The sequence below is a fragment of the Mesoplodon bidens genome (assembly GCF_964165515.1).
Source record: "Mesoplodon bidens genome assembly, contig: HAP1_SCAFFOLD_46, whole genome shotgun sequence".
NCBI lineage: Eukaryota > Metazoa > Chordata > Mammalia > Artiodactyla > Ziphiidae > Mesoplodon > Mesoplodon bidens.
The window spans coordinates 2,753,409-2,825,497 of record NW_027672173.1 but is presented as its reverse complement, the minus strand read 5'-3'; positions in this window follow the sequence as shown (position 1 = coordinate 2,825,497).

Genomic DNA, 72,089 nt, shown 5'->3' with positions numbered 1-72,089 from the left:
ACAGTGTTCCCTGACACCTTTCTTCACAATACTCCATGACCTTCTCATCACCATGCTCCGTGCCCTTGTCATCACAATGCACCATGCCCACTCTCATCACAATAATCTATTAAACTTGTCAGACCAATACTCCATGACCCTGTCATCACAATGCTCCATGCCCTTGTCATCACAACGCTCCATGAACCCTGTCATCACAAAGCTCCGTGACTCCAGTCATCACAATGCTTCATAACGTTTGTCATCACAATGGTCCATGCACGCGTCATCACAAGGCTCTGTGACCTTTGTAACCACAATGCTCCATGAACTTTTCATCACAATTCTCTGTGACCCTTGTCATCACAATGCACCATGTCTTTGGCAGAACAATGCTCCGTGACCATTGTCATCACAAAGTGCCACGCGCATTTCATCACAACGGTCCACAACCTTGTCATTGAAATGCTCCATAAACCTTGTAATCACAATGCTCCATGCACTTCTCATCAAAATGCTCTCTCACCAGAGATATCACAATGTTCCATCACTAGTCATCACAATACTCCCTCACCCCTGTAATCACAATGTTCCATGATCCTGTCATCACAATGCTACATCCCCTAATCATCACAATGTTCCATGACCCCTGACATCACAATGTTCCATAACACCTGTCATCAAAATGCTCCATGACCCTTTTTATCCCAAAGCTCCAAGAATGCTGACATCACAATGTTCTATAACCACTGCCATCAAAATGTTCCATTATACTTTTTATCAAATTGCTACATGACCCGGTCATCAAAAGTCTCCCTGCCCTTCTCATCACAATGCACCATGCCCTTGTCATCAAAATGCTCCATGACTTGTCATCACAAACATCCATGAACCTTGGTATCACAACGCTCCAAGTCATTGTCATCACAAAGCTCCATGAACCCTCTCATCACACTGCTCCATGCTCTTGTAATCACAAAGCTCCATGACACTTGTCATCACAATGCTCGATGCCCTTCTCATCACAATGCTCCATGCCCTTATCATGACAATCCTGCATGACCCATGTATCACAGTGTTCCCTGCCCTTGTCATCACAATGCTCCATGCCCACTCTCATCACAATAATACATGAAACATTTCAGACCAATGTTCCATGCCCTTCTCATCATAATGCTCCATTACGCTGTCATAACAATGCACCATGACCCCTGCCATCACAATGTTCCACGGCCTAGTCATCACAAGGTTCCATGTCACTTGTCATCAGAATGTTCCATGGTCTTCTCATCAAAATGCTCCATGCCCTTGTCATCACAATGCCCCAAGACCCTTGTAATCACAATGCCCCATGCCCCTTTTCATCTCAATGCTCCATGAACCCTGTCATCACAGTGCACCATGCCCATCATCATAATGCTTCAGGCTATTGTCATCACAATGAAATCAATATTCTCCATGACCTCTGTAATCATAATGCTCCAAAGCCTTGTTATCACAATATTCCATAACACTTATCATCACAACACCCCATGACGCTCATCATCACAATTATCCATGGTCTTCTCATCACAATGCTCCATGATCTTTGTCATCACAATGCTCAGTACACTTGTTATCACAATGCTCCCTGACACTTGTCATCAGTATGCTCCTGGAACCCTGTCATGACAAGGCTCCATGCCTTTTTCATCACAATGATCCATGCCCTTTTCATCACAATGCTCCAAGATCCCTGTAATCACAATGCTCCATGCCCTTGTCATCACAAAGCTCCATGACGCATGTCACCAGAATGCTCCATGGCCTTCTCATCAGAACACTCCATGAACATTTTCAGCCCAGTGCTCCAGGAAACTTGTTATCACAGTGATCCATGCCCTTGTCATCCCAATAATCCATGACCCCTGCATTCACAATGCTCCGTGACGCTTGTCAAAATAGTGCTCCATGACACATGTCATCACAATGCTCCATGCCTTTGTCAGCAAAATGCTACATGACCTTTTCATAACAATGCTCTATGTGCTTGTCATCACAATACTCCATTTCCATTGTCATCACAATCCTCCGTGAGCCTTGGGATCACATTGTTTCATGCCCTTGTCATCACAATGCTCCATGCTCCTTGAAATCAAAATGATCCATGACCTCTATCATCACAATGCTCCAAACCCTTGTAATCACAATGTTCCATAACACTTGTCATCACAACGCTCCATGACGCATGTCATCACAATACTCCATGCCCTTTTCATCACAATGCTCCATGACCTTTTAATCACAATGTTCCAAACCCCTGTAATCCCAATGGTCCATGCCCCTTTTCATCAGTATGCTCCATGAGATTTGTCATCACAAGGCTCCATGTTTTTCTCATCACAATGCTCCAGGACCTTGTCATCACAATGCTCAATACACTTGTCATCAAAATGCTCCCTGACACTAGTTGTCTGTATGCTCCTTGAACCCTGTCATGACAAGGCTCCATGCCTTTTTCATCAAGGTGATCCATGCCCTTTTCATCACAATGCTCCAAGACCACTGTAATCACAATGTTCCATGCCCTTGTCATCACAAAGCTCAATGACGCATGTCATTAGAATGCTGCTTGGCCTTCTCCTCACAGTGCTCCATGCCCTTGTCCTCACAATGTTCCACGACCCCTGAAATCACAATGATCCATGCCCCTTTTCATCAGTATGCTCCATGAGACTTGTCATCACAAGGCTCCATGGTTTTCTCATCACAATGCTCCAGGACATTGTCATCACAATGCTTTTTGACCTTGTCATGAAAATTCTCACTGGCCCTTGTTATCATAATGCTCCAAGCCCTAGTCATCACTATGCTCCATTATATTTGTCATCACAATCCTCCATTACATTTGGCATCACAATGCTCCATGCCATTGTCATCGCAATGGACCATGACATATGTCATCACAGTGTTCCCTGACACCTTTCTTCACAATACTCCATGACCTTCTCATCACCATGCTCCGTGCCCTTGTCATCACAATGCACCATGCCCACTCTCATCACAATAATCTATTAAACTTGTCAGAAAAATACTCCATGACCCTGTCATCACAATGCTCCATGCCCTTGTCATCACAACGCTCCATGAACCCTGTCATCACAAAGCTCCGTGACTCCAGTCATCACAATGCTTCATAACGTTTGTCATCACAATGGTCCATGCACGCGTCATCACAAGGCTCTGTGACCTTTGTAACCACAATGCTCCATGAACTTTTCTTCACAATTCTCTGTGACCCTTGTCATCACAATGCACCATGTCTTTGGCAGAACAATGCTCCGTGACCATTGTCATCACAAAGTGCCACGCGCATTTCATCACAACGGTCCACAACCTTGTCATTGAAATGCTCCATAAACCTTGTAATCACAATGCTCCATGCACTTCTCATCAAAATGCTCTCTCACCAGAGATATCACAATGTTCCATCACTAGTCATCACAATACTCCCTCACCCCTGTAATCACAATGTTCCATGATCCTGTCATCACAATGCTACATCCCCTAATCATCACAATGTTCCATGACCCCTGACATCACAATGTTCCATAACACCTGTCATCAAAATGCTCCATGACCCTTTTTATCCCAAAGCTCCAAGACTGCTGACATCACAATGTTCTATAACCACTGCCATCAAAATGTTCCATTATACTTTTTATCAAATTGCTACATGACCCGGTCATCAAAAGTCTCCCTGCCCTTCTCATCACAATGCACCATGCCCTTGTCATCAAAATGCTCCATGACTTGTCATCACAAAGCTCCATGACACTTGGCATCACAAGGCTCCGACTCATTGTCATCACAATGCTCCATGAACCCTCTCATCACATTGCTCCATTCTCTGGTAATCACAAAGCTCCACGACACTTGTCATCACAATGCTCGATGCCCTTCTCATCACAATGCCCCATGCCCTTGTCATTACGATCCTGCATGACCCAAGTATCACAGTGTTCCGTGCCCTTGTCATCACAATGCTCCATGCCCACTCTCATCACAATAATACATGAAACATTTCAGACCAATGTTCCATGCCCTTCTCATCATAATGCTCAATTATGCCTGTCATAACAATGCACCATGACCCCTGCCATCAAAATGTTCCACGGCCTAGTCATCACAAGGTTCCATGACACTTGTCATCAGAATGTTCCATGGCCTTCTCATCAAAATGCTCCATGCCCTTGCCATCACAATGCTCCAAGACCCTTGCAATCACAATGCCCCATGCCCCTTTTCATCTCAATGCTCCATGAACCCTGTCATCACAGTGCACCATGCCCATCATCATAATGCTTCAGGCTATTGTCATCACAATGAAATCAATATTCTCCATGACCTCTGTAATCATAATGCTCCAAACCCTTGTTATCACAATGTTCCATAACACTTATCATCACAACACCCCATGACGCTCATCATCACAATTATCCATGGTCTTCTCATCACAATGCTCCATGATCTTTGCCATCACAATGCTCAATAAACTTGTTATCACAATGCTCCCTGACACGTGTCATCAGTATGCTCCTTGAACCCTGTCACGACAAGGCTCCATGCCTTTGTCATCACAATGATCCATGCCCTTTTCATCACAATGCTCCAAGATCCCTGTAATCACAATGCTCCATGCCCTTGTCATCACAAAGCTCCATGACACATGTCATCAGAATGCTCCATGGCCTTCTCATCAAAATGCTCCATGTCCTCGTCATCACAATGCTCCAAGACCCCTGTAATCACAAAGCTCCATGCCCCTTTTCATCAGAATGCTCCATGAGACTTGTCATCACAAGTCTCCATGGTCTTCACATCACAATGCTCCAGGACCTTGTCATCACCATGCTCCATTCCCTTGTCATCCCAATGTTCCATGATCCCTGTCATCACAATAATCCATGAACATTTTCAGCCCATTGCTCCACGACCTACTCATCACAATGCTCCATGGCCAATATCATCACAAGGCTCCACGTCCCCTGTCATCACAACACTCCATGAACATTTTCAGCCCAGTGCTCCAGGAAACTTGTCATCACAATGATCCATATCCTTGTCATCCCAATGCTCCATAACCCCTGCATTCACAATGCTCCGTGACGCTTGTCATAATAGTGCTCCATGACACATGTCCTCACAATGCTCCATGCCTTTGTCAGCAAAATGCTACATGACCTTTTCATTACAATGCTCTATGCGCTTGTCATCACAATACGCCATTTCCATTGTCATCACAATCCTCCGTGAGCCTTGGGATCACATTGTTTCATGCCCTTGTCATCAAAATGCTCCATGCTCCTTGAAATCAAAATGATCCATGACCTCTATCATCACAATGCTCCAAACCCTTGTAATCACAATGTTCCATAACACTTGTCATCACAACGTTCCATGACGCATGTCATCACAATACTCCATGCCCTTTTCATCACAATGCTCCAAGATCCCTGTAATCACAATGCTCCATGCCCTTGTCATCAAAAACCTCCATGACGCATGCATCAGAATGCTCCATGGCCTTCTCATCACAATGCTCCATGCCCTCGTCATCACAATGCTCCAAGACCTCTGTAATCACAATGCTCCATGCCCTTGTCATCACAAAGCTCCATGACGCATGTCATCACAATGCTCCATTGTCTTCTTATCACAATGCTCCATGCCCTAGTCATCACAATGCTCCAAGACCCCTGTAATCACAATGCTCCATGCCCCTTTTCATCAGAATGCTCCATGAGACTTGTCATCACAAGTCTCCATGGTCTTCACATCACAATGCTCCAAGACCTTGTCATCACTATGCTCCATTCCCTTGTCATCCCACAGTTCCATGATCCCTGTCATCACAATAATCCATGAACATTTTCAGCCCATTGCTCCACGACCTACTCATCACAATGCTCCATGGCCAATATCATCACAAGGCTCCATGACCCCTGTCATCACAACACTCCATGAACATTTTCAGCCCAGTGCTCCAGGAAAATTGTCATTACAATGATCCATGCCCTTGTCATCCCAATGCTCCATGGCCAATGCATTCACAATGCTCCGTGACGCTTGTCATCACAGTGCTCCACGACACATGTCCTCACAATGCTCCATGCCTTTGTCAGCAAAATGCAACATGACCTTTTCATTACAATGCTCTATGCGCTTGTCATCACAATACGCCATTTCCATTGTCATCACAATCCTCCGTGAGCCTTGGGATCACATTGCTTCAAGCTCTTGTCATCACAATGCTCCATGCTCCTTGAAATCAAAATGATTCCTGACCTCTATCATCACAATGCTCCAAACCCTTCTAATCACAATGTTCCATAACACTTGTCATCACAACGCTCCATGACGCATGTCATCACAATACTCCATGACCTTTTCATCACAATGCTCCATGACCTTGTAATCACAATGTTCCAAACCCCTGTAATCCCAGTTTTCCATGCTCCTTTCATCACTATGCTCTATGAGATTTGTCATCATAAGGCTCCATGGTTTTCTCATCACAATGCTCCAGGACCTTGTCATCACAATGCTCAATACACTTGTCATCAAAATGCCTCCTGACACTTGTTGTTTGTATGCTCCTTGAACCCTGTCATGACAAGGCTCCATGCCTTTTTCATCAAGGTGATCCATGCCCTTTTCATCACAATGCTCTAAGACCACAGTAATCACAATGTTCCAAGCCCTTGTCATCACAATGCTCAATGACGCATGTCATTAGAATGCTCCTTGGCCTTCTCCTCACAGTGCTCCATGCCCTTGTCCTCACAAGGGTCCACGACCCGTGTAATCACAATGCTCCATGCCCCTTTTCATCAGTATGCTCCATGAGACTTGTCATCACAAGGCTCCATGGTTTTCTCATCACAGTGCTCCAGGACATTTTCATCACAATGCTTCATGACCTTGTCATGAAAATACTCAATGGCCCTTGTCATCATAATGCTCCAAGCCCTAGTCATCACAATGCTCCATTATATTTGTCATCACAATCCTCCATTACATTTGGCATCACAATGCTCCATGCCATTGTCATTGCAATGGACCATGACATATGTCATCACAGTGTTCCCTGACACCTGTCTTCACAATACTCCATGACCTTCTCATCACCATGCTCCGTGCCCTTGTCATCACAATGCACCATGCCCACACTCATCACAATAATTTATGAAACTTGTCAGACCAATGCTCCATGCCCCTGTCATCACAATGCTCCATGCCCTTGTCATCACAATGCTCCATGACCCCTGTCATCACAATGCTCCATGACTCCAGTCATCACAATGCTTCATAACGTTTGTTATCACAATGGTCCATGCCCGCGTCATCACAAGGCTCTGTGACCTTTGTAACCACAATGCTTCATGAACTTTTCATCACAATTCTCTGGGACCCTTGTCATCACAATGCACCATGTCATTGTCAGAACAATGCTCCTTGACCATTGTTATCACAAAGTGCCACACGCATTTCATCACAACGGTCCACAACCTTGTCATTGAAATGCTCCATAAACCGTGTAATCTCAATGCTCCATGCACTTCTCATCAAAATACTCTCTCACCAGCGATATCACAATGTTCCATCACTAGTCATCACAATACTCCCTCACCCCTGTAATCACAATGTTCCATGACCCTGTCATCACAATGCTACCTGACCTTTGTCATAACAATGGTCCATGCCCTCGACAGTCTCTGTGACCTTTTTAATCACAATGCTCCATGAACTTTTCATCACACTGCTCTTTGACACTTGTCATCACAATGCTCTATGCCATTCTCAGCAGAGTGTTCCATGCCCTTGTCATCACAATGCTCCATGACCCCTGTCATCACAATGCTCCGTGACTCCAGTCATCACAATGCTTCATAACATTTGTCATCACAATGGTCCATGCCCGCATCATCACAAGGCTCTGTTACCTTTGTTACCACAATGCTCCATGAACTTTTCATCACAATGCTCCGTGACCCTTGTCATCACAATGTGCCATGCGCTTCTCATCACAGTGTTCCACAATGTTGTCATCACAAGTCTCCATAAAGCTTGTCTTCACAATGCTCCATGCACTTCTCACCAAAATGCTCTCCCACCACTGATATCACAATGTTACATCACTATTCATCACAATACTCCCTCAACCCTGTCATCACAATGTTCCATGACTCCTGTCATCACAATGCTACATGCACTTATCATCACAATGTTCGATGACCCCTGACATCACAATGTTCCATAACACCTGTCATCAAAATGTTCCATGACCCTTTTCATCAAAATGCTCCATGACCACTGACATCACAGTGCTCCATGACCCCTGTCATCACAATGCTCCATGCTCCTTGAAATCAAAAAGATCCATGACCTCTGTCATCACAATGCTCCAAATCCTTGTGATCACAATTTTACATAACACTTGTCATCACAATGCTCCATGACGCCTGTCATCACAATACTGCATGCCCTTGTCGTCACAATGCTCCATCATCTTTTTCATCACAATTCTCAATACACTTGTCATCACAATGCTCCCTGACACTTGTCGTCAGAATGCTCCTTGAACCCTTTCATGAACAGGCTCCATGCCTATTTCATCACAATGCTCAATGCCCTTTTCATCACAATGTTCCTTGCCATTGTCATCACTATACTCCACACACTTGTCATAAGAATGCTCCATGACCCTTGTCATCACAATTCTCCATGACCCCTGTCATCACAGTGCTCCATACCACTTGTCATTACAGTGCTCCATGACGCTCCTCATCACAATTATCCATGGTCTTCTCATCACAATGCTCCACGGTCTTGCCATCACAATGCTCCATGCCCTGGTCATCACAATGCTCCATGTTCCCTGTCATCAAAATTCTCCACGTTCTTGGCATCACTGTGCTCCATGACACTTCTCATCACAGGGTTACATGCTTTGTCATCACAGTACTCCACAAGCTTGTCATCAGAATGCTCCATGACCTTTGTCATCCCAAATATCTATGACCACTGTCATCACAAAGTTCCATGACACCTGTCATCACAATGCTCCATGCCCTTTGTCATTACAGTGCTCCATGATTCTCGTCACCACCATTATCCATGGTCTTCTCATCTCAGTGCTCCACGGTCTTGGCATCACAATTCTCCATGCCCTGGTAATCACAATTTTCATGTCCCTTGTCATCACAATTCTCCACGTCCTTGTCATAACAATGCTCCATGACAGTTCTCATCACAATGTTACATGCTCTTGTCATCACAATTCTCCACATCCTTGTCATCACAATGCTCCATGACAGTTCTCATCAATATGTTACATGCTCTTGTCATCACAATTCTCCATGCAATTGTCATCGCAGTGCCCCATGACCCCTGTCATAGCAAGCTACATGCCTTTGTCATCACAATTCTTCACGACCTTTTCATCAAAATTCTCAATGGACATTGTCATCTCAATGATCCATGCCCTTGTCATCACAATGCTCCTTGACCCTTGTCATCACAGTGCTCCAATTCCTTGTCATCACAATGCTCCATTACCTTTGTCATCACAATCCTCCATAACATTTGTCATCTCAATGCTCCATGCCATTGTCTTCACAGTGGACCATGAAATATGTGATCATAATGCTCCATGACACATGTCTTCACAATAATCTATGACCTTGTCATCACAATGCTCCATGCCCTTGTCATCACCATGCTCCATTACCCCTGTCATAACAATGCTCCATGACCCCTGCCATCACGATGTGCCTTGGCCTTGTCATCACAAGTCTCCATGACCCTTCTCATCACAATTCTCCAAGACACCTGTAATCACAATGCTCCATGCCCTTGTCATCACAAAGCTCCATGAAATATGTCATCAAAATGCTCCTTGGCCTTCTCATTCACCATGCTCCATGCCCTTGTCATCACAAAGCTCCATGATGCATGTCATCCGAATGCCCATGCCCCTTTTCATCTCAATGCTCCATGAAACCTGTCATCACAATGCACCATGCCCATCATCATAATGCTTCATGCTATTTTCATCAGAGTGAAATCAAAATGCTCCATGACCTCTGTCATCACAATGCTCCAAATCCTTGTGATCAAAATGTTCCATAACACTTAGCATCACAACGCCCCATGAGGCTCATCATCACAATTATCCATGGTCTTCTCATCACAATGCTCCATGAACATTTTCATCATAATGCTCAATACCCTTGTCATCACAATGCTCCCTGACACTTGTCATCTGTATGCTCCTTGAACCCTGTCATGACAAGGCTCCATGCCTTTTTCATCACAATGTTCCATGCCATTTTCCTCACAGTGCTCCAAGGCCCCTGTAATCACAATGCTCCATGCCCTTTTCATCACAAAGCTCCATGATGCATGTCATCAGAACGCTCAATGGTCTTCTCATCCCAATGCTCCTTGCCCTTTTCATCACAATGCTCCAAGTCCCCTGTAATAACAAAGCTCCATGCCCCTTTTCATCAGAATGCTCCATGAGACTTATCATCACAAGGCTCCATGGTCTTCTTATCACAATGCTCCAGTAGCTTGTCATCACAGTGCTCCATGACCCCTGTCATCACAATAATCCATGAACATTTTCAGCCCAATGCTCCTTGACCTTCTCATCACAATGCTCCATGACCCCTGTCATCACAATGCTCCATGACCACTGTCATCACAACGCTCCATGAACTCTGACAACACAATGATCCGGGACCTTTGTCATCAAAATGCTCCATGCCCTTGTCATCCCAATTCTCCATGACCCCTGTAATCACAATGCTCCGTGACGCTTGTCATCACAGTGCTCCATGAAACTTGTCATCACAATGCTCCATGCCTTTGTCAGCAATATGCTACATAATCTTGTCATCACAATGCTCCATTCGCTTGTCCTCACAATCCTCCATGACCCTTGGGATTACATTTCTTCATGCCCTTCTCATCTCTCTCTTGCCTTTCTGGTATTTATAGATTATCGGATGTCCCTTTTGACCGGTGGGAAGTGACAATTCTTTGTAGTGTGGATTTGCACTGTGTGCTTGCTTGATTGGCCAAAAAGGTCGTATGCGTTTTCTCCTGAATACATTCAGGAGAAAAGGCATACGCCATTTTTGGCCAAGGGCATCATTGTCGAAGTTGTGATGCCTTTCCTGGCTTTAAAGGTGATTCCAATTTACCTCTTGAAATATGTTTTGTGCAATTCTACCTCATTTTCAAGTCCGCTTCGTTGCCTTCCCTCAACAGATTTTTGGAAGAGAGTAGTCCTTTAAAACTCTCAGGGTTGTGAATTGCTGTGCCCCTGAGCACCAATTTTCAAATCCCATTATTGGGAGCTGACCGCAAATACACAATTTTGCTTCAGGACCTCTACTGCTGCCAGGGGTGGCTATACTGTTCCCTACAAGTGGCTGAGGCTTTGGTAATTCTTCTTCCTGACGGGAATTTAGAGTGGCATGTGTCCGTCCAAATGCCTACATCTACTCTCTGATTGGTTCTCCCTCTTCCCTTTCATCCTCTGCACAATTAGCAAACTGTGCGAACCAGGAGGTTATAGGAGCTGACTCTCCTAAGTTGGGAGATTGATAGTAAGGCAGTTGGAATACCAAACTGGAGCACAAGGAGAGGAAAAATTAGGAGACTTTTAGAAACCTTTCGCCATCAAAGGGTGTCCATTCTCTAGGTTTCTCATACATGTTATAACTGTAGTGATATTCCCTCCTAGTTGGAGATTTGGGACCCATGGTATGGTGGCATGCATTAGTACTGTAAAGCGTCTGCATTTTCTCTCCCAATCTCACCAGTCCTCTCAGTCCCAAGTGTCCAGCCTTATGTCTCATCCAGCTGTCTTTGCAGATAGGGTCATTCCAGGTTTCATCAGAACCCCTGAAGGAATTGTGTAAGAATTTCGCTGTTTATTTGTTTTGTTTTTGAAATTCATTTTTATAATGGGTTTGAGCTGATTTTCACTGACATGTTTATGACGGTCTAGACACACTTGATTCCCATACGGAGACATATCAATACATAGGTTTTTAAGATTCTTACTAGTCAGATATATTCCTCTGCGAGGAATAGGCGTTTTGAGTCCCGTTCACTGAGGTAGGTGTAGATCTTGTCTCTTCTGTATTTGGTTTATGGAATGGTACCTGTTCTAATATCAAACTCTCGTTTTATGCATCACCCCACCTCTGCTTTCCCCTTAAGGAGGCATAAGAGTGTTTTCTAAATGTGAGTCTCTGTTCTCTTTCTTAATTCATTTCATGTGCTGTGATGTTGACATTCCCTTTGTAAGTGATATCTTATGATAAGATTCTTTTATCTGTGTGACTAATTTCACTTAGAATCATCATACCTAAATCCACTCATTATGCTGCTACTGGCCTTATATACATTGATTTCAAGTCTGAGTGATATTCTGTTGTACAAAATTACCACAAGTTCTTTAGGCATTTCTCTTTTTCCTGGGATATTTTAGGTGTACCGAAGTTGAGGTTCTTGTATGCAGAGCAGCCTTAAACTATGGGGTGCCTGTGTCTTGTTGATATTTAGTCTTCCCAAGTTATATGCCCATGAGTTGAAAACCCCTTTGCTCGGGGGCCTTGTATTTTTGATGTTTTAGGAAACAGCATACACTTCTTCAGAGTGGCTCTTGGATATTTATACCCCACCCATCAGCGTGACTAGGCTCCCTGTTCTCCATGGCCTCTCCTGCATTTCTGGTTTGTACACATTTTTTGGATGGCCTTTGTGAGCAGTGGAAATTGAGACTTCTTTGTTGTGCACATTTGCATTTCCCGCTTGCTTGGTTGGCCAAAAACTCTGTATGTGTTTTATTTTCCTGAAGATATTCACGAAAAAACACATACACCCTTTTGCCCAACTGCATCATTTTAGAAATTCTGCTGCTTTTCATATGCTTTAAATGTGAGTACAATCTACCTTTTGAAATCTGTTTCCTGCAATTCTGCCTCTCATTCAGATCCTCTTCGTTGCCTTACCTGAATATATTTTTGGACGTTGGTTATCATTTATATCTTTGCAGGTCTTTGAATTGTCTGCTCCTGAGCTCCATTTTGCAACTCGCTTTTTGTGAGCTGGCCGCCAAACCATTGGATTGCTTCCGGTCCTATTCTGGTTCTGAGGAGGCAGGCTGAGCCTTTGTTTAATTCTTCTTCCTAATGGGAAATTCGAGTGACATGTGCCTGTCAAAACCCCTACAGCTAATCTCTCATTGGTTCCCCATCTTCCCATTTATCCTCTGCACAAATTGCAAACTGTGTGACACAGGAGGTTAAAGGTGCTGATTCTCCATGTGGGGAGATTGTTAGTAATGTGGCTGGAATGGCGAACCCCAGGAACAGGAGATCAAAAATGAGGTGCATTTTAGACACCTTTCCTGAGCACACGGTGTACATTCATCTCGGTTTCCCAGGCATATTTTCGCTGTCAGAATATTCCCTTGAACCTGCAGATTTGGGACCCATGGAATGGGTACCAGGCAGTATTTAAAAGGTCTGCATTTCCTCACCCAGCCTCTCTAACATCTCTTAGTGTGCATAGCTTCCAGCCTTATATATCATCCTGCTGTGGGTCTACATGTGTTCAATCTATGTTACATCATAGCCCTTCAACAAAAGTTGTAAGAATTTTTGTCTGTCTCACTGTTTTTATAAATATTTTTTAAATTTATTTTTATATTGGTTACAGCTGATTTTCAAAGCTCTGTTTTTTGCTGCTGTACATCCACTTGATTCATGTACTGTGAGACAACAATAATTTTTTTTTCAGATGCTTACCAGTCATATGTATTATTTTCCAGTTACTTGAGTGAGCTGAGTTCAGTTCTTTGAGGTACTGTGTAGGCCTTTTCAGTTATTCAATTTGATACTTGGAATGGTAACTTTGCTAATTTCAACCTCCTGGATAATACCTCACCATTCCCCACCTTTCCCATTTAGCAGCCTTATGTCTATTTTCTACATATTTGACTATGTTTCTGTGTTGTAGTTTATTTCATGTGTAGCCATTTTTGATTCCACCTTTAAGTGACATCTTATGATATGTGTCTTTTTCTTTCTGACATATGTCACTTAGAATGATTGTATGTAACTCCTCCAGAGTTGTTCCAACTGGCCTTATTTCATTGATTTCTGGATGAGTAATATTCCACTCTACATAAATACCCCATCTCTTTTATCCATTTTATCCTTCCAGGGACATTTAGGTTATATCCAAGTGGAGGCCCTTTTTAACAGAGAGGTGGTAAACGTTGGGGTGCCTGTTTTCTGTTGATTTTTGTTTTTCCCAAGGTATACGCCCATGAGTGCAAGAACCCTATGCTCTGTAGCTCATTTTTTAGATGTTTTAGCAAACACAATACACTTCTCCAGAGTGGCCGTTGGCAAATTACATTTCCACTATCAGCCTCACAGGGTTCCCTTTTCTCCTCGCCCTGTCCTGCATTTCTGGTGTTTATACTTTATGTGGATGGCCCTTCTGACTGATGTGAAGTGATACATTTTGTAGTATTGATTTCCAGTGCCCACCTGTTTGGTTGGATCAAAAGTGTGTATGGCCTTTACTTGAATATATTCAGAAAAAATGCATACGCCCTTTTGGGCCAACTGCATCATTGGCGATGTTCAGCCCCTTTTCTTGTGCTTTAATGTGGAGTCCTTTCTACCTCTTCAAATATGTTTCCTGCCACTCTCCCTTGCTTACAAGTCTTTTTCTGTGGCTTACCTCAAGACATTTTTCGACGATAGATAATTTCAACTCTGAAGTTTTATGAATTTTAGTGACCCTGAGTTCCATTTTTCAACTTGTGTTTTTGGAAACTGGACACAAAACAGCGGGATTTCCTCTAGCCCTATTCTGTTTCCGTGGGCAATTCTAGCCTTTGATGAATTTGTCTTCTGGATTGGAAATTAGAGTGGCATGTGCCTGTCTGATCACCTAAGACTTGTCTCTAAATTTTTCTCATCCTTCCGCTTCATCCTCTAGACAAATTCCAAACAGTGTGCAATAGGATGTTGACGGTGCTGATATCCCCAAGTGAGGAGATTGTTAGGAATGATGCTGGAGGGGTGAACCTGAGCACCAGGCAATGAGGAGATGAGGTGCCTTTTCCAAACTCTTTCCGATCAAACGGTGTACCATCCTCTAGGTGTGGCAGGCATGTTTTAGCTGTAGGAAGGGTCCCGTGCATGTAAGGAGAACACCAGGGATTTTTCCAAATCAGTGCCTCCCCGAACCCAAAACTGGGGAATTTTTAAGCTACGGCTACACGTATGTCCATTAGGAGCCTTGGGAAATAGGCAGAGACCAAACTTTAGATGATTGAAATCTTCAGGGTCAGAAGCGCTCACCATCGGCCTTGCTTAGGTTACATTTTGTCTGTCATTGATAGATGATGTCAATAAATATATATATTCTTTTTCAGATTATTTCCCCTTATAGGTTATTGCAAAATATTGAGTGTAGTTCCCTGTGCTATACAGTAGTTCCTTGTTGATGATCTATTTTATACATAGCAGTGTGTATGTGTTAATCCCAAACTGTTAATTTATCCCTTCTCCTACCTTTCCCCTTTGGTAATAAAAAATTATAAGATTTTATACTTCTCAGAAATGGGGGAACTGAAAGAGAGGTATCATTTTCAATGGAAAAGCATTCAAAACACAATTGAAGCTTCAGCCAAGAGTATTCGATGTACATCCATGGAAATAAATCACTTCATTTCTCTAATGTTGACCTGACAAATAAGACAGACGTGTTCACTGAACTTGCTTATAGGAAAGTGATGGAAATATCAAATGTAAGTCTTAAAAACATATTATTTTACCCGAGCATTATACACTGCTCTATGTTAACTATAGTTTGGCTCTCACACCTGTTCATTGAAGTTACAATGTTCTCAATTTCTGTTACTGATCCTCCAGTGTGGACCCCAACAGGAGTCCCCGTGCCCAGTGTCATTGGAGCCAAAAGATCAAGACTGAGTTTGGTTCAGAAGCAAAGGAAACATTATTTTGAAAACAGAATGGAGAGTTGAGAGCATGCACTCCCCCACGGGCTGTGGGCTGGGCTGCTATGTAGGGATCAAGGCAGCGTCAGTGGGAGGGAGGGCATGGAGCTCTCAAAGGCTGGGTTGGCTGCAGCTCAGGCTCTATGTCACGGAGTCTGCATGGGACCCCGCTAGCTGAGGTGTCGACCCAGCCATTCTGCACTAGGAAATCGGATCTGAAATGCCTGGTGTGGGACCTCTGCATGCGGAGCCCTAGGAGCACGTGAAATTAGACAAAGCACAATGGAAAAACAGCTTAGACTTTATTTTATTGCCCAGATTCTCTTTATATCTCCCAGGAATTTTTAATGAACGTTGCCGGAGATGAACACCTCCTCTGCTTTTTGTTCTGTTCCTCATTTTTGGGGTGTTGAGGGTGCAGACCCCTGTTTTGTAACTGCTTCATGCTGTGGTGTGAGCCCTGATACATGGCAGGAGGGTCAAAACGTCTCCCCACCAGCCTCCAGGTGAGGTTGATTGTCCCAAGGCCTCCTTCCTCACTTCTCGTCTGCCTGAGCACGAGCACTGGAAGTGTTATAGATACTAATGACCTTTAAGGTCCAGGAAGGAGATGCGCAGAGATGCTGCAGTGGCAGGTTTCACCCCACCCCACATTTGTTCGGCAATCTTAGGCTGACGGTTTTTGTCAGCCTAGATGCTCTGACCAGTAGTCTGTGCTTTCTTTAATTAGGTCCCTGAATTAATGTACAAACAGCACCATGTGTCAGAGCCCTGCCCGCACAACTCCCAGACAGTCCACGGTCAGTGGTGGTCCAGGACCATGACGTCCACTGAGACAACGGCCTTTAGAAGTAGCCAGCATTCCACCCGGTCATATTGGTTACAATCGCCACGGTGTCTGTAGGGTTTTCTATGGTGAAAGCATGATATATGTTTCCCCCTCCAAGCTTATTAGCTCCCCTCTGGGTGCAGTAAGTCCTACAAGCAGTAGTCTGCTCTTTCGGGGCACAGTCTTGTTGTTTTCTGAGAGAAACTCCAGGTCAAGTGATGGTCACACAAGTCATCTTGGGGGCCCGTTGCCCCCGTTTGTCTCTCTGGAGGTTGGAGTTGGAGGGCCTCCTCACTCGAGGTCAGTGTGTCCACAGAGCGACTCCTGCAACTTCAGGGCATGATGGGTGGTTAGGATCACCACGTGGTGTCCTTTTCCCTTAAGAGGGAGCTGGCCTTGCGGGCTGCTGATTTCCAGCATTTTAGATACCCCAGTATCCTGGCCTGATGAGTCGGTGGGCAAAGACCTTGGTGACCATAGTTTATCATACCTGAAGGGCATTCTTGTGTTGCTCCATTTCAAGTGGTCCCAGTTTTTGCACTAAGGCTCCAAGGTTGATTAACCTTTGACCGGGTATGTAAAGGTCAAAGGTTTAGCTAAATTAGGGAGTTCCTGGGCAAGGGTCTTTATTGACTGCTCTTTCCATTCTTGAGAGGCTGCTTCTGGATTCTATTCAAAAGGATCATCATCTTTTCGTGTCAGTGTGTCATGTAGAGGCCCAGGTATTAGACTGTAGTTAGGGATCCAGATGCAGAAAACCTTGTCCTTCCCAGGAACCCCTAAGCTGTCTTCTAGTTTTAGAAGAGGTAAGGCTGCAAATGGCTTCTTCCCTATCCTGGGATGCGTTTCTCCGAATATCTGTGAGAATGAAGCCCAGGCATGTCACCTTAGCCTGGGATATTTGAGCCTTTTTCTTGGACACCTTCTATCCTTTATTGGCTAGGTAGTTCAGAGGTGTCTTTAGTAGGCCTGGTGATCAGAATGTCCTCTGCATATTGAAGGAGGGTTCCCTTTCACAGAGGTAGAACTTTTAGGTCTTTAGAGGACATTTCCCCAATGATGGTGTGGGGATTTTTGAACCATTGGGGCAGGACGGCCCAGCATTATTGCTTTGGTTGCATGTTGTCTCCTGCCTCTCACAAGCCAAAAATTCTTGTGACTCTGAGATGAATGGAATACAGAAGAAGGCATCATTGAAGTCTAATACAGAATGCCATGGCCTGGTGGATGGTAGAATGACCAGCAGGGTGTAGGAAATAGGAGCTACTGGACGTATATCCTCGGTGGCTTCACTGACTGTCCTGATATCCTTTACCAGGTCTCCAGCAGCCTATGGGGCTCTCGTGGTCAGGCCAATCCCAGGATATGGAGCTCACCTGGGCTGCACACCCACCCCACAGCCCACGGGGCTCTCGTGGTCAAGTCCCTCACAGGGTATGGAGCTCACCTGTGCAGCTACCCAGCAGCCCATGGGGCTCTCATAGTCAGGCCCTTACCAGGATACAGAGCTCCCCTGGGTAGGTACCCGAGCAGGGCAGGACACACAGGAACTGTGCACATAGCCCACCTTGCAGAGAACCCCCAGCTCACCTGTCACTCACAGCTGACACAGAACACCTCAGAGCAGGACTTGAACTAACAAACAGCAGCTATGACAGGTCTGTGACCCTGACTATCACTCTGTGCAGCCTCTCTCTGCCTGGTCTTCCAGACACTTCCCTGCAGCAACGGCACCAGGCGTCTGTCTCCACCCACCATCACTCCTCTCCCTGACTCCTGGGTTCCTCTCATTAGGATAGGGTCTTCTTGAAGTTGTTTTCCACTCATGGACCAGATAAAATGATAAGAAAACAAGCCGCAGCTGCAGCCCCTTGTCTATCCTGACTCTCAAGAGCCCACACCTGTTCCTTGGGCCTGGCCCGTTTAGCAAGGTTCATTTTCTGCAACTGTGAGCCCCTGAGAGTTGAGGATTTGCTGATTTGGGCAGCCTGACACTGCCTGCCAGCCCTCCCCAGGTGTGCCTGGGTTGTGGTCCATATAAACACCTCTCCAGGCAGCAAGAGCCCCTGTAGCTGTGCCTGACGCCATATTCTCTGCCCTGTCAGCAGTGTCGGGGCTGGGGTGGTGGGAGGGAGTGAGGGGCCGTGGCTTTGTGGGTGGCCCAGTGTGAGTGGGGCTCTGCTGGACTTTCTGCAGGAGTTGCCAGGCTGCCACCTTTTAAAGAAGAGGATGTGTCACCCATACCTGCCGCTGGAATTTCTCCCCAGGCAGAGGTGAGGAAGTAAAAAAGCAGTGTGGGCCGTGGCAGGAGGGGTATCTCAGGCAGGGAAATGGAAAGCTTCCAGAAGAGCATCTGGGGCCAGGACCTTCCTGGCTGGCCTGCAGGCACCAAGTCAGCCTGCGTGCTGTCGCTGGTGTGGCTCCACAGCCCTTCCTCTAGGCTTGCAAGTGCTTGTACATATTCAGGAGTTTTACCTGGAAAGGGTGGGAAGAGTTTAGCTGCAGCAGGACTGGGGCTCAGCTCACATTTACTCACAGACGCCTCGATACAGTCCCCCAGCTTTGCAATGAGGATGCTCCTTGTTGGGGGGGAGTGCTGCTCACTGCATGGGAGATGATTTCCCACCTCTGACCAAACTAAGAATTTTTTACCACTTGAGCAAGTGCCCTGATAAGATTTTCCTCTGTATAACTGGTGGGTTCTGTTTTTTTTTTTTTTTTCTTTTTGGTTCAAGGTAGATTTTATTTCTTCTTTTTTTTTTTAATTTGGAGATATAAACATGGAAATAATGCATTAATATAAAGACGTCTATGTGAAGGGAAAAACTTTTTTTGGTTTATTTTATTAAATTTTATTTATTTATTTTTAATTTTTTTTCAACTTATTTATTTCTTTTATACAGCCAGTTCTTATTGGATATCTATTTTATACATATAAGTGTGCACATATGAATCCCAGTCTCCCAATTCATCCCACCACCACCCTCACATGGCGTTACCCCCTTGGTGTCCATATGTTTGTTCTCTACATCTGTGTCTCTATCTCTGCCCTGCAAACTGGTTCATCTGTACCATTTTTCTAGGTTCCACATATATGCATTAACATACAATATTGTTTTTTTCTCTTTCTGACTTACTTCACTCTGTATGAGAGTCTCTAGATCCATCAAGGTCTCTACAGATGACCCAATTTCATTCCTATGTGTGGCTGAGTAATATTCCATTGTATATATGTACCACATCTTTATCCATTCATTTGTCTGTGGGCACTTAGGTTGATTTCATTACCAGGCTATTGTAAATAGTGCTGCAATGAACATTGTGGTGAATGTGTCTTTTTGATTTATGGTTTTCTCTGGGTATATGCTCAGTAGTGGGATTGCTGGATTATATGGTAATTCTATTTTTATTTTTTTAAGGAACCTCCATACTGTTCTCCATAGAGACTATATCGATTTACATTCCCAACAATAGTGGAAGAAGGTTCCTTTTCTCCACACCCTCTCCAGCATTTGTTGTTTGTAGATTTTCTGATGATGCCCATTCTAACAGGTGTGACGTGATACCTCATTGTAGATTCCATTTCCATTTCTCTAATAATTAGTGATGTTGAGCAGATTTTCATGTGTGTACTGGCCATCTCTTTGTCTTCTTGGAAGAAATGTCTATTTAGATCTTCTTCCATTTTTGTATTGGGTTGTTTGTTTCAATAATATTGAGCTGCATGAGCTGTTTATATATATATTGGAGATTAATCATTTGTCCATTGATTCGTTTGCAAATATTTTCTGCCATTCTGAGGGTTGTCTTTTTGTCTTGTTTGTAGTTTCCTTTGCTTTGAAAAAAGCTTTTACATTTCATTAGGTCCCATCTGTTTAGTTTTCTTTTTTATTTCATTACTATAGGAGGTGGATCAAAAAAGATCTTGCTGTGATTTACGTCAGAGTATCCTTCGTAAGTTTTCCTCTCAGAGTTTTATACTGTCCCATCTTACATTAATGTCTCTAATCCATTTTGAATATATTTTTATGTATGGTGTTGGGGAGTGTTCTAATTTCATTCTTTTACATGTAGCTGTCCATATTTCCCAGCACCAATGATTGAAGAGACTGTCTTATCTCCATTGTATAGTCTTGCCTCCTTTGTCATAGATTAGTTGACCATAGGTGTGTAGGTTTATCCCTGGACATTCTGTTTTTTTTTTTCCTTTTACACGTTTATTGGAGTATAATTGTTTTACAATGGAGGGTTAGTTTCTGCTGTATAACAAAGTGAATCAGCTATACATATACAAATATCACCAGATCCCCTCCCTCTTGCATCTCCCTCCCTCACTCCATATCCCACCCCTTTATGTGGTCACGAAGCACCGAGCTGATCTCCCTGTTCTATGTGGCTGCTTCCCAGTAGCTATCTGTGTTACATTTGGTAATGTATTTATGTCCATGCCACTCTCTCACTTCGTCCCAGCTTACCCATCCCCCTTCCGGTGTCCTCAAGTCCTTTCTCTACGTATGTGTCCTTAATCCTGTCCTGCCACTAGGTTCTTCAAAATCTTTTTTATTTCTTCATTAGATTCCATATATCTCTGTTAACATACAGTATTTGTTTTTCCCTTTCTGACTTACTTCACTGTGTAGGACACATTCTAAGTCCATCCACCTCAGTACAAATAACTCAGTTTTGCTTCTTTTTATGGCTGAGTAATATTCCATTGTATATATGTGCCAGATCTTCTTTATCCATTCATCTCTCGATGGACACTTAGGTTGTTTCTGTGTCCTGGCTATTGTAAATAGAGATGCAATGAACATTTTTTCTACATAACTCTTTTTGAATTACGGTTTTCACAAGGCAAATACCCAGTAGTTGGATTGTTGTGTTGTATGGTACCTCTATTGTTAGTTATTTAGAGGAACCTCTGTACTGTTCTCCCTAGTGCCCATATCAATTTACATTCCCAGCCACAGTGCAAGTGTGTTCCCTTTTCTCCAATAAAGCCCTCTCCAGCATTTATTGTTTTGTAGATTTTTTTGATGATTGCCACTCTGACTGCTGTGTGGTGATACCTCACGGTAGTTTTGATTTGCATTTCTCTAATGATTAGTGATGTTCAGCATCCTTTCATGTGTTTCTTTGTAGTCTGTATATGTTCTTTGGAGAAATGTCTATATAGGTTTTCTGCCCGTTTTTGGATTGGGTTCTTTGTTTTTGTGATATTGAGCTACATGAGGTGCTTGTAAAGTTTGGGGATTAATCCTTTGTCAATTGCTTCATTTTAAAATATTTTCTTCAATTCTGAGGGTTGTTTTTGTATCTTGTTTAAGTTTTCCTATACTGTGTAAAAGCTTTTAAGTTTCATTAGGTCCCATTTTTTGATTTCTGTTTTTATTTCCATTTCTCTAGGAGGTGAGTCAAAAAGGATCTTGCTGTGATTTATGTCATAGTGTGTTCTGCCTATGGTTTCCTCTAACAGTTTTATCGTGTCTGGTCTTATATTTAGATCTCTAATCCATTTAGAGTTTATTTTTGTGTATGGTGTTATGGAGTGTTCTAATTTCATTCTTTTATGTGTAGGGGTCCATTTTTCCCAGCACCAATTACTGAAGAGACTGTCTTTTCTCCATTGTATATCCTTAGCTCATTTGTCATAGATGAGATAGCCATAGGTATGTACGTTTATCTCTGGGCTTTATGTCCTGTTCCATTGATCTGTGTTTATGCCAATCTACATACACTTGATTCCATTATGGAGACATATAAATACATAGGTTTCAAGATTATTACCAGTCAGATATATTCATCTTCAGTGAATAGGGTGTTTGGTGTCCAGTTCATTCAGAAAGGAGTAGATCTTTTCTATTACATATTTGGTATATGGAATGAGATATGTGCAAATTTCAAACTCTGCTTTTACACATCACCCCACGTCACCTTTCCACTTAAGGAGGCATAAGTGAGTTTTCTAAATGTGTAACTCTGTTCTCTTTTGAAATTCAGTTCATGTGTAGCCATGTTTACATTCCCTCTATAAGTGATATATTACAATAAGTTTATTTTTCTTTGTGGCTCATTTCACTTAGCATCATCGTACCTAAAGCCACTCATTATGCTGTTATTGGCCTTATGACATTGATTTTATGTGAGTGACATTCCATTGTATATAAGTACCACAACATCTATATCCATTTTTTTTTCCTTTCCTGGGATATTTAAAGTGTACTGAAGTCGAGGTTCTTGTAAACAGAGCAGCCCTAAACTTTGGGCTGGCTGTGTGTTGTGGATTTTTAGTTTTCCCAAAATACACGCCCATGAGTGGAAGTGTGCTATGCTTTGTAGCTCTGTTTTAGAAAACAACATACAGTTCTCCAGAGAGGCTGTTGGCAATTTACATCCTGTCAATCGGTGTAACCAGGTTCCCTTTTCTCCATGGTCTGTCCTGCATTTGTGGTTTTTACACTATTTGTGGATGGCCCTTTTGACTGGAGGTAAGGTACACTTCTATGTAGTGTGGATTTGCAATGCCTGATGGCTTGCTTGGCCAAAAAGGGTGTATGCATTTTTTCCCGAATATATTCATGGAAATACTCATACTCCCTTTTCGGCCAAGGGCAACATTGTTGAAGTTCTGTCGCTTTTCATGTGCTTTAAAGATGACTCCAATGTACCTCTTGAAATCTGTTTCCTTCAATTCTGCCTTGCATTCAAATCCTCTTCACTGCCTTACCTCAATATATTTCTGGATGATAGTTGTCCTTTATAACTCTGCAAGTTTGTGAATTGCTGTGCCCCTGATTTCCATTTTTCAACTCGCCTATTTGTGAGCTGGCTGCAATACCGCAGGATGGCTTTAGGCCCTAGTCTGGTTCCGGGGCTTCAGGCTGAACCTTTGGTTAATTCTTCTTCCTGATGGGAAACTAGGGTGATATGTGCCCATCCAAACACCTACAGCTAATCTCTCATTTGTTTCCCCTTTTCCTGTTCATCCTCTGCACAATTTGCAAACTGTGCATAACAGGAGGGTAAAGGCGCTGACACTCCAAGTGGGGAGATTTTTAGTAATGCAGATGGAATGGCGAAGCCGAGCACGATGAAAGGAAAAATGAGGTACCTTTTAGAAAACTTTCACAATTACACAGTGTACCATCCACTGGGTTTCCCATGCATGTATTAACTGTAGGAAGATTCCCTTAAATCAGGAGATTTGGGACCACTAGAATGGGTAGCACACGGTATTGCTCTAAGTGGTGTTCTTTTGCTCACACAACCTCAGGAAACTTGTCAGCCCCAAGTGTCCAGTCATATGTCTCATCCAGCTGTGGGTGTAAAGGTGGTCAATCCAGGTTGGATCACAGGCCCTGAACGTAATTTTTAAGATTTCTCTCTGTTTCGCTGTTTTTGAATTTTGCTTTTGAAACTTATTTTTATAAGGTGGTTTAGCTGAATTTCAGTGCTGTGTTCATGCCATTATACACACATATGATTCCTTTATGGTGACATGAGAATGCATGTTTTTTAAAGTACTTAGAGTCAGATATATTCCTCTGCAATGAATAGGGGGTGTCGAGTCCAGTTCATTGTGCCGGGAGTAGGTGTTGTCTATTGCATACTTGGTTAATGTAACAAGTGCTAATTTAAACCTGTGGTTTTATGCATCACCCCACCTCGCCTTTCCCCTTAAGCAGGCAGAAGTTTGTTTTCTAAATGTGTGACTCTGTTGTGTTTGTAATTCTATTCATGTGTAGCGATGTGTACATTTACCATATGAGTGATATCTTATGATAATATTCGTTACTCTGTTCTCTTTCCTAACTCAGTTCATGTGTAGCCATGGTTTCAGGAACTTCATAAGTGATATCTTATGATAAGTTTCTTTTTCTGTGTGACTAATTTCACTTAGAATCATCGTACCTGAATCCACTCACTTTTCTGTTACTGGCCTTATGACATTGATTTCATGGCTAAGGGATATTCAATCGTACGTAAGTACCACAATTTTTTGAACCATTTTTATATTTGCTGGGATATTTAAGGTGTACCCAAGTTGAGGTTCTTGTAAGCAGTGCAGCCCTAAATTTTGGGGTGGCTCTGACTTACTGATTTTCAGTTTTCCCAAGGTATATTCCCTAGACTGGAACTGCCCTTGGCTCTGTAGCTCTGTGGTATATTTTTTAGGGAACACAATGCACTCCTCCAGAGAGGCAGTTGGCAATTTGCATCCTGCCCATTAGCATAAAAAGGCTCCCTGTTCTCCAGGGCCTGTCTTGCCTTTCTGTTTTTTACATATTTTTCGGATGTCCCTTTTGACAAGTGGGATGTGGTCGTTCTTGTAGTGCAGATTTGCATTACCGGCTTGCTTGCTTGACCAAAAAGGGCATATGCATTTTTTCTTGAATATATTCAGGAGAAGACGCCTATGCCCTTTGGGCCAAGTGCATCATTGTTGACGTAGTGCCCCTCTTCCTGTGCTTTAAAGGCAATTCCAATGTACCTCTTGTAATCTGTTTCCTGCTATTCTGCTTCGCTTTCACGTCCGCATCATTGCCTTCCCTCAACATATTTTTGGACGATAGTTGTCCTTTATAAATCTGGCAGTTTGGGAATTGCTGTGACCCTGAGATCCGTTTTTCAACTCGCTTCTTTGTGAGCGGACCGCAAATCCACAATTTTGGTTCAGGACTTATACTCGTTCCTGGCAGGAAGATGAGACTTTGGTTAATTCTTCTTCATGCAGGGAAATAAGAGTGACATGTGCCTGTCCAAATGCCTTACAGCTACTCTCTCATTGGTTCTCACTTTTCCCTTTCGTACTCTGCCAAATTGACAACATATGCGAACCAGGATGTTAAAGGGGCTGTCTCTCCAACTTGGGAGATTGATAGTAAAGCAGTTGGAATGTCAAACTGGAGCACCACGAGAGGGACTATTCTTTGAGTTTTAGAAACCTTTTGTATTCACAGTGTGTCCATTCTCTAGGTTTCCCGTACATGTTATAGCTTTAGTAATATTCCCTTCAACCTGGAGTGTTGGGACCCATGACATGGGGGCCATGTTTTATTGCTTTAAAGCGACTGCATTTGTTCACCCAAACTCAACAATCCTCTCAGTCCCAAGGGTCCAGCCTTATGCCACATCCAGCTGTCATTGTAGATAGGGTCATTCCAGGTTCCATCAGAGACCCTGAAGGAATTTTAAAGAATTTACCGGTTTTTTTTCGTTTTGTTTTTGAAATTCCTGTTTATAGTGGGTTTGAGCTGATTCTCACTGCCATGTTTTTGGCAGTCAAGACACACTTGATTCCCTTACGCAGACATATCAATACATAGGTTTTAAGGTTCTTAGTAGTCAGATATATTCTTCTGCGGGAAATACGGGGTTCTGAGTCCCTTTCACTGCGGAAGGTGTAGGTCTTGTCTATTCCATAGATGGTTTTTGGAACGGAACCTGTGCTAATATCAAACTCTATTTTTATGCGTCACCCCATGTCTCCTTCCCCCTTAAGCAGGCATAAGAGGGTTTTCTAAATGTGAGAGGCTGTTCTCTTTCCTAACTCAGTTCAAGTGTAGTCATGTTTACAGGATCTCCATAAGTGCTATCTTATGATAAGTTTCTTTTTCTGTGTGACTTATTTCACTTAGAATCATCGTACCTGAATCCACTCACTTTGCTGCTACTGGTCTTATGACATTGATTTCAAAGCTGAGGGATATTCCATCTTACGTAAGTACCACAATTTTTTGATCCATATTTATATTTCCTGGAATATCTAAGGTGTACCCAAGTTGAGGTTCTTGAAGCAGTGCAGCCCTAAATATGGGGGTGGCTCTGTCTTATACATTTTAAATTTTCCCAAGGTATATTCCCTAGAATGGAAGTGCCCTTGGCTCTGTAGCTCTGTTGTTTACTTGTTTCAGGGAACACAATGCACTCCTCCAGTGAGGCAGTTGGCAATTTACATCCCGCCCATCAGCATAACAAGGCTCCCTGTTCTCCAGGTCCTGTCTTGCATTTCTGGTTTTTACACATTTTGTGGATGTCCCTTTTGACCGGTTGGAAGTTATACTTCTTTGTATTGCAGATTTGCATTGCCCGCTTGTTTGCTTGGCCAAAAAGGGCGTATGCGTTTTCGCCTGAATATATTCAGGAGAAAACGCATACGCCCTTTTTGGCCAAGTGCATCATTGGCGAAGATGTGCACATCTTCCTGTGCTTTACAAGCGATTCAAACGCACCTCTTGAAATCTGTTTCCTGCTATTTTGCCTCGATTTCAAGTCTGCCTCGTTGCCTTCCCTCAACAGATTTTTGGACGATAGTTGTCCTTTATTACTCTGCCAGTTTCTGAATTACTGTGACCCTGAGATCCATTTATCAACTCGTTTTTTGTGAGCTGAACGCAAGCCCAAAAATTTGGTTCAGGACCTATACTGGTTTCCGTTTGGTGGCTGAGACTTTGGTTAATTATTCTCCCTGTCGGGAAATTAGAGTGACATGTGCCCATCCAAATGCCTAACAGCTACTCTCTCATTGGTTCTCCCTCTTCCCTTCCATCCTCTGCCAAATTGGCAACCTGTGCGATCCAGGAGGTTAAAGGGGCTGTCTCTCCAAGTTGGGAGATTGATAGTAAAGCAGTTGGAATGTCAAACTGGAGCACCACGAGACGGACTGTTCGTTGAGTTTTAGAAAAATTTCATATTCACTGTGTGTCCATTCTCTAGGTTTCCTGTACATATTATAGCTGTAGTAATATTCCATTCAACCTGGAGAGTTGGGACCAATGGAATGGGGGCCATGCATTATTGCTTTAAAGCGACTGCATTTGCTCACCCAATCTCACCAATCCTCTCAGTCCCAAATGTCCAGCATTATGACACATCCAGCTGTCATTGTAGATAGGGTCATTCCAGGTTTTATCAGAGACCCTGAAAGAATTGTAAAGGATTTCCCTGTTTTTTTGTTTTGTTTTGAAATTCCTCTTTATAGTTGGTTTCAGCTGATTCTCACTGCCATGATTATGCCAGTCTAGACACACTTGATTCCCTTACGGAGACATATCAATACATAGGTTTTAAGATTTTTACTAGTCAGATATATTCCTCTGCGGTAAATATGGGATTTTGAGTCCCTTTCACTGAGGAACGTGTAGGTCTTGTCTATTCCATAGTTGGTTTTTGGAGCGGTACCTGTGCTTATATCAAACTCTGGTTTTATGCATCACCCCACCTCTCCTTCCCCCTTAAGCAGGCATAAGAGTGTTTTCTAAATGTGAGACTCTGTTCTCTTTCCTAACTCAGTTCATGTGTAGCCATGTTTACAGGATCTTCATAAGTGATATCTTATGATAAGTTTCTTTTTCTGTGTGACTTATTTCACTTAGAATCATCGTACCTGAATCCACTCACTTTGCTGCTACTGGTCTTATGACATTGATTTCATGGCCGAGGGATATTCCATCCTAGGTAAGTACCACAATTTTTTGAACCATTTTTATATTTCCTGGGATATTTAAGGTGTATGCAAGTTGAGGTTCTTGTAAGCAGTGCAGCCCTATATTTGGGGGTGGCTCTGTCTTATTGATTTTCAGTTTTCCCAAGGTATATTCCATAGACTGGAAGTGCCCTTTGCTCTGTAGTTCTATGGTTTACTTGTTTTAGGGAACAAAATGCACTACTCCAGTTAGGCAGTTGGCAACTTACATCCCGCCCATCAGCATAACAAGGCACCCTGTTCTACAGGGCCTGTCTTGCCTTTCTGGTTTTTACAAATTTTATGGATGTCCCTTTTGACCAGTGGGAAGAGATACTTCTTTGTAGTGCAGATTTGCATTGCCTGCTTGCTTGCTTGGCCAAAAAGGGCGTACGCGTTTTCTCCTGAATATATTCACTAGAAAATGTATACGCCCTTTTTGGCCATGTGCATCACTGTTGAAGTTGTGCCCCTCTTCCTGTGCTTTACATTCAATTCCAACGTACCTCTTGAAAGCTGTTTCCTGCTATTCTGCCTCGCTTTCAAGTCCACCTCGTTGCCTTCCCTCAACAGATTTTTGGACAATAGTTGTCCTTCATTACTCTGCCAGTTTGTGAATTGCTGTGCACCTGTGCTCCATGTTTCAAATCATTATTTGTGAGCTGAATGCAAGTCCAAAATTTTAGTTCAGGAACTATACTGTTTCCTGGTTGGTGCCTGAGACTTTGGTTAATTCTTCTTCCTGCCGGGAAATTAGAGTGACATGTGCACTTCCAAATGCCTAACAACAACTCTCTCATTGGTTCTCCCTCTTCCCTTCCATCCTCTTCCAAATTGACAACCTGTGGGAACCAGGAGGTTAAAGGGGCTGTCTCTCCAAGTTTGGAGATTGATAGTAAAGCAGTTGGAAAGTCAAACTGGAGCACCAGGAGTGGGACTATTCGTTGAGTTTTAGAAAACTTTCGTATTCACAGAGTGTCCATTCTTTAGGTTTCCCGTACATGTTATAGCTGTATTAATATTCCCTTCAACCTGGAGAGGTGGGACCCATGGAATGGGTGCCATGCATTATTGCTTTAAAGGGTCTGCATTTGCTCATCCAATCTCACCAATTCTCTCAGTCCCAAGTGTCCACCCTTATGCCACTTCAAGCTGTCAATGTAGATAGGGTCATTCCAGGTTTCGTCAGAGACCCTGAAGTAATTGTAAAGAATTTCCCTGTTTTTGTTTTGTTTTTGAAATTCATTTTTATAGTGGGTTTGGGCTGATTCTTGCTGCCATGTTTATGCCAGTCTAGACAAACTTGATTCCCTTATGGAGACATATCAGTACATAGGTATTAAGATTCTTACTAGTCAAATGTATTCCTCTGCGGGAAATATGGGCTTTGGAGTCCCTTTCACTGAGGAAGGTGTAGGTCTTGTCTATTCCATGGTTTTTTTTTGGAACGGTACATGTGCTTATATCAAACTCCGGTTTTATGCATCACCCCACCTCTCCTTCCCCCTTAAGCAGGCATAAGAGTGCTTTCTAAATGTGAGACTCTGTTCTCTTTCCTAACTCAGTTCAAGTGTAGCCATGTTTACAGGATCTTCATAAGTGATATCATATGATAAGTTTCTTTTTCTGTGTGACTTATTTCACGTGGAATCTTCGTACCTAAATCCACTCACTTTACTGCCACTGGTCTTATGACATTGATTTCATGGCTGAGGGATATTCCATCGTACGTAAGTACCACAATTTTTTTAACCATTTTTATATTTCCTGGGAAATTTAACGTGTACCCAAGTTGAGGTTCTTGTAAGCAGTGCAGCCCTATATTTGTGGTGGCACTGTCTTATTGAATTTCAATTTTCCCAATGTATATTCCCTAGACTAGAAGTGCCCTTGGCTCTGTAGCTCTGTTGTTTACTTCTTTTTGGGAACACAGTTCACTCCTCCATTGAGGCAGTTGGTAATTTACATCCCACCCATCAGCATAACAAGGCTCCCTGTTCTGCAGGGCCTGTCTTGCATTTCTGGTTTTTACACATTTTGTGGATGTCCATTTTGTCCGGTGGGAAGTGATACTTCTTTATAGTGCAGATTTGCATTGCCTGCTTGCTTGCTTGGCCAAAAAGGGCGTATGCGTTTTCTCCTGAATATATTCAGGAGAATACGCATACGCCCTTTTTGGCCAAGTGCATCATTGTTGAAGTTGTGTCCGTCTTCCTGTGCTTTACAGGCGAATCCAACGCACCTCTTGAAATGTGTTTCCTGCTATTCTGCCTCGCTTTCAAGTCGGCCTCGTTGCCTTCCATCAACAGATTTTTGGACGATAGTTGTCCTTAATTACTCTGCCAGTTTTTGAATTGCTGTGCCCCTGAGCTCCATTTTTCAACTCGTTTTTTGTGAGCTGAACGCAAGTGCAAAATTTTGGTTCAGGACCTATACTGGTTCCCGGGGGGAGGCTGAGACTTTGGTTAATTCTTCTTCGTGCCGGGAATTAGAGTGGCATGTGACCGTCCAAATGCCTAACAGCTACTCTATCATTGATTCTCCCGCTTCCCTTCCATCTTCTGCCAAATTGGCAACATTTGTGAACCAGGAGGTTAAAGGGGCTGTCTCTCCAAGTTGGGAGATTGATAGTAAAGCAGTTGGAATATCAAACCGGAGCACCAGAGTGGGTCTATTCGTTGAGTTTTAGAAACCTTTCGTATTCACAGTGTGTCCATTCTCTAGGTTTCCCGTACATGTTATAGCTGTAGTAATATTCCTTTCAACCTGGAGAGCTGGGACCCATGGAATGGGGCCATGCATTATTGCTTTAAAGCGACTGCATATGCTCACCCAATCTCACCAATCCTCTCAGTCCCTAGTGTCCAGCCTTATGCCACATCCAGCTATCATTGTAGATAGGGTCATTCCAGGTTCCATAAGAGAACCTGAAGGAATTGTAAAGAATTTCCCTGTTTTTTTTTGTTTTCTTTGTGAATTTCCTGTTTATAGTGGGTTTGAGCTGATTCTCGCTGCCATGTTTATGCCAGTCTAGACACACTTGATTCCCTTACGGACATATATCAATACATAGGTTTTAAGATTCTTACTAGTCAGATATATTCCTCTGCGGGAAATATGGGGTTTGGAGTCCCTTTCACTGAGGAGGGTGTAGGTCTTGTCTATTGCATAGTTGGTTTTTTGAACGGTACCTCTGCTTATATCAAACTCTGGTTTTATGCATCACCCCACCTCTCTTTCCCCCTTAAGCAGGCATAAGAGAGTTTTGTAAATGTGAGACACTTTTCTCTTTCCTAACTCAGTTCATGTGTAGCCCTGTTTACAGGATCTGCATAAGTGATATCTTATGATAAGTTTCTTTTTCTTTGCGGCTTATTTCACTTAGAATTATCGTACCTTAATCCACTCACTTTGCTGCTACTGTTCTTATGACACTGATTTCATGGCTAAAGGATATTCCATCGTACGTAAGTACCACAATTTTTGAACCATTTTTATATTTCCTGGGATATTTAAGGTGTACCCAAGTTGAGGTTCTTGTAAGCAGTGCAGCCCTAAATTTAGGGATGGCTCTGTCTTACTGATTTTCAGTTTTCCCAAGGTATATTCCCTAGACAGGAAGTGCCCTTGGCCCTTTAGCTCTGTTGATTACTTGTTTTAGGGAACACAATGCACTCATCCAGTGAGGCAGTTGGCAATTTACATACCGACCATCAGCATAACAAGGCTCCCTGTTCTGCAGGGCCTGTCTTGCCTTTCTGGTTTTTACACATTTTGTGGATGTCCCTTTTGACCGGTGGGAAGTGATACTCCTTTGTAGTGCAGATTTGCATTGTCTACTTGCTTGCTTGGCCAAAAAGGGCGTATGCGTTTCCTCCTGAATATATTCAGGGAAAACGCATACGCCCTTTTTGGCCAAGTGCATCATTGTCGAAGTTGTGCCCCTCTTCCTGTGCTTTACAGGCGAATCCTATGCACCTCTTGAAATGTGTTTCCTGCTATTCTGCCTCTCTTTCAAGTCAGCCTCGTTGCCTTCCCTCAACAGATTTTTGGACGATAGTTGTCCTGTATTACTCTTCCAGTTTTTCGATTGCTGTGCCCCTGAGCTCCATGATTCAACTCATTTTTTGTGAGCTGAACGCAAGTCTAAAATTTTGGTTCAGGACCTATACTGGTTCCCGCTGGGTGGCTGAGACTTTGGTTATTTCTTCTTCCTGCCGAGAAATTAGAGTGACATATGCCCGTCCAAATGCATAACAGCTACTCTCATTGGTTTTCCCTCATCCCTTCCATACGCTGCCAAATTGTCAACCTGTGCGAACCAGGAGGTTAAAGGGTCTGTCTCAACAAGTTGGGACATTGATAGTAAAGCAGTTGGAATGTCAAACCGGAGCACCAGGAGTGGGAATATTCGTTGAGTTTTAGAAACCTTTCGTATTCACAGTGTGTCCATTCTCTAGGTTTCCCATACATGTCATAGCTGTAGTAATATTCCTTACAACCTGGAGAGTTGGGACCCATGGAATGGGTGCCATGCATTATTGCTTTAAAGCGACTGCATTTGCTCACCCAATCTCACCAATCCTCTCAGTCCCAAGTGTCCAGCCTTATGCCACCACCAGCTGTCATTGTAGATAGGGTCATTCCAGGTTCCATCAGAGACCCTGAAGGAATTGTAAAGAATTTCCCTGTTTTATTGTTTTGTTTTTGAAATTCCTGTTTATAGTGGGTTTGAGCTGTTTCACGCTGCCATGTTTATGCTAGTCTAGACACACTTGATTCCCTTATGGAAATATATCAATACATAGGTTTTAAGATACTTACTAGTCAGATATATTCCTCTGTGGGAAATATGTTGTTTGAGTCCCTGTCACTGAGGAAGGTGTAGGTCTTGTCTATTCCATAGTTGGTTTTTGGAACAGTACCTGTGCTTATATCAAACTCTGGTTTTATGCATCACCCCACCTCTCCTTCCCCCGTAAGCAGGCATAAGAGTGTTTTCTAAATGTGAGACTCTGTTCTCTTTCCTAACTCAGTTCATGTGTAGCCATGTTTACAGGATCTTCATAAGTGATATCTTATGATAAGTTTCTTTTCCTGTGTGAGTTATTTCACTTAGAATCATCAAACCTGAATCCACTCACTTTGCTGCTACTGGTCTTATGACATTGATTTCATGGCTGAGGGATATTCCATCGTACGTAAGTACCACAATTTTTGATCCATTTTTATATTTCCTGGGATATTTAAGGTGTACCCAAGTTGATGTTCTTGTAAGCAGTGCAGCCCTATATTTGGGGGTGGCTCTGTCTTATTGATTTTCAGTTTTCCCTAGGTATATTCCCTAGACTGGAAGTGCCCTTGGCTCTGTAGCTATGTTGTTCACTTTTTTTAGGGAACGCAATGCACTCCTCCAGTGAGGCAGTTGGCAATTTACATCCCGCCCCTCTGCATAACAGTGCTCCCTGTTCTTCAGTGCCTGTTTTGCTTTCTGGTTTTTACACATTTTGTTGATGTCCCTTTTGACGGGTGGGAAGTGATACTACTTTGTAGTGCAGATTTGCATTGCCCGCTTGCTTGCTTGGCCAAAAAGAGCGTATGTGTTTTCTCCTGAATATATTCAGGAGCAAAAACATATGCCCTTTTTGGCCAAGTGCATCATTGTCGAAGTTGTGCACCTCTTCCTGTGCTTTACAGGCGAATCCAACGCACCTCTTGAAATGTGTTTCCTGCTATTCTGCCCCACTTTCAAGTCGGCCTCGTTGACTACCCTCAACAGATTTTTGGACTATAGATGTCCTGTATTACTCTGCCAGTTTGTGAATTGCTGTGCCCCTGAGCTCCATGTTTCACCTCGTTTTTTGTGAGCTGAACGCAAGTCCAAAAATTTGGTTCAGGACCTATACTGGTTCCCGGTGGGTGGCTGGGACATTGTTTAATTCTTCTTCCTGCTGGGAAATTAGAGAGACGTGTGCCCGTCCAAATACCTAACAGCTACTCTCTCACTGGTTCTCCCTCTTCCCTTCCATCCTCTGCCAAGTTGGCAACCTGTGCGAACCAGGAGGTTAAAGCGGCTGACTCTCCAAGTTGGGAGATTGATAGTAAAGCAGTTGGAATGTCAAACTGGAGCACCACGAGAGGGACTATTCATTGAGTTTTAGAAACCTTTCGTATTCACAGTGTGTCCATTCTCTAGGTTTCCCGTACATGTTATAGCTGTAGAAATATTCCGATCAACCTGGAGTCTTGGGACCCATGGATTGGGGGCCATGCATTATTGCTTTTAAGAGACTGTATTTGCTCCCCCTATCTCACCAATCCTCTGAGTCTCAAGTGTCCAGCCTTATGCCACATCCAGCTGTCATTGTAGATAGGGTCATTCCAGGTTCCATCAGAGACCCTGAAGGAATTGTAAAGAATTTCCCTGTTTTTTTGTTTTGTTTTTGAAATTCCTGTTTATAGTGGGTTTGAGCTGATTCTCGCTGCCATGTTTATGCCAGTCTAGACACACTTGATTCCCTTACGGAGATATATCATTACATAGGTTTTAAGATTCTTACTAGTCAGATATATTCCTCTGCGGGAAATATGGGGTTTTGAGTCCCTTTCAGTGAGGAAGGTGTAGGTCTTGTGTATTCCATAGTTGGTTTTTGGAACGGTACCTGTGCTTATATCAAACTCTGGTTTTATGCATCACCCCACCTCTCCTTCCCCGTTAAGCAAGCATAACAGAGTTTTCTAAATGTGAGACTGTGTTCTCTTTGCTAACTCAGTTCATGTGTAGCCATGTTTACAGGATCTTCATAAGTGATATCTTATGATAAGTTTCTTTTTCTGTGTGACTTATTTCACTTAGAATCATCGTACCTGAATCCACTCACTTTGCTGCTTCTGTTCTTATGACATTGATGTCATGGCTGAAGGATATTCCATCGTACGTAAGTACCACAATTTTTGAACCATTTTTATATTTCCTGGTATATTTAAGGTGTAACCAAGTTGAGGTTCTTGTAAGCAGTGCAGCCCAAAATTTGGGGGTGGCTCTGTCTTATTGATTTTCAGTTTTCCCAAGGTATATTCCCTCGACTGGAAGTGCCCTTGTCTCTGTAGCTCTGTTGTTTACTTGTATTAGAGAACGCAATGCACACCTCCAGAGAGGCAGTTGGCAATTTACATCCCGCCCCTCAGCATAACAAGGCTCCCTGTTCTCCAAAGCCTGTTTTGCCTTTCTGGTTTTTACACATTTTGTGGATGTCCCTTTTTACCATTGGGAAGTGATACTACTTTGTAGTGCAGATTTGCATTGCCCGCTTGCTTGCTGGGCCAAAAAGGGCGTATGCGTTTTCTCCTGAATATATTCAGGAGAAAACGCATACGCCCTTTTTGGCCAAGTGCATCATTCTCGAAATTGTGCCCCTCTTCTGTGCTTTACAGGCGAATCCATCGCACCTCTTGAAATGTGTTTCCTGCTATCCTGCCTCGCTTTCAAGTCGGCCTCGTTCCCTTCCCTCAACAGTTTTTTGGACTATAGTTGTCCTGTATTACTCTGCCAGTTTGTGAATTTCTGTGTCCCTGAGCTCCATTTTTCAACTCGTTTTTTGTGAGCTGAACGCAAGTCCAACAATTTGGTTCAGGCCCTATACTGGTTCCCGGTGGGTGGCTGAGACTTTGTTAATTCTGCTTCCTGCCAGGAAATTAGAGTGACATGTGCCGTCCAAATGCCTAACAGCTAATCTCTCATTGGTTCTCCCTCTTCCCTTCCATCCTCTGCCAAATTGGCAACCTTTCTGAACCAGGAGGTTAAAGGGCCTGTCTCTCCAAGTTGGGAGATTGATAGTAAAGCAGTTGGAATGTCAAACAGGAGCACCTCGAGAGGGACTATTCGTTGAGTTTTAGAAACCTTTCGTATTCACAGTGTGTCCATTCTCTAGGTTTCCCGTCCATGTTATAGCTCTAGTAATATTCCCTTCAACCTGGAGACTTGGGACCCATGGAATGGGGGCCATGCATTATTGCTTTAAAACGACTGTATTTGCTCCCCCTATCTCACCAATCCTCCGAGTCCCAAGTGTCCAGCCTTATGCCACATCCAGCTGTCATTGTAGATAGGGTCATTCCAGGGTCCATCAGAGACCCTGAAGGAATTGTAATGAATTTCCCTGTTTTTTTGTTTTGTTTTTGAAATTCCTGTTTATAGTGGGTTTGAGCTGTTTCTCGCTGCCATGTTTATGCCAGTCTAGACACAGTTGATTCCCTTACGGAGATATATAAATACATAGGTTTTAAGATTCTTACTAGACAGATATATTCCTTTGCAGGAAATATGGGGTTTTGAGTCCCTTTCACTGAGGAAGGTGTAGGTCTTGTCTATTCCATAGTTGCTTTTTGGAACGGTACCTGTGCTTTTATCAAACTCTGGTTTTATGCATCACCCCACCTCTCTTTCACCCTTAAGCAGGCATAAGAGTGTTTTCTAAATGTGAGACTCTGTTCTCTTTCCTAACTCAGTTCATGTGTAGCCATGTTTACAGAATCTTCATTAGTGATATCTTATGATAAGTTTCTTTTTCTGTGTGACTTATTTGACTTAGAATCATCGTACCTGAATCCACTCACTTTGCTGCTACTGGTCTTATGACATTCATTTCATGGCTGAGGGATATTCCATCGTACGTAAGTACCACAATTTTTGAACCATTTTTATATTTCCTGCGATATTTAAGGTGTACCCAAGTTGAGGTTCTTGTAAGCAGTGCAGCCCTTAATTTGGGGGTGGCACTGTCTTATTGATTTTCAGTCTCCCCAAGGTATATTCCCTGGACTGGAAGTGCCCTTGGCTCTGTAGCTCTGATGTTTCCTTGTTTTAGGGAACACAATGCACACCTCCAGTGAGGCAGTTGGCAATTTGAATCCCACCCCTTAGCATAACAAGGCTCCCTGTTCTCCAGGGCATGTCTTGCATTTCTGGTATTTACACATTTTGTGGATGTCCCTTTTGACCGGTGGGATGTGATACTTCTTTGTAGTCCAGATTTGTATTGCCCACTTGCTTGCTTGCCCAAAAAGGTCAAATGCGTTTTATCCTGAATATATTCAGGAGAAAATGAATATGCCATTTTTGGCCAAGTGCATCATTGTCGAAGTTGTGCCCCTCTTCCTGTGCTTTACAGGTGATTCCAACGTACCTCTTGAAATCTGTTTCCTGCTATTCTGCCTCGCTTTGAAGTCCTCCTCGTTGCCTTTCGTCAATATATTTTTGGACGATAGTTGTCCTTTATTACTCTGTCAGTTTGTGAAATGCTGTGCCCCTGAGCTCCATAGTTCAACTCGTTCTTAGTGAGCTGAACCCAAGTCCAAAATTTTGGTACAGGACCTACATTAGTTCCCAGTGTGTGGCTGTGACTTTGTTTAATTCTTCTTCCTGCCGGGAAATTAGAGTGACATGTGCCCTTCCGAATGCCTAACAGCTACTCTCTCATTGGTTCTCCCTCATCCCTTCCATACACTGCAAAATTGGCAACCTGTGCGTACAAGGAGGTTAAAGTGGTTGTCTCTCCAAGTTGGGAGATTAATAGTAAAGCAGTTTGAATGTCAAATTGGAGCACCACGAGAGGGAATATTCGTTGACATTTAGAAACCTTTCGTATTCACAGTGTTTCCATTCTCTAGGTTTCCCGTACATATTATAGCTGTAGTAATATTCCCTTCAACCTGGAGAGTTGGGATCCATAGAATGGGGGCCATGCATTATTGCTTTAAAGGGTCTGCATTTGCTCACCCAATCTCACCAATCCTCTCAGTCACAAGTGTCCAGCCTTATGCCACATCCAGCTTTCATTGTAGATAGGGTCACTCCAGGTTTCATCAGAGACCCTGAAGGATTTGTAAAGCATTTCCCTGTTTTTTGTTTTGCTTTTGAAATTCCTTTTTATAGTGGGTTTGGCCTGATTCTCGCTGCCATGTTTATGCCTGTCTAGACACACTTGATTCCCTTACGGAGATATATCATTACATAGGTTTTAAGATTCTTACTAGTCAGATATATTCCTCTGCGGGAAATAGGTGTTTTGAGTCCCTTTCACTGAGGAAGGTGTAGGTCTTGTCTATTCCGTAGTTGGTTTTTGGAACGGTACGTGTGCTTATATCAAATTCTGGTTGTATGCATCACTCCACCTCTCCATCCCCCTTAAGCAGGCATAAGAGTGTTTTCTAAATGTGAGACTCTGTTCTCTTTCCTAACTCAGTTCATGTGTAGCCATATTTACAGGATCTTCATAAGTGCTATCTTATGATAAGTTTCTTATTTCTGTGTGACTTATTTAACTTTGAAACATAGTACCTGAATCCAGTCATTTTGGTGCTACTGGTATTATGACATTGGTTTCATGGCTGAGGGATATTCCATCGTATGTAAGTACCACAATTTTTTGAACCATTTGTATATTTCCTGGGATATTTAAGGTGTAGCTATTTGTGGTTCTTGTAAGCGCTGTAGCCCTAAATTTTGGGGTTGGCCTGTCTTATTGATATACAGTTATCCCAAGGTATATTCCCTAGACTGGAAGTGCCCTTGGCTCTGTAGCTCTGTTGTTTACTTGTTTTAGGGAACACAATGCACTCCTCCAGAGAGTCCTTTGGCAATTTACGCCCCGCCCATCAGCATAACAACGCTCCCTGTTCTCCAGGGCCTGTCTTGCATTTCTAGTTTTAACCCATTTTGTGGATGTCCCTTTTGACTGGTGCGAACTGATACTTCTTTATAGTGCAGATTTGCATTGCCCGCTTGCTTGCTTGTCCAAAAAGGGCGTATGTGTTTTCTCCTGAATATATTTAGGAGAAAACGCATACACCCTTTTTGTCCAAGTGCATTAGTGTCGATGTTGTGCCCCTCTTCCTATGCTTTGCAGGCGATTCCAACGTACCTCTTGAAATCTGTTTCCTGCTATTCTGCCTCGCTTTCAAGTCCGCCTCGTTGACTTCCCTCAACAGATTTTTGGACAACAGTTGTCCTTTATTACTCTGCGAGTTTGTGAATTGCGGTGCATCTGAGCTCCATTTTTCAACTCGTTTTTTTTTGAGTTGAACGCAAGTCCAAAATTTTGGTTCAGGATCTATACTGGTTCCAACTGGGTGGCTGAGATTTTGGTTAATTATTCTTCCTGCCTGGAAATTAGAGTGACATGAGCCCGTCCAAATGCCTAACAGCTACTCTCTCATTGGTTCTCACAATTTCCTTTCACCATCTGCAAAATGGGCAACGTGTTCGAACAGGAGGTTAAAGGGTCTGTCTCTCCAAGTTGGGAGAATGATAGTAAAGCAGTTGGAAAGTCAAACCGGAACACCAGGAGAGGTCTATTCGTTGAGTTTTAGAAACCTTTCGTATTCACAGTGTGTCCATTCTCTATGTTTCCCGTACATGTTATCGCTGTAGTAATATTCCCTTTAACCTGCAGAGTTGGGACCCATGGAATGGGTGCCATGCATTATTGCTTTAAAGGGTCTTCATTTGCTCACCCAGTCTCACCAATCCTCTCAGTCCCAAGTGTCCAGCATTATGCCACATCCAGCTGTCATTGTAGACAGGGTCATACCTGGTTTCATCAGAGACCCTGAAGGAATTGTAAAGAATTTCCCTGTTTTTTTGCTTTGTTTTTGAAATTCCTTTTTATAGTGGGTTTGAGCTGATTCACGCTGCCATGTTTATGCCAGTCTAGACACACTTGTTTCCCTCGCGGAGACATATCAATACATAAGTTTTAAGATTCTTACTAGTCAGATATATTCCTCTGTGGGAAATATGGGGTTTTGAGTCCCTATCACTGAGGAAGGTGTAGGTCTTGTCATTCCATATTTGGTTTTTGGAAAGGTACCTGTGCTTATATCAAACTCTGGTTTTTATGCATCACCCCACCTCTCCATCCCCCTTAAGCAGGCATAAGTGTGTTTTCTATATGTGAGGCTCTTTTCTCTTTCCTCACTCTGTTGAAGTGTAGCCATGTTTACAGGATCTTCATAAGTGATATCTTATGATAAGTTTCTTTTTCTGTGTGACTTAGTTCACTTAGAATCATCGTACCTTAATCCAGTCATTTTGCTGCTACTGGTCTTATGACATTGATTTCATGGCTGAGGCATATTCCATCGTACATAACAACCACAATATTTTGAACCATTTTTATATTTCCTGGGATATTTAAGGTGTACCCAAGTTGATGTTATTGTAAGCAGTGCAGCCCTAAATTTTTGGGTGACTCTGGCTTATTGGTTTTCACTTTTCCCAACGTATATTCCCTTGACTGGAAGCACCCTTGGCTCTGTAGCTCTGTTGTTTACTTCTTTTAGGGAACACAATGCACTCCTCCAGAGAGGCAGTTGGCAATTTACATCCCGCCCATCAGCATAACAAGGTTCCCTGTTCTCCAGTGCCTGTCTTGCCTTTGTGGTTTTTACACATTTTGTGGATATCCCTTTTGACTGGGGGGAAGTGATACTACTTTGTAGTGCAGATTTGAATTGCCCTCTTGCTTCCTTCGCGAAAAAGGGCGTATGCGTTTTCTCCTGAATATATTCAGGAGAAAACGCTTACACCCATTTTGGCCAAGTGCATCATTGTTGAAGTTGTGCCCCTCGTCCTGTGCTTTAAAGGCTGTTCCAACATACCTCATGGAATCTGTTTCCTGCTACCTTGACTCTCTTTCAAGTCGACGTCTTTGACTTCGCTCAACAGATTTTTGGACGATAGATTTCCTTTATTACTCTGGCAGTTTGTGAATTGCTGTGCCCCTGAGGTCCATTTTTCAACTCGTTTTCTGTGAGCTGAACACAAGTCCAAAATTTTGGTTCAGGACCTATACTGGTTCCCGGTGGTTGGCTGACAGTTTGGTTAATTCTTCTTCCTAACAGAAAACTAGAGTGACATGTGCCCTTCCAAATTCCTAACAGCTACTCTCTCATTGGTTCTCCCTCTTCCCTTTCATACTCTGCCAAATTGGCAACCTGTGAGAACCAGGAGGTTAAAGGGGCTGTCTCTCCAAGTTGGGAGATTGATAGTAGAGCAGTAGGAAAGTCACACTGGAGCTCCAGGAGAGGGACTATTCGTTGAGTTTAAGAAAACTTTCGTATTCACAGTGTGTCCAATCTCTAGGTTTCCTGTACATGTTATAGGTGTAGTAATATTCCCTTCAACCTGGAGAGTTTGGACCCATGGAATGGAAGCCATGCATTATTGCTTTAAAGGGTCTGCATTTGCTCACCCAAACTCACCAATCCTCTCAGTCCCAACTGTCCAGCCTTATGCCACATCCAGCTGTCATTGTAGACAGGGTTATTCCAGGTTTCATCAGAGACCCTGAAGGAATCGTGAAGAATTTGCCTGTTTTCCTGTTTTGTTTTTGATATTCCTTTTTATAGTCGGGTTGAACTGATTGTCGCTGCCATGTTTATGCCAGTGTAGACACACTTGATTCCCTAACACAGTCATATCAGTATATAGGTTTTAAGATTCTTAATAGTCAGATATATTTCTCTGCAGGAAATAAGGGGTTTTGAGTCCCTTTCACTGAGGAAGGTGTAGGTCTTTTCTAATCCTTAGTTGGTTTTTGGAACTGTACCTGTACTTATATCAAACTCAGGTTTTATGCATCACCCCACCTCACCTTCCCCCTTAAGCTGGCATAAGAGTGTTTTCTAGATGTGAGACTCTGTTCTCTTTCCTAACTGAGTTCAAGTGTAGCCATGATTACAGGATCATCATAAGTGATATCTTATGATAAGTTTCTTTTTCTTTGTGACTTTTTTCACTAAAATCATCATAGCTGAATCCACTCATTTTGCTGCTTCTGGTCTTATGACATTGATTTCATGGCTGAGGCATATTCCATCGTACGTAAGTACCACAATTTTTTGAACCATTTTATATTTCCTGGGATATTTAAAGTGTACCCAAGTTGAGGTTCTTGTAAGCAGTGCAGCCCTAAATATTGGGGTGGATCTGTCTCATTGATTTTCAGTTTTCCCAATGTATATTCCCTAGATTGGAAGTGCCCTTGGCTCTGTAGCTCTGTAGTTTAATTTTTTTAGGGAATACAATGCACTCCTCCTGAGAGGGAGTTCACAATTTACATCCCGCTCATCAGCATAACATGGGTCCCTCTTCTCCTGGGCCTGTCTTGCCTTTCCGAATTATACACATTTTGTGGATGTCCCTTTTGACTGGTGGGAAGTGATATTTCCTTGTAGTGCAGATTTGCATTGCCCGCTAGCATGCTTGGCCAAAAAGGGCGTATGCGTTTTCTCCTGAATACATTCAGGAGAAAACGCATACGCCCTTTTTGGCCAAGTGCATCATTGTCGAAGTTGTGCCCCTCTTCCTGTGCTTTACACGCGATTCCAAGGTACCTCTTGAAATCTCTTTCCTGCTATTCTGCCTCGCTTTCAATTCCACTTGTTGCCTTCCCTCAACAGATTTTTGGACGATAGTTGTCCTTTATTACTCTGCCGGTTTCTGAATTGCTTTGCCCCTGAGCTCAATTTTTCAACTCGTTTTTTTGTGAGCTTAAGGCAGGTCCAAAATTTTGGTTCATGAACTATACTGTTTCCCAGTGGGTGGCTGAGACTTTGTTTAATTCTTCTTCCTGCTGGGAATTTAGAGTGACATGTGCCCGTCCAAATGTCTAACAGCTACTCTCTCATTGGTTCTCCCTCTTCCCTTTCACACTCTGCCAAATAGGCAACCTGTGCGAACAGGAGGTTAAAGGGGCTGTATCTCCAAGTTGGGAAATTGATAGTAAAGCAGTTGGAAAGTCAAACCGGTGCACCAGGAGAGGGACACTTCGTTGAGTTTTAGAAACTTTTCGTATTCACAGTGTGTCCATTCTCTTGGTTTCCCATACATGTTATAGCTGTAGTAATATTCCCTTCAACCTGGAGAGTTGGAACACATGAAATGGGGGCCATGCATTATTGCTTTAAAGCGACTGCATTTGCTCACCCAATCTCACCAATCCTCTCAGTCCCAAGTGTCCAGCCTTATGCCACATCCAGCTGTCATTGTAGATAGGGTCATTCTAGGTTCCATCAGAGACCCTAAAGGAATTGTAAAGAATTTCCATGTTTTATTGTTTTGTTTTTGAAATTCCTGTTTATAGTGGGTTTGAGCTGATTCTCGCTGCCATGTTTATACCAGTCTAGACACGGTTGATTCCCTTACGGAGATATATCAACACATAGGTTTTAAGATTCTTACTAGTCAGATATATTCCTCTGTGGGAAATATGGGGTTTTGAGTCCCTTTCACTGAGTAAGGTGTAGGTCTTTTCTATTCCATTGTTGGTTTTTGGAAAAGTAACTCTGCTTATATCAAACTCTGGTTTTATGCATCACCCCACCTCTCCTTTCCCCTGAAGCAGGCATAAGAGTGTTTTCTAAATGTGAGACTCTGTTCTCTTTCCTAACTCAGTTCATGTGTAGCCATGTATACAGCATCTTCGTAAGTGATATCTTATGATACGTTTCATTTTCTGTGTGACTTATTTCACTTAGAATCATCGTACCTGAATCCACTCACTTTGCTGCTACTGGTCTTATGACTTTGATTTCATGGCTGAGGGAAATTCCATCGTATGTAAGTCCCACAATTTTTGAACCATTTCTATATTTCCTGGGATATTTAAGGTGTACCAAATTTGAGGTTCTGGTAAGCAGTGCAGCCCTAAATTTGGGGTGGCTCTGTCTTATTGATTTTCAGTTTCCCCAAGGTATATTCCCTAGACTGGAAGTGCCCTTGGCTCTGTAGCTCTGATGTTTACTTGTTTTACGGAACACAATGCACACCTCCAGTGAGGCAGATGACAATTTATATCCCGCCCATCAACATAACAGTGCTCCCTGTTCTCCAGGGCCTGTCTTGCATTTCTGGTATTTACACATTTTGTGGATGTCCCTTTTGACCGGTTGGAAGTTATACTTCTTTGTACTGCAGATTTGCATTGCCGGCTTGCTTGCTTGGCCAAAAAGGGCATATGCGTTTTCTCATGAATATATTCAGGAGAAAACGCATACGCCGTTTTTGGCCAAGTACATCATTGTCAAAGTTGTGCCCCTATTCCTGTTCTTTACAGGCGAATCCAACGCACCTCTTGAAATGTGCTTCCTGCTCTTCTGCCTCTCTTTCAAGTCGGCCTCGTTGCCTTCCCTCAACAGATTTTTGGAGGATAGTTGTCCTGTATTACTCTGCCAGTTTGTGAATTGCTGTGCCCCTGAGCTCCATGTTTCAACTCGTTTTTTGTGAGCTGAACGCAAGTCCAAAAATTTGGTTCAGGATCTATACTGGTTCCCGGTGGGTGGCTGAGTCTTTGGTTAATTGTTCTTCCTGCCAGGAAATTAGAGAGACATGTGCCCGTCCAAATGCCTAACAGCTACTCTCTCATTGGTTCTCCCTCTTCCCTTCCATCCTCTGCCAAATTTGCAACCTGTGAGAACCAGGAGGTTAAAGGGGCTGTCTCTCCAAGTTGGGAGATTGATAGTAAAGTAGTTGGAATGTCAAACTGGAGCACCACGAGAGGGACTATTCGTTGAGTTTTAGAAACCTTTTGTAATCACAGTGTGTCCATTCACTAGGTTTCCCGTACTTGTTATAGCTGTAGTAATATTCCCTTCAACCTGGAGAGTCGGGACCCACGGAATGGGGGCCACGCATTATTGCTTTAAAGCGACTGCATTTGCTAACCAAATCTCACCAATCCTCTCAGTCCCAAGTGTCCAGCCTTATGCCACATCCAGGTGTCATTGTAGATAGGGTCATTCCAGGTTTCATCAGAGACCCTGAAGGCATTGTAAACAACTTCCCTGTATATTTGTTTTGTTTTGAAATTCCTTTTTATAGTGGGTTTGAGCTGATTCTCTCTGCCCGCTTTATGCCACTCTAGACACACTTCATTCCCTTACCCAGACATATCAATACATAGGTTTTAAGATTCTTACTACTCAGATATATTCCTCTGTGGGAAATATGGGGTTTTGAGTCCCTTTCACTGAGGAAGGTGTAGGTCTTGTCTATTCCATAGTTGGTTTTTGGAACGGTACGTGTGCTTATATCAAACTCTGGTTTTATGCATCATCCCACCTCTCCTTCCCCCTAAAGCAGGCATAACAGTGTTTTCTAAATGTGAGACATTGTTCTCTTTCCTAACTCTGTTCATGAGTAGCCATATTTACAGGATCTTCATAAGTGATATCTTATGATATGTTTCTTATTTCTGTGTGACTTATTTAACTTACAATCATCGTACCTGAATCCAATCACTTTGCTGCTACTGGTCTTATGACATTGATTTCATGGCTGAGGGATATTCCACCGTACTTAAGTGCCACAATTTTTTGAACCATTTTTATATTTCCTGGGATATTTTAGGTGTACCCAAGTTGAGCTTCTTGTAAGCAGTGCAGCCCTAAATATGGAGGTGGCTCTCTCTTATTGATTTTCAGTTTTCCCAAGGCATATTCCCTAGACTGCAAGCGCCCTTGGCTCTGTAGCTCTGTTGTTTACTTGTTTTAGGGAACACAATGCACTCCTCCAGAGGCCGTTGGCAATTTACATCCCACCCATCAGCATTACAAGGCTCCCTGTTCTCCAGGGCCTGTCTTGCCTTTCTGGTTTTTACACATTTTGTGGATGTCCCTTTTGAATGGTGGGAAGTGATACTTCTTTGTAGTGCAGATTTGCGTTGCCCGCTTGCTTGCTTGGCCAAAAATGGCGTATGCATCTTCTCCTGAATATATATTCACGTGAAAACCCATATGCTCTTTATGGCCATTTCCATAATTTTCGAAGTTGTGATGCTTTTCCTGTGTTTAAAGGTGATTCCAATGTACCTCCTGAATTTTGTTTCATGCCATTCTGCCTCTTTTTCAATTCTGCCTCGTGGCTTTCCCTCAACAGATTTTTGGAAGAGAGTATTCCTTTATAAGTCTGCTGGTTAGTGAATTGCTGTGGCCCTGAGCTCCATTTTTCAACTCGCGTTTTTGTGAGCTGACCGCAAATCCACAATTTTGCTTCAGGACCTATACTTGTTCTGGGGGTGGCAGGCTGAGGCTTTGGTTAATTCCTCTTCGTGACGGGAAATTAGAGTGACATGTGGCCGTCCAAATGCCTACAGCTACTCTCTCATTGGTTCTCTCTTTTCCCTTATATCCTCTGCACAATTTGCCCACTGTGCGAATCAGGATGTTATAGGGTCTGGCTCTCTAAGTTGGGAGATTGATAATAAAGAAGTTGGAATGTCAAACTGGAGCACAAGGAGAGAAAAAATCGTAGAGTTTTAGAAACCTTTCACAATCAGAGTGTTTCCATTCTCTACGTTCCCATACATGTTATAACTGTAGTTATATTCCTTTCTACCTGGAGAGTTGAGAACCATGGAATGGGTGGCAGGCATTATTTCTTTAAAGGGTCTGCATTTTTTCACCCAATCTCACCAGTCCTCTCAGTCCCAAGTGACCAGCCTTATGCCACATCCAGCTGTCATTGTAGATAGGGTCATTCCAGGTTTCATCAGAAACCCTGAAGGAATTGTGTAAGAATTTTACAGTTTTTGTGTTTTGTTTTGAAATTCATTTTTATAGTGGGTTTGACCTGATTCTCACTGCCATGTTTATGTCATTCTAGACACACTTGGTTCCCTTACGGAGACATATCAATACATAGGTTTTAAAATTCTTACTAGTCAGATATATTTCTCTGCAGGGAATAGGGATGTTGAGTTCCGTTCACTGAGGAAGGAGTAGGGCTTGTCTCTTCTGTTTTTGGATTATGTAACGGTTCCTGTGCTAATATCAAACTTTTGTTTTGTGCATCTCCCCACCTCTCTTTCCCCTTAAGCAAGCATAAGAGTGTTTTCTAAATGTGAGAATCTCTTCTCTTCCCTAATTCAGTTCATATGTAGCCATGTTTACATTCCCTTCATAAGTGATATCTTTTGTCAGAATGCCCCATGGCCCTTGTCATAATCATGCTCCATGAACCCTGTCATCACAATGCTCCATGCCCTGGTTATCACAATGCTCCATGTCCCTTGTCATCAGAATTCTCCACGTCCTTGTCATCACAATGCTACATGACACTTCTCATCACAATGTTACATGCTCTTGTCATCACAATTCTCCATGCACTTGTCATTGCAATGCTCCATGCACTTCCCATCACGATGCTCCATGCACTTGTTATCACAATGCTTCATGCCCTTGTCATCACAATGCTCCATGACCCCTCTCATCACAATGCTCCCTGACACCTGTCATCACAATGCTTCATGTCCCTTGTCCTTACAGTGCTCCATGATGCTCGATATCACAATTACCCAAGGTCTTCTTATCACAATGTTCCACGGTTTTGCCATCACCATGCTCCATGCCTTGTCATGTCAAGCTCAATGTCCCTTGTCCTCACAATTCTCCACGTCCTTGTCATTGCAATGCTCCATGGCACTTCACATCACAATGTTATATGCTCTTGTCATCACAATACTCCATGAACTTGTAATCGCGATGCTCCATGACCCCTGTCATAGGAAGCTCCATGCGCTTGTCATCACAATGTTTCACGACCTGGACATTAAAATTATCATGGCCCTTGATATCACAATGCTCCATGCCCTTGTCATCACAATGCTCCTTTACTTTGTCACAACAATCCTCCATGACACTTGGCATCACAATGCTCCATGATATTGTCATCAAACTGGAACATGATATATTTCATCACAATGCTCCCTGACACCTTTCTTCACAATAATCCAGGACCTTGTCATCACAGTGTTCCATGCCCTTGTCGTCACAATGTGGCATGCCCACTCTTATCACAATAATCCATGAAACTTGTCAGAACAATGCTCCATGCCACTTTTCATCACAATGCTCCATGAACGCTGTCATCACAATGCACCAAGCCCATCATCATAATGCTTCATGCTATTGTCATCACAATGAAATCAATAAATGCTCCATGACCTCTGTCATCAAAAGGCTAAAAACCCTTGTGATCACAATGTTCCATAACACTTGTCATCACAATGCCGCATGACGCTGGTCATCACAGTTATCCATGGTCTTCTCATCACAATGCACCATGATTTTTGTCATCACAATGCTCAATACACTTATCGTCAAAATGCTCCCTGACTATTGCGATTAGTATGCACCTTGAACTATTTCATGACAAGGCTCCATGCCTTTTTCATCACAATGATCCATGCTCTTTTCATCACAATGCTCCAAGACCCCTGTGATCACAATGCTCCTTGCAATTGTCATCACAAAGCTCCATGACGCATGTCATCAGAATGCTCCATGGCCTTCTCATCATAATGTTCCATGCCCTTGTCATCTCAATGCTCCAAGACCCCTGTAATCACAATGTTCCCTACGCCTTTTCATCAGAATGCTGCATGAGACTAGTCATCACAAGGTTCTATGGTCTTCACATCACAGTGCTCCAGGACGTTGTCATCACAGTGCTCCATTCCCTTGTCATCAAAATACTCCATGACCCCTGTCATCACAATACTCCATGAACATTTTCAGCCCATGCTCCATGACACTTCTCATCAAAATGAAGCATGCCCTTGTCATCCCAATGCTCCATGACACCTGTATTCACAATGCACCGTGCCCCGTTTCATCTCAATGCTCCATGAACCCTGTCATCACAATGCACGATGCCCATCATCTTAATGCTTCAGGCTAATGTCATCACAGTGAAATCAAAATGCTCCATGACCTCTGTCATCACAATGCTCCGAACCCTTGTGATCACAATGTTCCATAACACTTATCATCACAACACCACATGACGCTCATCATCACAATTATCCAAGGTTTTCTCATCACAGTGCTCCATGAACTTTGTCATCACAATGCTCAATAGACTTGTCATCACAATGCTCCCTGAAACTTGTCATCAGTATGCTACTTGAACCCTGTCATGACAAGGCTCAATGCTATTTTCATCACAATGATCCATGCCCTTTTCATCACAATGTGCCAATACCCCTGTAATCACAATGCTCCATTTCCTTGTCATCACAATGCACCATGTCCACTGTCATCACAATAATCTATGAAACTTGTCAGACCAATGCTCCATGCCCCTATCATCACAATGCTCCATGCCCTTTTCATCACAATGCTCCATGAATTGTCATCGCAAAGCTCCATGACCCATGACCCATGTATCACAGTGTTCCATGACCTTGTCATCACAATGCTCCATGCACACTCTCATCACAATAATCCATGAAATATTTCAGACCAATGCTCCATGCCCTTCTGATCAAAATGCTCCATTACCCCTGTCATAACAATGCTCCATGACCCTGCCATCAAAATGTTCCATGGCCTTGTCATCACAAGGCTCCATGACACTTGTCATCACAATGCTCAAGACCCCTGTAATCACAATGCTCCATGCCCTTGGCATCACAAAGCTCAATGACGCATGTCATCAGAATATTCCATGGCCTTCACATCACAATGCTCCATGCTCTTGTCATCACAGTGCTCCAAGACCCCTGTAATCACAATACTCCATGCCCCTTTTCATCTCAATGCTCCATGAACCCTGTCATCACAATGCACCATGCCCATCATCATAATGCTTCAGGCTATTGTCATCACAATGAAATCAAAATGCTCCATGACCTCTGTCATCATAATGCTCGGAGCACTTGTGATCACAATGTTCCATAACACTTGTCATCACAATGCCCCATGACGCTGGTCATCACAATAATCCAAGGTCTTCTCATCACAATGCACCATGATTTTTGTCATCACAATGCTCAATACACTTGTCGTCACAATGCTCCAAGCTATTGTCATCACAATGCTCCATGACCCCTGTCATCACAATAATGCATGAACATTTTCAGCCCAATGTTCCACCACCTACTCATCACAATGCTCCATGGCCAATATCATCACAATGCTGCATGACCACTGTCATCACAACACTCCATGACACCTGACAACAAAATGATCTGGGGCTCTTGTCATCACAATGCTCCATTCCTTAGTCATCACAATGCTCCATGACACCTATCATCACAACACTCCATGAACATTTTCAGCCCAGTGCTCCACGACCCTTGTCATCACAATGATCCATGCACTTGACATCCCAATGCTCCATGACCCCAGTATTCACAATGCTCTGTGACGCTTGTCATCACAGTGCTCCATGACACCTGTCATCACAATGCTCCATGTCTTTGTCAGCAAAATGTTACATGACCTTGTCATTACAATGCTCTGTTCGCTTGTCATCACAATACTCCATTACTATTTTCATCACAATCCTCCATGGACCTTGGGATCACATTGCTGCATGCCCTTGTCATCACAATACTCCATGCTCATTGAAATCAAAAAGATCCATGTCCTCTGTCATCACAATTCTCCAAACACTTGTGATCACAATGTTCCATAACACTTGTCATCACAACGCTCCATGCTGCCTCTCATCACAATATTCCATGCCCTTTTCATCACAATGCTCCATGGCCATTGTCATCACAATTCTCAATACACTTGTCATCACAATGCTCCCTGACACTTGTCGTCATAATGCTCCTTGAACCCTGTCACGGAAAGGCTCCATGCATTTTTCAGGAGAATGTCCCATGCTTTTTTCATCACAATGCCCCATGCCGTTTTCATCACAATGCTCCCTGCCACTGTCATCAAAACACACCACAAGCTTGTCATCAGAATGCTCCATGACCCTTATCATCACAATTATCCATGCACTTGTCAGCACAATGCTCCCTGACCCTTGTCATCACAATGCTCCCAGCCAATGTCATCACAGTGCTCCATTACCTTTGTCATCAGAATCCTCCATGACAATTGGCATCACAATGCTCCATGCCATTGTCATCACAATGGGCCATTACATATGTCATGACAATGCTCCCTGACACCTGTCTTCACAATACTGCATGACCTGGTCATCACAATGCTCCATGCCCTTGTCATCACAATGCGCCTTTCCAAATGGCATCGCTATAATCCATGAAAATTATTAGACCAATGCTCCATGCCCTTGTCATTACAAAGCTCAATGACACATGTCATTAGAATGCTCCTTGGCCTTCTCCTAGCAGTGTTCCATGCCATTGTCCTCACAATATTCCACGATCCCTGTAATCACAATGCTCCATGCCCCTTTTCATCAGTATGCACCATGAGATTTGTCATCACAAGGCTCCATGGTTTTCTCATCACAATGCTCCAGGACCTTGTCATCACAATGCTTCATGACCTTGTCATGAAAATTCTCAATGGCCCTTGTCATCATAATGCTCCAAGCCCTAGTCATCACAATGTTCCAATATATTTGTCATCACAATCCTCCATTACATTTGGCATCACAATGCTCCATGCCATTGTCATCGCAATGGACCATGACATATAACATCACAGTGTTCCCTGACACCTGTCTTCACAATACTCCATGACCTTCTCATCACCATGCTCCGTGCCTATGTCATCACAATGCACCATGTCCACTGTCATCACAATAATCTATGAAACTTGTCAGACCAATGCTCCATACCCCTGTCACCACAATGCTCCATGCCCTTGTCATCAAAATGCTCCATGACCCTGTCATCACAATGCTCCATGACTCCAGTCATGACAATGCTTCATAAAGTTTGTCATCACAGTGGTCCATGCCCGTGTCATCACAAGGCTCTGTGACCTTTGTAACCACAATGCTCCATGAACTTTTCATCTCAATTCTCTTTGACACTTGTCATCACAATGCACCATGTCTTTGTCAGAACAATGCTCCATGACCATTGTCATCACAAAGTGCCACGCGCATTTCATCACAACGGTCCACAGCCTTGTCATTGAAATGCTCCATAAACCTTGTATTCACAATGGTCCATGCACTTCTCATCAAAATGCTCTCTCACCAGAGATATCACAATGTTCCATCACTAGTCATCACAATACTCCCTCACCCCTGTAATCACAATGTTCCATGATCCTGTCATCACAATGCTACATCCCCTAATCATCACAATGTTCCATGACCCCTGACATCACAATGTTCCATAACAACTGTCATCAAAATGCTCCATGACCCTTTTTATCCCAAAGCTCCAAGACTGCTGACATCACAATGTTCTATAACCACTGCCATCAAAATGTTCCATTATACTTTTTATCAAATTGCTACATGACCCAGTCATCCAAAGTCTCCCTGCCCTTCTCATCACAATGCACCATGCCCTTGTCATCAAAATGCTCCATGACTTGTCATCACAAACATCCATGAACCTTGGTATCACAACGCTCCAAGTCATTGTCATCACAAAGCTCCATGAACCCTCTCATCACACTGCTCCATGCTCTTGTAATCACAAAGCTCCATGACACTTGTCATCACAATGCTCGATGCCCTTCTCATCACAATGCTCCATGCCCTTATCATGACAATCCTGCATGACCCATGTATCACAGTGTTCCCTGCCCTTGTCATCACAATGCTCCATGCCCACTCTCATCACAATAATACATGAAACATTTCAGACCAATGTTCCATGCCCTTCTCATCATAATGCTCCATTACGCTGTCATAATAATGCACCATGACCCCTGCCATCACAATGTTCCACGGCCTAGTCATCACAAGGTTCCATGTCACTTGTCATCAGAATGTTCCATGGCCTTCTCATCAAAATGCTCCATGCCCTTGTCATCACAATGCCCCAAGACCCTTGTAATCACAATGCCCCATGCCCCTTTTAATCTCAATGCTCCATGAACCCTGTCATCACAGTGCACCATGCCCATCATCATAATGCTTCAGGCTATTGTCATCACAATGAAATCAATATTCTCCATGACCTCTGTAATCATAATGCTCCAAAGCCTTGTTATCACAATATTCCATAACACTTATCATCACAACACCCCATGACGCTCATCATCACAATTATCCATGGTCTTCTCATCACAATGCTCCATGATCTTTGTCATCACAATGCTCAGTACACTTGTTATCACAATGCTCCCTGACACTTGTCATCAGTATGCTCCTGGAACCCTGTCATGACAAGGCTCCATGCCTTTTTCATCACAATGATCCATGCCCTTTTCATCACAATGCTCCATGATCCCTGTAATCACAATGCTCCATGCCCTTGTCATCACAAAGCTCCATGACGCATGTCACCAGAATGCTCCATGGCCTTCTCATCAGAACACTCCATGAACATTTTCAGCCCAGTGCTCCAGGAAACTTGTCATCACAGTGATCCATGCCCTTGTCATCCCAATAATCCATGACCCCTGCATTGACAATGCTCCGTGACGCTTGTCAAAATAGTGCTCCATGACACATGTCATCACAATGCTCCATGCCTTTGTCAGCAAAATGCTACATGACCTTTTCATAACAATGCTCTATGTGCTTGTCATCACAATACTCCATTTCCATTGTCATCACAATCCTCGTGAGCCTTGGGATCACATTGTTTCATGCCCTTGTCATCACAATGCTCCATGCTCCTTGAAATCAAAATGATCCATGACCTCTATCATCACAATGCTCCAAACCCTTGTAATCACAATGTTCCATAACACTTGTCATCACAACGCTCCATGACGCATGTCATCACAATACTCCATGCCCTTTTCATCACAATGCTCCATGACCTTGTAATCACAATGTTCCAAACCCCTGTAATCCCAATGGTCCATGCCCCTTTTCATCAGTATGCTCCATGAGATTTGTCATCACAAGGCTCCATGTTTTTCTCATCACAATGCTCCAGGACCTTGTCATCACAATGCTCAATACACTTGTCATCAAAATGCTCCCTGACACTAGTTGTCTGTATGCTCCTTGAACCCTGTCATGACAAGGCTCCATGCCTTTTTCATCAAGGTGATCCATGCCCTTTTCATCACAATGCTCCAAGACCACTGTAATCACAATGTTCCATGCCCTTGTCATCACAAAGCTCAATGACGCATGTCATTAGAATGCTGCTTGGCCTTCTCCTCACAGTGCTCCATGCCCTTGTCCTCACAATGTTCCACGACCCCTGAAATCACAATGATCCATGCCCCTTTTCATCAGTATGCTCCATGAGACTTGTCATCACAAGGCTCCATGGTTTTCTCATCACAATGCTCCAGGACATTGTCATCACAATGCTTTTTGACCTTGTCATGAAAATTCTCACTGGCCCTTGTTATCATAATGCTCCAAGCACTAGTCATCACTATGCTCCATTATATTTGTCATCACAATCCTCCATTACATTTGGCATCACAATGCTCCATGCCATTGTCATCGCAATGGACCATGACATATGTCATCACAGTGTTCCCTGACACCTTTCTTCACAATACTCCATGACCTTCTCATCACCATGCTCCGTGCCCTTGTCATCACAATGCACCATGCCCACTCTCATCACAATAATCTATTAAACTTGTCAGAAAAATACTCCATGACCCTGTCATCACAATGCTACATGCCCTTGTCATCACAACGCTCCATGAACCCTGTCATCACAAAGCTCCGTGACTCCAGTCATCACAATGCTTCATAACGTTTGTCATCACAATGGTCCATGCACGCGTCATCACAAGGCTCTGTGACCTTTGTAACCACAATGCTCCATGAACTTTTCTTCACAATTCTCTGTGACCCTTGTCATCACAATGCACCATGTCTTTGGCAGAACAATGCTCCGTGACCATTGTCATCACAAAGTGCCACGCGCATTTCATCACAACGGTCCACAACCTTGTCATTGAAATGCTCCATAAACCTTGTAATCACAATGCTCCATGCACTTCTCATCAAAATGCTCTCTCACCAGAGATATCACAATGTTCCATCACTAGTCATCACAATACTCCCTCACCCCTGTAATCACAATGTTCCATGATCCTGTCATCACAATGCTACATCCCCTAATCATCACAATGTTCCATGACCCCTGACATCACAATGTTCCATAACACCTGTCATCAAAATGCTCCATGACCCTTTTTATCCCAAAGCTCCAAGACTGCTGACATCACAATGTTCTATAACCACTGCCATCAAAATGTTCCATTATACTTTTTATCAAATTGCTACATGACCCGGTCATCAAAAGTCTCCCTGCCCTTCTCATCACAATGCACCATGCCCTTGTCATCAAAATGCTCCATGACTTGTCATCACAAAGCTCCATGACACTTGGCATCACAAGGCTCCGACTCATTGTCATCACAATGCTCCATGAACCCTCTCATCACATTGCTCCATTCTCTGGTAATCACAAAGCTCCACGACACTTGTCATCACAATGCTCGATGCCCTTCTCATCACAATGCCCCATGCCCTTGTCATTACGATCCTGCATGACCCAAGTATCACAGTGTTCCGTGCCCTTGTCATCACAATGCTCCATGCCCACTCTCATCACAATAATACATGAAACATTTCAGACCAATGTTCCATGCCCTTCTCATCATAATGCTCAATTATGCCTGTCATAACAATGCACCATGACCCCTGCCATCAAAATGTTCCACGGCCTAGTCATCACAAGGTTCCATGACACTTGTCATCAGAATGTTCCATGGCCTTCTCATCAAAATGCTCCATGCCCTTGCCATCACAATGCTCCAAGACCCTTGCAATCACAATGCCCCATGCCCCTTTTCATCTCAATGCTCCATGAACCCTGTCATCACAGTGCACCATGCCCATCATCATAATGCTTCAGGCTATTGTCATCACAATGAAATCAATATTCTCCATGACCTCTGTAATCATAATGCTCCAAACCCTTGTTATCACAATGTTCCATAACACTTATCATCACAACACCCCATGACGCTCATCATCACAATTATCCATGGTCTTCTCATCACAATGCTCCATGATCTTTGCCATCACAATGCTCAATAAACTTGTTATCACAATGCTCCCTGACACGTGTCATCAGTATGCTCCTTGAACCCTGTCACGACAAGGCTCCATGCCTTTGTCATCACAATGATCCATGCCCTTTTCATCACAGTGCTCCAAGATCCCTGTAATCACAATGCTCCATGCCCTTGTCATCACAAAGCTCCATGACACATGTCATCAGAATGCTCCATGGCCTTCTCATCAAAATGCTCCATGTCCTCGTCATCACAATGCTCCAAGACCCCTGTAATCACAAAGCTCCATGCCCCTTTTCATCAGAATGCTCCATGAGACTTGTCATCACAAGTCTCCATGGTCTTCACATCACAATGCTCCAGGACCTTGTCATCACCATGCTCCATTCCCTTGTCATCCCAATGTTCCATGATCCCTGTCATCACAATAATCCATGAACATTTTCAGCCCATTGCTCCACGACCTACTCATCACAATGCTCCATGGCCAATATCATCACAAGGCTCCACGTCCCCTGTCATCACAACACTCCATGAACATTTTCAGCCCAGTGCTCCAGGAAACTTGTCATCACAATGATCCATATCCTTGTCATCCCAATGCTCCATAACCCCTGCATTCACAATGCTCCGTGACGCTTGTCATAATAGTGCTCCATGACACATGTCCTCACAATGCTCCATGCCTTTGTCAGCAAAATGCTACATGACCTTTTCATTACAATGCTCTATGCGCTTGTCATCACAATACGCCATTTCCATTGTCATCACAATCCTCCGTGAGCCTTGGGATCACATTGTTTCATGCCCTTGTCATCAAAATGCTCCATGCTCCTTGAAATCAAAATGATCCATGACCTCTATCATCACAATGCTCCAAACCCTTGTAATCACAATGTTCCATAACACTTGTCATCACAACGTTCCATGACGCATGTCATCACAATACTCCATGCCCTTTTCATCACAATGCTCCAAGATCCCTGTAATCACAATGCTCCATGCCCTTGTCATCAAAAACCTCCATGACGCATGCATCAGAATGCTCCATGGCCTTCTCATCACAATGCTCCATGCCCTCGTCATCACAATGCTCCAAGACCTCTGTAATCACAATGCTCCATGCCCTTGTCATCACAAAGCTCCATGACGCATGTCATCACAATGCTCCATTGTCTTCTTATCACAATGCTCCATGCCCTAGTCATCACAATGCTCCAAGACCCCTGTAATCACAATGCTCCATGCCCCTTTTCATCAGAATGCTCCATGAGACTTGTCATCACAAGTCTCCATGGTCTTCACATCACAATGCTCCAAGACCTTGTCATCACTATGCTCCATTCCCTTGTCATCCCACAGTTCCATGATCCCTGTCATCACAATAATCCATGAACATTTTCAGCCCATTGCTCCACGACCTACTCATCACAATGCTCCATGGCCAATATCATCACAAGGCTCCATGACCCCTGTCATCACAACACTCCATGAACATTTTCAGCCCAGTGCTCCAGGAAAATTGTCATTACAATGATCCATGCCCTTGTCATCCCAATGCTCCATGGCCAATGCATTCACAATGCTCCGTGACGCTTGTCATCACAGTGCTCCACGACACATGTCCTCACAATGCTCCATGCCTTTGTCAGCAAAATGCAACATGACCTTTTCATTACAATGCTCTATGCGCTTGTCATCACAATACGCCATTTCCATTGTCATCACAATCCTCCGTGAGCCTTGGGATCACATTGCTTCAAGCTCTTGTCATCACAATGCTCCATGCTCCTTGAAATCAAAATGATTCCTGACCTCTATCATCACAATGCTCCAAACCCTTCTAATCACAATGTTCCATAACACTTGTCATCACAACGCTCCATGACGCATGTCATCACAATACTCCATGACCTTTTCATCACAATGCTCCATGACCTTGTAATCACAATGTTCCAAACCCCTGTAATCCCAGTTTTCCATGCTCCTTTCATCACTATGCTCTATGAGATTTGTCATCATAAGGCTCCATGGTTTTCTCATCACAATGCTCCAGGAACTTGTCATCACAATGCTCAATACACTTGTCATCAAAATGCCTCCTGACACTTGTTGTTTGTATGCTCCTTGAACCCTGTCATGACAAGGCTCCATGCCTTTTTCATCAAGGTGATCCATGCCCTTTTCATCACAATGCTCTAAGACCACAGTAATCACAATGTTCCAAGCCCTTGTCATCACAATGCTCAATGACGCATGTCATTAGAATGCTCCTTGGCCTTCTCCTCACAGTGCTCCATGCCCTTGTCCTCACAAGGGTCCACGACCCGTGTAATCACAATGCTCCATGCCCCTTTTCATCAGTATGCTCCATGAGACTTGTCATCACAAGGCTCCATGGTTTTCTCATCACAGTGCTCCAGGACATTTTCATCACAATGCTTCATGACCTTGTCATGAAAATACTCAATGGCCCTTGTCATCATAATGCTCCAAGCCCTAGTCATCACAATGCTCCATTATATTTGTCATCACAATCCTCCATTACATTTGGCATCACAATGCTCCATGCCATTGTCATTGCAATGGACCATGACATATGTCATCACAGTGTTCCCTGACACCTGTCTTCACAATACTCCATGACCTTCTCATCACCATGCTCCGTGCCCTTGTCATCACAATGCACCATGCCCACACTCATCACAATAATTTATGAAACTTGTCAGACCAATGCTCCATGCCCCTGTCATCACAATGCTCCATGCCCTTGTCATCACAATGCTCCATGACCCCTGTCATCACAATGCTCCATGACTCCAGTCATCACAATGCTTCATAACGTTTGTTATCACAATGGTCCATGCCCGCGTCATCACAAGGCTCTGTGACCTTTGTAACCACAATGCTTCATGAACTTTTCATCACAATTCTCTGGGACCCTTGTCATCACAATGCACCATGTCATTGTCAGAACAATGCTCCTTGACCATTGTTATCACAAAGTGCCACACGCATTTCATCACAACGGTCCACAACCTTGTCATTGAAATGCTCCATAAACCGTGTAATCTCAATGCTCCATGCACTTCTCATCAAAATACTCTCTCACCAGCGATATCACAATGTTCCATCACTAGTCATCACAATACTCCCTCACCCCTGTAATCACAATGTTCCATGACCCTGTCATCACAATGCTACCTGACCTTTGTCATAACAATGGTCCATGCCCTCGACAGTCTCTGTGACCTTTTTAATCACAATGCTCCATGAACTTTTCATCACAATGCTCTTTGACACTTGTCATCACAATGCTCTATGCCATTCTCAGCAGAGTGTTCCATGCCCTTGTCATCACAATGCTCCATGACCCCTGTCATCACAATGCTCCGTGACTCCAGTCATCACAATGCTTCATAACATTTGTCATCACAATGGTCCATGCCCGCATCATCACAAGGCTCTGTTACCTTTGTTACCACAATGCTCCATGAACTTTTCATCACAATGCTCCGTGACCCTTGTCATCACAATGTGCCATGCGCTTCTCATCACAGTGTTCCACAATGTTGTCATCACAAGTCTCCATAAAGCTTGTCTTCACAATGCTCCATGCACTTCTCACCAAAATGCTCTCCCACCACTGATATCACAATGTTACATCACTATTCATCACAATACTCCCTCAACCCTGTCATCACAATGTTCCATGACTCCTGTCATCACAATGCTACATGCACTTATCATCACAATGTTCGATGACCCCTGACATCACAGTGTTCCATAACACCTGTCATCAAAATGTTCCATGACCCTTTTCATCAAAATGCTCCATGACCACTGACATCACAGTGCTCCATGACCCCTGTCATCACAATGCTCCATGCTCCTTGAAATCAAAAAGATCCATGACCTCTGTCATCACAATGCTCCAAATCCTTGTGATCACAATTTTACATAACACTTGTCATCACAATGCTCCATGACGCCTGTCATCACAATACTGCATGCCCTTGTCGTCACAATGCTCCATCATCTTTTTCATCACAATTCTCAATACACTTGTCATCACAATGCTCCCTGACACTTGTCGTCAGAATGCTCCTTGAACCCTTTCATGAACAGGCTCCATGCCTATTTCATCACAATGCTCAATGCCCTTTTCATCACAATGTTCCTTGCCATTGTCATCACTATACTCCACACACTTGTCATAAGAATGCTCCATGACCCTTGTCATCACAATTCTCCATGACCCCTGTCATCACAGTGCTCCATACCACTTGTCATTACAGTGCTCCATGACGCTCCTCATCACAATTATCCATGGTCTTCTCATCACAATGCTCCACGGTCTTGCCATCACAATGCTCCATGCCCTGGTCATCACAATGCTCCATGTTCCCTGTCATCAAAATTCTCCACGTTCTTGGCATCACTGTGCTCCATGACACTTCTCATCACAGGGTTACATGCTTTGTCATCACAGTACTCCACAAGCTTGTCATCAGAATGCTCCATGACCTTTGTCATCCCAAATATCTATGACCACTGTCATCACAAAGTTCCATGACACCTGTCATCACAATGCTCCATGCCCTTTGTCATTACAGTGCTCCATGATTCTCGTCACCACCATTATCCATGGTCTTCTCATCTCAGTGCTCCACGGTCTTGGCATCACAATTCTCCATGCCCTGGTAATCACAATTTTCATGTCCCTTGTCATCACAATTCTCCACGTCCTTGTCATAACAATGCTCCATGACAGTTCTCATCACAATGTTACATGCTCTTGTCATCACAATTCTCCACATCCTTGTCATCACAATGCTCCATGACAGTTCTCATCAATATGTTACATGCTCTTGTCATCACAATTCTCCATGCAATTGTCATCGCAGTGCCCCATGACCCCTGTCATAGCAAGCTACATGCCTTTGTCATCACAATTCTTCACGACCTTTTCATCAAAATTCTCAATGGACATTGTCATCTCAATGATCCATGCCCTTGTCATCACAATGCTCCTTGACCCTTGTCATCACAGTGCTCCAATTCCTTGTCATCACAATGCTCCATTACCTTTGTCATCACAATCCTCCATAACATTTGTCATCTCAATGCTCCATGCCATTGTCTTCACAGTGGACCATGAAATATGTGATCATAATGCTCCATGACACATGTCTTCACAATAATCTATGACCTTGTCATCACAATGCTCCATGCCCTTGTCATCACCATGCTCCATTACCCCTGTCATAACAATGCTCCATGACCCCTGCCATCACGATGTGCCTTGGCCTTGTCATCACAAGTCTCCATGACCCTTCTCATCACAATTCTCCAAGACACCTGTAATCACAATGCTCCATGCCCTTGTCATCACAAAGCTCCATGAAATATGTCATCAAAATGCTCCTTGGCCTTCTCATTCACCATGCTCCATGCCCTTGTCATCACAAAGCTCCATGATGCATGTCATCCGAATGCCCATGCCCCTTTTCATCTCAATGCTCCATGAAACCTGTCATCACAATGCACCATGCCCATCATCATAATGCTTCATGCTATTTTCATCAGAGTGAAATCAAAATGCTCCATGACCTCTGTCATCACAATGCTCCAAATCCTTGTGATCAAAATGTTCCATAACACTTAGCATCACAACGCCCCATGAGGCTCATCATCACAATTATCCATGGTCTTCTCATCACAATGCTCCATGAACATTTTCATCATAATGCTCAATACCCTTGTCATCACAATGCTCCCTGACACTTGTCATCTGTATGCTCCTTGAACCCTGTCATGACAAGGCTCCATGCCTTTTTCATCACAATGTTCCATGCCATTTTCCTCACAGTGCTCCAAGGCCCCTGTAATCACAATGCTCCATGCCCTTTTCATCACAAAGCTCCATGATGCATGTCATCAGAACGCTCAATGGTCTTCTCATCCCAATGCTCCTTGCCCTTTTCATCACAATGCTCCAAGTCCCCTGTAATAACAAAGCTCCATGCCCCTTTTCATCAGAATGCTCCATGAGACTTATCATCACAAGGCTCCATGGTCTTCTTATCACAATGCTCCAGTAGCTTGTCATCACAGTGCTCCATGACCCCTGTCATCACAATAATCCATGAACATTTTCAGCCCAATGCTCCTTGACCTTCTCATCACAATGCTCCATGACCCCTGTCATCACAATGCTCCATGACCACTGTCATCACAACGCTCCATGAACTCTGACAACACAATGATCCGGGACCTTTGTCATCAAAATGCTCCATGCCCTTGTCATCCCAATTCTCCATGACCCCTGTAATCACAATGCTCCGTGACGCTTGTCATCACAGTGCTCCATGAAACTTGTCATCACAATGCTCCATGCCTTTGTCAGCAATATGCTACATAATCTTGTCATCACAATGCTCCATTCGCTTGTCCTCACAATCCTCCATGACCCTTGGGATTACATTTCTTCATGCCCTTCTCATCTCTCTCTTGCCTTTCTGGTATTTATAGATTATCGGATGTCCCTTTTGACCGGTGGGAAGTGACAATTCTTTGTAGTGTGGATTTGCACTGTGTGCTTGCTTGATTGGCCAAAAAGGTCGTATGCGTTTTCTCCTGAATACATTCAGGAGAAAAGGCATACGCCATTTTTGGCCAAGGGCATCATTGTCGAAGTTGTGATGCCTTTCCTGGCTTTAAAGGTGATTCCAATTTACCTCTTGAAATATGTTTTGTGCAATTCTACCTCATTTTCAAGTCCGCTTCGTTGCCTTCCCTCAACAGATTTTTGGAAGAGAGTAGTCCTTTAAAACTCTCAGGGTTGTGAATTGCTGTGCCCCTGAGCACCAATTTTCAAATCCCATTATTGGGAGCTGACCGCAAATACACAATTTTGCTTCAGGACCTGTACTGCTGCCAGGGGTGGCTATACTGTTCCCTACAAGTGGCTGAGGCTTTGGTAATTCTTCTTCCTGACGGGAATTTAGAGTGGCATGTGTCCGTCCAAATGCCTACATCTACTCTCTGATTGGTTCTCCCTCTTCCCTTTCATCCTCTGCACAATTAGCAAACTGTGCGAACCAGGAGGTTATAGGAGCTGACTCTCCTAAGTTGGGAGATTGATAGTAAGGCAGTTGGAATACCAAACTGGAGCACAAGGAGAGGAAAAATTAGGAGACTTTTAGAAACCTTTCGCCATCAAAGGGTGTCCATTCTCTAGGTTTCTCTTACATGTTATAACTGTAGTGATATTCCCTCCTAGTTGGAGATTTGGGACCCATGGTATGGTGGCATGCATTAGTACTGTAAAGCGTCTGCATTTTCTCTCCCAATCTCACCAGTCCTCTCAGTCCCAAGTGTCCAGCCTTATGTCTCATCCAGCTGTCTTTGCAGATAGGGTCATTCCAGGTTTCATCAGAACCCCTGAAGGAATTGTGTAAGAATTTCGCTGTTTATTTGTTTTGTTTTTGAAATTCATTTTTATAATGGGTTTGAGCTGATTTTCACTGACATGTTTATGACGGTCTAGACACACTTGATTCCCATACGGAGACATATCAATACATAGGTTTTTAAGATTCTTACTAGTCAGATATATTCCTCTGCGAGGAATAGGCGTTTTGAGTCCCGTTCACTGAGGTAGGTGTAGATCTTGTCTCTTCTGTATTTGGTTTATGGAATGGTACCTGTTCTAATATCAAACTCTCGTTTTATGCATCACCCCACCTCTGCTTTCCCCTTAAGGAGGCATAAGAGTGTTTTCTAAATGTGAGTCTCTGTTCTCTTTCTTAATTCATTTCATGTGCTGTGATGTTGACATTCCCTTTGTAAGTGATATCTTATGATAAGATTCTTTTATCTGTGTGACTAATTTCACTTAGAATCATCATACCTAAATCCACTCATTATGCTGCTACTGGCCTTATATACATTGATTTCAAGTCTGAGTGATATTCTGTTGTACAAAATTACCACAAGTTCTTTAGGCATTTCTCTTTTTCCTGGGATATTTTAGGTGTACCGAAGTTGAGGTTCTTGTATGCAGAGCAGCCTTAAACTATGGGGTGCCTGTGTCTTGTTGATATTTAGTCTTCCCAAGTTATATGCCCATGAGTTGAAAACCCCTTTGCTCGGGGGCCTTGTATTTTTGATGTTTTAGGAAACAGCATACACTTCTTCAGAGTGGCTCTTGGATATTTATACCCCACCCATCAGCGTGACTAGGCTCCCTGTTCTCCATGGCCTCTCCTGCATTTCTGGTTTGTACACATTTTTTGGATGGCCTTTGTGAGCAGTGGAAATTGAGACTTCTTTGTTGTGCACATTTGCATTTCCCGCTTGCTTGGTTGGCCAAAAACTCTGTATGTGTTTTATTTTCCTGAAGATATTCACGAAAAAACACATACACCCTTTTGCCCAACTGCATCATTTTAGAAATTCTGCTGCTTTTCATATGCTTTAAATGTGAGTACAATCTACCTTTTGAAATCTGTTTCCTGCAATTCTGCCTCTCATTCAGATCCTCTTCGTTGCCTTACCTGAATATATTTTTGGACGTTGGTTATCATTTATATCTTTGCAGGTCTTTGAATTGTCTGCTCCTGAGCTCCATTTTGCAACTCGCTTTTTGTGAGCTGGCCGCCAAACCATTGGATTGCTTCCGGTCCTATTCTGGTTCTGAGGAGGCAGGCTGAGCCTTTGTTTAATTCTTCTTCCTAATGGGAAATTCGAGTGACATGTGCCTGTCAAAACCCCTACAGCTAATCTCTCATTGGTTCCCCATCTTCCCATTTATCCTCTGCACAAATTGCAAACTGTGTGACACAGGAGGTTAAAGGTGCTGATTCTCCATGTGGGGAGATTGTTAGTAATGTGGCTGGAATGGCGAACCCCAGGAACAGGAGATCAAAAATGAGGTGCATTTTAGACACCTTTCCTGAGCACACGGTGTACATTCATCTCGGTTTCCCAGGCATATTTTCGCTGTCAGAATATTCCCTTGAACCTGCAGATTTGGGACCCATGGAATGGGTACCAGGCAGTATTTAAAAGGTCTGCATTTCCTCACCCAGCCTCTCTAACATCTCTTAGTGTGCATAGCTTCCAGCCTTATATATCATCCTGCTGTGGGTCTACATGTGTTCAATCTATGTTACATCATAGCCCTTCAACAAAAGTTGTAAGAATTTTTGTCTGTCTCACTGTTTTTATAAATATTTTTTAAATTTATTTTTATATTGGTTACAGCTGATTTTCAAAGCTCTGTTTTTTGCTGCTGTACATCCACTTGATTCATGTACTGTGAGACAACAATAATTTTTTTTTCAGATGCTTACCAGTCATATGTATTATTTTCCAGTTACTTGAGTGAGCTGAGTTCAGTTCTTTGAGGTACTGTGTAGGCCTTTTCAGTTATTCAATTTGATACTTGGAATGGTAACTTTGCTAATTTCAACCTCCTGGATAATACCTCACCATTCCCCACCTTTCCCATTTAGCAGCCTTATGTCTATTTTCTACATATTTGACTATGTTTCTGTGTTGTAGTTTATTTCATGTGTAGCCATTTTTGATTCCACCTTTAAGTGACATCTTATGATATGTGTCTTTTTCTTTCTGACATATGTCACTTAGAATGATTGTATGTAACTCCTCCAGAGTTGTTCCAACTGGCCTTATTTCATTGATTTCTGGATGAGTAATATTCCACTCTACATAAATACCCCATCTCTTTTATCCATTTTATCCTTCCAGGGACATTTAGGTTATATCCAAGTGGAGGCCCTTTTTAACAGAGAGGTGGTAAACGTTGGGGTGCCTGTTTTCTGTTGATTTTTGTTTTTCCCAAGGTATACGCCCATGAGTGCAAGAACCCTATGCTCTGTAGCTCATTTTTTAGATGTTTTAGCAAACACAATACACTTCTCCAGAGTGGCCGTTGGCAAATTACATTTCCACTATCAGCCTCACAGGGTTCCCTTTTCTCCTCGCCCTGTCCTGCATTTCTGGTGTTTATACTTTATGTGGATGGCCCTTCTGACTGATGTGAAGTGATACATTTTGTAGTATTGATTTCCAGTGCCCACCTGTTTGGTTGGATCAAAAGTGTGTATGGCCTTTACTTGAATATATTCAGAAAAAATGCATACGCCCTTTTGGGCCAACTGCATCATTGGCGATGTTCAGCCCCTTTTCTTGTGCTTTAATGTGGAGTCCTTTCTACCTCTTCAAATATGTTTCCTGCCACTCTCCCTTGCTTACAAGTCTTTTTCTGTGGCTTACCTCAAGACATTTTTCGACGATAGATAATTTCAACTCTGAAGTTTTATGAATTTTAGTGACCCTGAGTTCCATTTTTCAACTTGTGTTTTTGGAAACTGGACACAAAACAGCGGGATTTCCTCTAGCCCTATTCTGTTTCCGTGGGCAATTCTAGCCTTTGATGAATTTGTCTTCTGGATTGGAAATTAGAGTGGCATGTGCCTGTCTGATCACCTAAGACTTGTCTCTAAATTTTTCTCATCCTTCCGCTTCATCCTCTAGACAAATTCCAAACAGTGTGCAATAGGATGTTGACGGTGCTGATATCCCCAAGTGAGGAGATTGTTAGGAATGATGCTGGAGGGGTGAACCTGAGCACCAGGCAATGAGGAGATGAGGTGCCTTTTCCAAACTCTTTCCGATCAAACGGTGTACCATCCTCTAGGTGTGGCAGGCATGTTTTAGCTGTAAGAAGGGTCCCGTGCATGTAAGGAGAACACCAGGGATTTTTCCAAATCAGTGCCTCCCCGAACCCAAAACTGGGGAATTTTTAAGCTACGGCTACACGTATGTCCATTAGGAGCCTTGGGAAATAGGCAGAGACCAAACTTTAGATGATTGAAATCTTCAGGGTCAGAAGCGCTCACCATCGGCCTTGCTTAGGTTACATTTTGTCTGTCATTGATAGATGATGTCAATAAATATATATATTCTTTTTCAGATTATTTCCCCTTATAGGTTATTGCAAAATATTGAGTGTAGTTCCCTGTGCTATACAGTAGTTCCTTGTTGATGATCTATTTTATACATAGCAGTGTGTATGTGTTAATCCCAAACTGTTAATTTATCCCTTCTCCTACCTTTCCCCTTTGGTAATAAAAAATTATAAGATTTTATACTTCTCAGAAATGGGGGAACTGAAAGAGTGGTATCATTTTCAATGGAAAAGCATTCAAAACACAATTGAAGCTTCAGCCAAGAGTATTCGATGTACATCCATGGAAATAAATCACTTCATTTCTCTAATGTTGACCTGACAAATAAGACAGACGTGTTCACTGAACTTGCTTATAGGAAAGTGATGGAAATATCAAATGTAAGTCTTAAAAACATATTATTTTACCCGAGCATTATACACTGCTCTATGTTAACTATAGTTTGGCTCTCACACCTGTTCATTGAAGTTACAATGTTCTCAATTTCTGTTACTGATCCTCCAGTGTGGACCCCAACAGGAGTCCCCGTGCCCAGTGTCATTGGAGCCAAAAGATCAAGACTGAGTTTGGTTCAGAAGCAAAGGAAACATTATTTTGAAAACAGAATGGAGAGTTGAGAGCATGCACTCCCCCACGGGCTGTGGGCTGGGCTGCTATGTAGGGATCAAGGCAGCGTCAGTGGGAGGGAGGGCATGGAGCTCTCAAAGGCTGGGTTGGCTGCAGCTCAGGCTCTATGTCACGGAGTCTGCATAGGACCCCGCTAGCTGAGGTGTCGACCCAGCCATTCTGCACTAGGAAATCGGATCTGAAATGCCTGGTGTGGGACCTCTGCATGCGGAGCCCTAGGAGCACGTGAAATTAGACAAAGCACAATGGAAAAACAGCTTAGACTTTATTTTATTGCCCAGATTCTCTTTATATCTCCCAGGAATTTTTAATGAACGTTGCCGGAGATGAACACCTCCTCTGCTTTTTGTTCTGTTCCTCATTTTTGGGGTGTTGAGGGTGCAGACCCCTGTTTTGTAACTGCTTCATGCTGTGGTGTGAGCCCTGATACATGGCAGGAGGGTCAAAACGTCTCCCCACCAGCCTCCAGGTGAGGTTGATTGTCCCAAGGCCTCCTTCCTCACTTCTCGTCTGCCTGAGCACGAGCACTGGAAGTGTTATAGATACTAATGACCTTTAAGGTCCAGGAAGGAGATGCGCAGAGATGCTGCAGTGGCAGGTTTCACCCCACCCCACATTTGTTCGGCAATCTTAGGCTGACGGTTTTTGTCAGCCTAGATGCTCTGACCAGTAGTCTGTGCTTTCTTTAATTAGGTCCCTGAATTAATGTACAAACAGCACCATGTGTCAGAGCCCTGCCCGCACAACTCCCAGACAGTCCACGGTCAGTGGTGGTCCAGGACCATGACGTCCACTGAGACAACGGCCTTTAGAAGTAGCCAGCATTCCACCCGGTCATATTGGTTACAATCGCCACGGTGTCTGTAGGGTTTTCTATGGTGAAAGCATGATATATGTTTCCCCCTCCAAGCTTATTAGCTCCCCTCTGGGTGCAGTAAGTCCTACAAGCAGTAGTCTGCTCTTTCGGGGCACAGTCTTGTTGTTTTCTGAGAGAAACTCCAGGTCAAGTGATGGTCACACAAGTCATCTTGGGGGCCCGTTGCCCCCGTTTGTCTCTCTGGAGGTTGGAGTTGGAGGGCCTCCTCACTCGAGGTCAGTGTGTCCACAGAGCGACTCCTGCAACTTCAGGGCATGATGGGTGGTTAGGATCACCACGTGGTGTCCTTTTCCCTTAAGAGGGAGCTGGCCTTGCGGGCTGCTGATTTCCAGCATTTTAGATACCCCAGTATCCTGGCCTGATGAGTCGGTGGGCAAAGACCTTGGTGACCATAGTTTATCATACCTGAAGGGCATTCTTGTGTTGCTCCATTTCAAGTGGTCCCAGTTTTTGCACTAAGGCTCCAAGGTTGATTAACCTTTGACCGGGTATGTAAAGGTCAAAGGTTTAGCTAAATTAGGGAGTTCCTGGGCAAGGGTCTTTATTGACTGCTCTTTCCATTCTTGAGAGGCTGCTTCTGGATTCTATTCAAAAGGATCATCATCTTTTCGTGTCAGTGTGTCATGTAGAGGCCCAGGTATTAGACTGTAGTTAGGGATCCAGATGCAGAAAACCTTGTCCTTCCCAGGAACCCCTAAGCTGTCTTCTAGTTTTAGAAGAGGTAAGGCTGCAAATGGCTTCTTCCCTATCCTGGGATGCGTTTCTCCGAATATCTGTGAGAATGAAGCCCAGGCATGTCACCTTAGCCTGGGATATTTGAGCCTTTTTCTTGGACACCTTCTATCCTTTATTGGCTAGGTAGTTCAGAGGTGTCTTTAGTAGGCCTGGTGATCAGAATGTCCTCTGCATATTGAAGGAGGGTTCCCTTTCACAGAGGTAGAACTTTTAGGTCTTTAGAGGACATTTCCCCAATGATGGTGTGGGGATTTTTGAACCATTGGGGCAGGACGGCCCAGCATTATTGCTTTGGTTGCATGTTGTCTCCTGCCTCTCACAAGCCAAAAATTCTTGTGACTCTGAGATGAATGGAATACAGAAGAAGGCATCATTGAAGTCTAATACAGAATGCCATGGCCTGGTGGATGGTAGAATGACCAGCAGGGTGTAGGAAATAGGAGCTACTGGACGTATATCCTCGGTGGCTTCACTGACTGTCCTGATATCCTTTACCAGGTCTCCAGCAGCCTATGGGGCTCTCGTGGTCAGGCCAATCCCAGGATATGGAGCTCACCTGGGCTGCACACCCACCCCACAGCCCACGGGGCTCTCGTGGTCAAGTCCCTCACAGGGTATGGAGCTCACCTGTGCAGCTACCCAGCAGCCCATGGGGCTCTCATAGTCAGGCCCTTACCAGGATACAGAGCTCCCCTGGGTAGGTACCCGAGCAGGGCAGGACACACAGGAACTGTGCACATAGCCCACCTTGCAGAGAACCCCCAGCTCACCTGTCACTCACAGCTGACACAGAACACCTCAGAGCAGGACTTGAACTAACAAACAGCAGCTATGACAGGTCTGTGACCCTGACTATCACTCTGTGCAGCCTCTCTCTGCCTGGTCTTCCAGACACTTCCCTGCAGCAACGGCACCAGGCGTCTGTCTCCACCCACCATCACTCCTCTCCCTGACTCCTGGGTTCCTCTCATTAGGATAGGGTCTTCTTGAAGTTGTTTTCCACTCATGGACCAGATAAAATGATAAGAAAACAAGCCGCAGCTGCAGCCCCTTGTCTATCCTGACTCTCAAGAGCCCACACCTGTTCCTTGGGCCTGGCCCGTTTAGCAAGGTTCATTTTCTGCAACTGTGAGCCCCTGAGAGTTGAGGATTTGCTGATTTGGGCAGCCTGACACTGCCTGCCAGCCCTCCCCAGGTGTGCCTGGGTTGTGGTCAATATAAACACCTCTCCAGGCAGCAAGAGCCCCTGTAGCTGTGCCTGACGCCATATTCTCTGCCCTGTCAGCAGTGTCGGGGCTGGGGTGGTGGGAGGGAGTGAGGGGCCGTGGCTTTGTGGGTGGCCCAGTGTGAGTGGGGCTCTGCTGGACTTTCTGCAGGAGTTGCCAGGCTGCCACCTTTTAAAGAAGAGGATGTGTCACCCATACCTGCCGCTGGAATTTCTCCCCAGGCAGAGGTGAGGAAGTAAAAAAGCAGTGTGGGCCGTGGCAGGAGGGGTATCTCAGGCAGGGAAATGGAAAGCTTCCAGAAGAGCATCTGGGGCCAGGACCTTCCTGGCTGGCCTGCAGGCACCAAGTCAGCCTGCGTGCTGTCGCTGGTGTGGCTCCACAGCCCTTCCTCTAGGCTTGCAAGTGCTTGTACATATTCAGGAGTTTTACCTGGAAAGGGTGGGAAGAGTTTAGCTGCAGCAGGACTGGGGCTCAGCTCACATTTACTCACAGACGCCTCGATACAGTCCCCCAGCTTTGCAATGAGGATGCTCCTTGTTGGGGGGGAGTGCTGCTCACTGCATGGGAGATGATTTCCCACCTCTGACCAAACTAAGAATTTTTTACCACTTGAGCAAGTGCCCTGATAAGATTTTCCTCTGTATAACTGGTGGGTTCTGTTTTTTTTTTTTTTTTTTTTTTTTTTTTTTTTTTTTCTTTTTGGTTCAAGGTAGATTTTATTTCTTCTTTTTTTTTTAATTTGGAGATATAAACATGGAAATAATGCATTAATATAAAGACGTCTATGTGAAGGGAAAAACTTTTTTTGGTTTATTTTATTAAATTTTATTTATTTATTTTTAATTTTTTTTCAACTTATTTATTTCTTTTATACAGCCAGTTCTTATTGGATATCTATTTTATACATATAAGTGTGCACATATGAATCCCAGTCTCCCAATTCATCCCACCACCACCCTCACATGGCGTTACCCCCTTGGTGTCCATATGTTTGTTCTCTACATCTGTGTCTCTATCTCTGCCCTGCAAACTGGTTCATCTGTACCATTTTTCTAGGTTCCACATATATGCATTAACATACAATATTGTTTTTTTCTCTTTCTGACTTACTTCACTCTGTATGAGAGTCTCTAGATCCATCAAGGTCTCTACAGATGACCCAATTTCATTCCTATGTGTGGCTGAGTAATATTCCATTGTATATATGTACCACATCTTTATCCATTCATTTGTCTGTGGGCACTTAGGTTGATTTCATTACCAGGCTATTGTAAATAGTGCTGCAATGAA